Genomic DNA, 72,089 nt, shown 5'->3' on the forward strand with positions numbered 1-72,089 from the left:
TGAAGTGGTCTCTATACTTTCCTAATGCACTGTATGTATTCATTTGTGGATGTCCGCCATTTCGTATAATATGTTACGAATTACAATTTGTAGGATATGTTACGGATTGAAATTCGTACACGTATGATATGTTACGAATTCCAATTTGTTGGAGTTAACAGTAGTTAGCTAGGTAGCTAGGTGGCTAGGTGGCTAATGTTAGGTAGGCTAGGGATTAGGGTTAAGGTTAGGGTTAGGTGTTATGTTAAAGGGTTAAGGTTAGGGTAAGGCGGTGCTTAATTTGAACACATAGCGAGAGCGAGAGGGGGTTATCGAGGCGGCTCTGTGATACCGGAACGCATGAGAAAGTGACAAACACAATGCAGCAGCACAGAGGACAGAGTGAACACCCAAGTATCCTACTATCTATGTTGGTGAAACGGACAGCGCTCTCCAAGGTGCTGATTAATTTGCAGCATTTTAAACATCACTGCAGAACACCCGCCATACGTATAGTCTATAGCAGGGATGATATGCTTACCCATATGTGCGTACCCTAATTTTATGCAATTCTACTCATTTTGCCATGGGGCAGAGAGGAAAATTAGCTGTTTTTTAGCAGAACACTCATATGAGAATATATAGACCTCCTGCCTATGTGATAATATGAAGCACATATTCAGATTAACTTCACAGTACAAAATCTTCCCCAATGCCTTTCCCCATGTCAAGTCCATTTCAATCCTGGCAGTCAATTTCTTGCTCAAAGCAAAAAATGTGGCTGTGATGGTTAGCCTCCTTGTAAGGCTGTTTGGAACACTGGCTGTAGTGTCTATTTTTTTCATTTTGAGTGTTAACTATAACCTGGGTGTCCTCTTGAGCCTTGTCTACCAGTCTTTTCTAGACCCAAGCTCCCTACCTTTTGCATGTTGTACAGCCCAGCATTGAAATTTGCATGACAAGCCAGGGGTTATAAGTTTGCTTGTTCTTGAACTGAGCCTTCGTCCAAATTGGACCTGCTCCTAGCACTATGTCGGTGGATACACAGTGAAGAGCAGGTCTGGAATCAGTGTGTCGGGATAGGGTGATTACACAGAAGGATCCCCGCACTTTTACGAGAAATAACGAGGAGGCAACTTGATTTAACTCTGGTTGCTTTTAAAAGAATGTTTTCAATGAATAAATCATGCCGCGAGAGGAACCGGATCCAGGCAAATAGGTGCCGGAACGAACCAAGTAAAATCTGAGAGATGCCGGGTCCTGTTCTGGCAGGATCCAGCTCAGATTAAGCACCGGGATAAGGGTTAGAAGTGTACTTATTATTATTTATTTGAAGTAGCTAAAAAGTAGTAAGTAGTTGCAAAGTTGCTAATTAACTAAAATGCTAAAGTTGTATCCTGATGCGATTCACCCATTGACTTCGACAAACAAGCTTACCTTTGTTTTTGCCTTAAGTAAGATTCTGTGTTATCTAACCATACCAAACGTAACCATATCATACTAATTTGAGTGTCCCAGATTTACATTTACTATGTTATGTCTAGTCTATGAGAGCAGGCTGGAAAGATTTTCAGGGTGTGGCATTCAACAGCCTACTTTCACAATACTGCATTTGTGAAAAAAAATATAAATGCTGTGAGTTCTATGCAAGTGCTACTGAAAAAACACTCCCATCTAACCTACATGCAAATTATGAATAAAACATTTGCATGTTGTTTTTAATTATGTGAGTGTAACAATGTGACAAAGCACAATAATATGGAAAACTTAATTGTTTAATTATTTTCCTTGTTGTGGTGGGATAATAGTTATCTTTGAAGAGATCTTGAATCTGGTTTAGTTGAACCTTAGGAAATTGGTCTTAATGGCCAATGTCTAGATTTAGTTTCACAGGCTGACAGTTTATGGGCAAAACATTGAGTCTGTTAGCAAAACAAACCGCAAAGCAAACCCCCTCCAAGTAGAGATTGACAAAGCAGGGAGTTTAGGAGAAAGCAGGCTGAGAACAGAGGACAATCAAAGGCTGTTATTTTAATCTGGGCTGCCTCAGAGATTAGCAGACCACATTGTTTTAATTGTTTTAACGGGAGGGAGTGAAGCGCTCGTTTATTGTGGGGGGATCCTTTGCGTAAATCTCCCCAAGTTCAATAGTTTCAAAAACTTGAGCCCTTGGACCCCCCTCTTTCCCCTCATCCCACCTAATCCAGGCTAATACCTTTCTTTCTATTGGCTAATGGTTGAGGGGAGCTGGAGTAAATGCTTCTTAAATAGTCGTGGGTCGGTGGGTGAGAATGGTTTTCGGAGAATTAGATCCATGCCGTGGCGTACGAGGATAAGGCCTGCATTTCGAAAGTATTGGACTGTTTAGGTGGACTTCTTTGCCTCTAAAGCGCACGAGAATCGATTACATTTCTGCTGTTTTGTGAGCTTTTCAGGTAAAATAAAAAAATACTGGAACTTTTACACACTTCATCACTGGAATATATGTTTGTCTGATCTGTATTTTGAAGATAGTTGTATGTTGGTAGTCTACTGCAGCAGATTGCCACTAAATCAAGTGGCAATGGTTTATGCTTAGAGAAGAATAACTTTCAATTACCTTGAATTATCAAGACAGTTGAAAATGTATATTTACCGTTTGTCCTGTATTTTTTAATTTTTGAAGTGAGTTTAGACTGTAAATCAAAATTGCACCGTGCAAGCGTCCTTCAATTACAAACTATATAGGCGACATTGTATGCTTAGTTATTATGGTGTAAGGCCAATCAAATAAAAACGGTTATTTTGTCTATATTAATTTAGGGGCGCTATGAATGCTTTGAATTTCTGCGGGGGATCCAACAGTGGAGTCTATCCTCTACACAGCTTCAACTCCGTCTGTTTCGACCACCACCAGATGGCAGACCAGTACCAGGTTTATTCATTGGCCAATCCCTCCTCGGTTAACACGTTCTCTGTTGCTGAAAGACTTGCCGGTATTTAGACTAGACTACTTTAATTTATGACAGTGTCTGCAATCAAACAAATGCAGATGGCAACATTTTTCACACACATGAAAAAACATTAAAAAACATTTGTAGGCTGCCAAAATGCTGGTATTTTCACGTTTAGCCCGACATCTGAAATGCCAACTGGTTGGCTGTTTCACCACTAATCTTGTGGCTTTTCCTCTGTCCCCACAGAGTTGATCCTGGAGGCCCGTTATGGGAACCAGCAAAAGCAACGTCGGAGCCGCACAGCCTTCACTGTGTCCCAGCTACAGGCTCTAGAGAAAGCCTTCCAACAGACCCAGTACCCTGATGTAAGCATGAGAGAAAGACTGGCTGTCTGCATCAACTTACCTGAAGCTCGCATTCAGGTCAGTAAAGGTCGCTCTTCAAAAAGGACCAGCCTGTGTGCATTCATTCATTCATAATATTTATTTGAACTGCTGCTTTTACTAACGTTATTATTGTAATATACAGTGCCTTCGGGAAAAGTATTCAGACCCCTTGACTTTTTCCACATGTTGTTATTCGAAAATTGATTAAATATTTTTATTATTATTATTATTTATTAATATTTCTCAGCAATCTACACACAATACCCCATAATGACATTTTTGAAAATGTATTGAAAAAAAAAACTGAAATACCTTATTTACATAACTCTTCACACCCTTTGCTATGAGACTTGAAATTGACCTCGGGTGCATCCTGTTTCCATTGATCACCCTTGAGATGTTTCATCAACTTGATTGGAGTCCACCTCTGGTAAATTCAATTGATTGGACATGATTTGAAAAGGCACACACCTGTCTATATAAGGTCTCGCAGTTGACAGTGCATGACAGAGCAAACACCAAGCCATGAGGTTGAAGGAATTGTCCGTAGAGCTTCGAGACAGGATTGTGTCGAGGCACAGATCTGGGGAATGGTACCAAAACATGTCTGTAGTATTGAAGGTCCCCAAGAACACAGTGGCCTCCATCATTCTTTAAATGGAAAAAGTTTGGAACCACCAAGACTCTTCCTAGAGCTGGCCGCCCGGCCAAACTGAGCAATTGGAGGAGAAGGGCCTTGGTCAGGGAGGTGACCAAGGACCCGATGGTCACTCTGACCAGAGCTCCAGAGCTCCTCTGTGTTGATGAGAGAACCTTCCAGAAGGACAACCGTCTCTGCAATACACCACCAATCAGGCCTTTATGGTAGAGTGGCCAGACGGAAGCCACTCCTCAGTAAAAGGCACATGACAACCCGGTTGGAGTTGGCCAAAAGGCACGTAAAGACTCTCAGACCATGAGAAACAAGATTCTCTGGTCTGATGAAACCAAGATTGAACTATTTGGCCTGAATGCCAAGTGTCACGTCTGGAGGAAACCTGGCACCATCCCTACGATGAAGTATAGTGGTGGCAGCATTATGCTGTGGGGATGGCGAGAACTGAAAATAGCTGTGCACAACTCTCCCCATCCAACCTGACAGAGCTTGAGAGGATCTGCAGAGAGGAATGGGAGAAACTCCCCAAATACAGGTGTGCCAAGCTTGTAGCGTCACACCCAAGATGCTTTCATTGCTGTCAAAGGTGCTTCAACAAAGTACAGAGTAAAAGAGTCTGAGTACTTATGTAAATGTGATATTGTTGTTATTTTTTTTTGTTATTAATTAGAAAAAATGTGCTTAGTCATTATGGGGTATTGTGTTAGGAGTGGGTAAACAATTGAATAGATTTTAGAATAAGGCTGTAACGTAACAAAATGTGGAAAAAGTCAAGGGGTCTGAATACTTTCCTGAAAGGAAGTGTATATAAAAGCTGTAGTGCTTTTAGATGTTATTTTTTAAAAGCTTCATAAACACTTCAACCCTTCACCAATAACTAAATAATATGCTCCTCCAGGTGTGGTTCAAGAACAGAAGAGCAAAGCTTCGTAAGGGACAGCGATGCTCCCCTCTTCGCAGAGCGCAAAGCCTGGAGGAACCACATCAGACCAAGGCAGGAGGGGAAGAGAGCATTACTAAGGACTCCAAAACACAAAGCAAATTCGCTCCTCTCTGGGAAGTCAGTGATGCTCCCACCATTTCTTGTCCTGGAGACGCCATTGCAACTCAGGTCCACACAAGATTACATTATCCTCCCGTTTTTCCCTTTGTGTATGGAGAGCGGAACCACCTTCCACATCATCATGCTTTAGGGATGCTGTCAGCTGGCCTACATTTCACCCCCAAATTCTGGCCCATTCTACAGCAACACAGCCCGGCCTTAGGAGTTGCCCCACCGGTTGGTAAAAACTGCAGCCTTTCCCTTCAGACTTTCTTTCCCAGTAAAACTGTACCCCACCCCAATTTGGGTCTATAACTTCTCTGCAGTGTGTAATGGCAAAAAGGGACTGGTACACTGGTGCACTAGTATCAATACGGACACATAAACTACTGATAGTTTACTTTGACACTGTACATACTGTATGTATGTGTGAAGGACCTCTGACAAGTGATTATGTCTGTAGATGATTAGATTGATTAAGAAACACTCAAGGTATGTTGTGAGCATTCAGGATCCCAATCAGGAGTGGATTGGTACATACTTCATTTGCATAGAGATGTTACAGTCAGTTTTTACTCACTTATGACAAGCACTTAGGAGAATAGAGAATTGAGATGTGATTTCGGGCACTTTTTTCACATCATATATTCATTTGTTCAAGACAATTTTCTGTAATGTGTCAAGGTATGATTTAAAATATATATTTAACTAGGCAAGTCAGTTAAGAACAAAGTCTTATTTACAATGACAGCCTACCGTGGGAACAGTTTGTTACTGCCTTGTTCAGGGGCAGAACAACAGATTTTTACCTTGTCAGCTCTGGGATTCGATCCAGCAACTTTTCAGTTACTGGCTCAATGCTCTAACCACTAGGCTACCTGCCACCCCAGTGAAACTTTAGGCCTATCCTACATTAATTTCATGGTAATACACAATAAAATCATAATTCAACTCTGTGTGAATACAATTATTTTGAATGTCTTTTTAGTTTCCATTTGTATCTGTTTGCAAATAGAAAAATAATAACCCAGATGAGTTTGGGTCTCTGGTCTAGGGCAGAAGAAGGCAACAACTCAAGCAATGGGAGGTCAAGGTCTTAGAACAGAGGGTAAATGACTGGTATGTGCTCCAACAGATTCTTTGCAGAGAGGGAAAGCCAACCAGATACCCATGTGTCAGGACAGCCAATAAGCCTGGCAAGGGAGGCTACCAGCCAGGTGACCAGAGGTAGCAGATGGTGGTTTTAGGCCTACAGCACACATCAACCATAGAGCTTCAAATTGAAGATTGTTAGATTTAACTAATATACTAGTCAAAAGCACAATAAAATATTGAAATAAGGGTCATGGCAGAGGAGGATAGATTTTACCAAATTCTCATGCTGTGTAAATCAGTAGGACATGCCACTTACTTGTGTCTAGTAGGTTATATAGCCCCCTCAAGACACCAAAGTTAGACAAACAAATGCTCTTGATGTTTCATGATTTTGCTATGCTTTACCAGATGACAATCCAGTAGTTCACAAAAGCTCAGAATTTGTGTTTCATAAATTGTATAGCTGGAAACTGAGCCACAGCATCCACACTCGACTATTTTCATGGGTTATTGAGCTGTATGGATTTTGGTCCTATTCTTCAAACAAGGTGCGCTAGTTTACCAGCGCAAGGATAACAGTAGGAGTAAAGATGACGCTGAATGCTTGCTTATCGGCTGGGATACTTAAAGAGACAGCAAGACCTAGCGAGGGAGAAGAGATAAAATATCGTAAATACATGACCATGTTGATACGTCCACTTTGAAAATACACGTTGACAGGTAAAATACGTTTCTTCGATGATACATGGTTAAGTGGGGGAGCTTTTTCCGAAGGCAATCGCATTTAGCCGTAAATTAACGACCTAGCTAAGGAAAGAGCTAGCTACAAACTGGATTTATGTTGTGGGGATTAAGGAGTTGCCCACTGATGTTATGTTTGGGAACTGAAAACAAACGCAGCTAATTTAGGTGAAATGCACTTTGTTAATTCGCTTTTAAGTACTTCATATAATGTGTTTGCAATATTAGAAGGGTTTGCCTTGATTAATGTGTAATTAAGGTTATGGCAATTAATATTTGATGTTCTATGCAGTTTTAGCTTGTTCTACTCGGCATTAGCTTGCTAACGTTAGCTAGTTCGTGACTGATCAGTGTGTTTTGGGAACAAGTAGCTAGTAGGCCAGGATATGTTCGATGAGTAGCTAACTAATCATCAATTTGAATAGTTTGACAAGAAAACAAGCTGGTGATAATGTATCAGTATTGGCCACTTCCAATTACATGTCAGCTACCTCACCTCAGCACGCTAGTACTAGTAGCTAGTTCGCTAGCGTTAGCTAGGTAGCACTACGGACGGTACGGTAGCTAACGTTAGTTATCTAGCTTGCAAGTCTGTAACGATTTGATAAAAACATTTTCAGACTCCCGTTTATTTAACTTCTGCGGAGTATTTACGGAGTTGACAAGTAGAAAATATGGAAACTACAGACAGATCACAAGCATTGTCCTCTTCGTACGGGTACCAGGTTAAGCTACCTTTCCTAAATGGGCCACAAAACTGACAGCAACTGCCATAGAATCAGACTAGATAACTCGGTAGCTAGCTAAATTAGCGAGCTAGCTCGATGTGAGGCCTTCATCACATAAACTAGCTTTATATTTTGTCACTAATCTAGTTTGTTAGCTTATTTACTGTAGACGTTATTGTTTCGCTTGTCTGTTACTGTTAGGACTCAACTATTTGGAAAGAGAATATAGCAGGTTACTAAGGCCAATAGCTAGCTAACTAACACAACATCTCGAAAGAATTAGTCGCGCAAACATTTGACCAGGCATTTATTGTTTCTTCAGTGTCAAATTGGCTACCAAATAGGATTAAATACAATGGTTCATATAGGCTATATTATTCATAGCTAGTTTGTATCTTTATATTGCTTGAATGATGACTATATTGTAAACACATGCTGGCTAATTTATGTATGAAAGGCAGTGGTTACACTCATAACCACGTTGGCAATTTATGCCACTTAAAAAAAATGTGACAATAATATTCAACTGTTTAATTTGTCCCTAGTCAGTCAACTGTAGTGTCAAGTTCTGTTTCTGTGGCTTTTCAATTTCTCAGTTAAACAGTCGGTTGGAATAGATAGATAGATAGATAGATGTATCAGCACACTGACTCAAATTCTTTTATTTTTACTGTCCGGTTTTAAATATGTTTTTCCTATTAAAACCAGCCACACTTGCTACCCCACTTTGTTTACATTACTGAGATGGAAGTAGCATGTATTCAGTGCTCTCACAATTTCATAATTTGTGGTGGGGGATACATTTAGCAAGTAATGGGGTTTCCATTTAATTGATTGACTTTTTTAATGACCAAGACTTGTCCAACTACAGAGGATACAGTGATTTTTAATAATTGACCTTATCTACTCTGAACACATGCTTCTGTTTGTCTTTGCACAGGTGAAGGCACACACACACATTCCTACATTTAGCCTATTCTACTCATGTCAATTAGTTTATTCTACTACTGCATAAAGCCTGCACTGGGTATTGGCCAAGTTAAATTGGTTAATGCTGTGTTTTACTGCTTTCTTTACATGCTATTTCAATGATGAACATGGATATATATATATGTAAGCCCTTTGGCTTGCCCTCTCCATTTCAATGTATCCCCTTAACTCTGATGTGAATCAGTTTTCCAGGCTATCAGGATGGAGAGGCATTTTGGCAGTCATTGATCAGTTTAAGTGCATTTCCTGAGGAAAGCATAGCTGCCTGCTGATATTGCTGGCATTACCTGTTCTCCATGAGTATCAGCAACATCACAGTTCCCAAGGGAAGGAGAGGGAGGAAAGCTGGGCCTCAGGGTTATACAGAAACCTCCATGTATGCTATTAACTATTCAAAGGCTGTCAAATCACACTACCAGTGAGAACTGATATATTGATGAGGTTGTGGATGAGTGTGCCAAGTTATAGGCTATGTAGTACACTCCAGTTGAATATGTCAAATTTTACCATCCTGTGACTCAGTCATGTTTGATAGTCTTTACAGCTAATAGTCAAGGAACACCATTTGTCCAAAGCCATAGCCCTATAGTGTTGGTTTTTGGACATTCAAAATGATACGTCCTGGAAAGGGGTGCATTGTTCTCATCACAACACTCAGTCTAGTATGTGATGTTTCCACCCGTATTGATTGCTTTATTGAATTTACTGCATGTACCACTCAGAAAATGGATCTCATTTCTACTTCAGGCTAGAAATGTATGAATTACCAGTAACATACTAGGCTTTATAAAATTCTATCTCTGACTATTGTTGCATGCAGATTGCTGCATTTTAAGGCTTGCAATTAGAAAATACATGTCATTGATATCTGACCACTGCAAATGTGTATTTGGCAAGATGTTCTGTAATGGATTGTTACACCTAAGGGCTAATTCAGTTTGTTTGTGTTTTTCAGATATCAAACATAACAAAACTCTACTGCAGTATCTCATCATCATTGTTGACTCTGCCTCCACCATTGCCCCTTCCGCCGTGGCACTGGAACATGAAGAATGTCTGCTGTATTACCTAAGACTGACCAGAAGGAAGCAATGAGGGGCTCCGGGGAAAGTTGCCAAGCTGTGTTGTGGATCCAGTAGCTGGGATTCCAAGTGCTTGTTGTGTTTGTGTGTGCGTGGGTGCATGCTAGCACAACCTGCCCACTTCAGGACGGGACATGCTACTCTGAGACAGGAGTTGGACAAACAGAGAAGAAAGGAGTCGACTACCATAAACAAGAAGGGGACAGCACGCGGTACAACATTGGCAGATAGACATACTGTGTGTTTTGGTTGCAGTTTTACCCCTGTGGAAGTGGCTTTTAATACACTGCATATTTCTATACAACACCTTTCCTCTGTCTTTGTATCACCTTCCCCCTCCCTTAAGAGTCCTGGTTGTTTTGGCCCCTCTGTGATTTGCATGGCCGGAGAGTAATCGTGGAGAGGCCAGGGTATCACAAGCTTATGGATTTTGACAAGAAGGGGAGTAAAGGAGAGACAGAGGAAGGGAAAAAGATGTCTAAGGCAGCCGGCAGCAGGACTGGACATGGGGGCCGGGGTACAGGGACCAACTCTGGGGTTCTTATGGTTGGCCCAAACTTCCGTGTCGGAAAAAAGATTGGCTGTGGCAATTTTGGAGAGCTGCGGCTGGGGAAGAACCTCTACACCAACGAATATGTGGCCATCAAATTGGTAAGGCCAACATGTTTGACTAAACGGCATTGCTGTGGTGTGTTTCTGTTTGGATGCACTCCTACATTAATCATCCTCACCACTGTCTTTTTCAAATTACATCCTGTAGGTCTATATTTTGCCATCCCCTCCAATCTAACATTCCTCTACACTACTTCACTACAACTAGTGCAGCTTGCCATTGGTTTGCTGCATTGTGACATTCATTTTTTTGTTGTGTGTTATTAGATTTGTGTTACTGTAGTTTGGCCAAGGTAATTGAATCCAGTTTCCTTACAGCAGCAGAACACCCCACCCCTGATGACTTGTTGACCTTTAAGAGACAGGAAACATTTTATTGCTGACTATGTCTCTTTCCCCCACAGGCAAATATTTACTTATCTGTAGCTTGGTCCAATGCACTGTTAATGAGTCAACCATGCTCAATTTGTATTATATTAAAGAGAAGGAAGAATAATTAACTTCCCAGGTCATGATATACACACCAGAGAAACGCCCACTAGAACTCCTTGAGGGAGGTAAGGGAATTGTTGCACAATATCACTATGAGAACAAGTCAACTACAGTACTGTCTCATGGTGATGTGTGCATGCATATACACACACACACACAGTAGGGTTCTTACCTTTTCGCTCAAAGGTGAAATGGAATCTCAGAGTAAACCAGCGTAGGGGGCTCAGAGGTTGCAAGTCAAGATTTTAATTCTGCAGCCTGCAGAGATTGGGTCTGGGAAACCACATGAAAAGGCAAGACCCATTTATTTTCTGATTGGTGAAGGGAAGCCAGGCCAGAAATTGAGCTTCCTCTGCAATATACAGAGCGTGGGTCTGGGAAACCACATGAAAAGGCAAGACCCATTTATTTTCTGATTGGTGAAGAGAAGCCAGCCAGAAATTGAGCTTCCTCTGCAACATTTTAAGTTTCTGTTTTCCTCCAGTCATGTAGAAGCCTGAATGTCACTGGTATATCCATATGTTTTAATGGGGTCATTTAAAGTTGCCAATTAGAAGTCTCTTGGAGAAAGGCCTTGGTGTAACTCTGCACCCTACGAGAGAGGTTGTTTGTCATAAATGGCGTCTGAACGCTGCACTCGAGTGTGGGCTTGGCGTCAACACCTACACAGCCACACTGGACCGTGTATGATTATCTTTACATTTGTATCTCCCAGGGAGGTCATTATCGCTGACTAGACACATATTGAAGGCTTTGCTAACCGCACTGAAAGCCGAGGTTAGCTCTGTAATTTAATCGCTTTTACTGAAATCCTCCGCTGCACTGCTTCTCCTCTCTGTCTGAAACGTTCCATCTGTTTTGGGTATTTTTATCCTCATGTCCATTTTATATCCGGCTCTGGCATTATTTCCATAACATCGCTGGATATTGTGCCACTGTTGCTCCATGAGTACATTTGAAGTGAACCAAATAATTTGTTTCAATGGTGGTAGTTACTAGCTAGCTACTCTCACCTTTCCTAATTAGGGCAATGGCAGTGTGCCCTGTTGATTGATCTCACCAGCTAGCAAGCAACATGGACCTGTTCAGCCAGGCAACAGATAATGGCATTACTGAACTGTTACTGGGCATTGCTGCCCGCAAGATTGTTTTTCTCCAGGGAACTTTAGGCTTTTATGTGTTGCTGGTTTGACTTGGGTCAAAGCCTCAGAGGAGAGGACACATGTGAACTCCTCTGACCTAAGTTTGGGCATGAGTGGCGTGTTTTGCTTTAGCTCCCCTGGCTGACCTCCAGTCTATTGCAGCTGTCCACATGTTTGTGCGTTCCCCTCCCTGGTCACTCAAACGTGGGTTCTTCCCCCTCATGCAGGAAATAGGAAATAGGATTTCGACACCCACCATCTCATATTGTGCTAAAATCATTTCTGTAGTTAGAATACGATAAGATTAGCATTCCTGAAACATTTTGAAATATAATTTGATATGAGAAATTAAGCCAGTTGATTGTACCTACATTTTAATTTATGGGATTCATAAAATCATCTGGTTTTTAAACTATCATTCTTCCTAACAATGAGTAAGGGCAATTTCAGCATTACGGATATGACATTTGCACACACAATGTCTCACAAAATGGACTTATAAGGCATAAATGTTAATGTGTACAGTGCATTCGGAAAGTATTCAGACCACTATGTTACAGCTTATTCTAAAATGTATTAAATTGTTTTCCCTCCCTCAATCTACACAACAACCCATAATGACAAAGCAAAAATGGGTTTAGAATTTTTAGCAAATGTATTAAAAATAACTCACATTTACATAAGTATTCAGACCCTTTACTCAGTACTGTGTTGAAGCACCTTTGGCAGCGATTACAGCCTTGAGTATGGCTCTATAAGCTTGGCCACCCTGTATTCGGGGAGTTTCTCCCTATCTCTGCAGATCTAGAAAGATGGCTGGTTGGATGGGGAGTGCACAGTTATTTTCAGATCTCCAGAGATGTTCGATCGGGTTCAAGTCCGTGCTCTTGCTGGGCCACACAAGGACATTCAGAGACTTGTCCCGAAACCACTCCTGCGTTGCCTGTGTGCTTAGGCTTGTTGTCCTGTTGGAAGGTGAATCTTTGCTCCAGTATGAGGTCCTGAGTGCTCTGGAGCAGGTTTTCATCAAGGATCTCTTTGTACTTTGCTCTGTTCATCTTTCCCTCAATCCTGACTAGTCTCCCAGTCTCTGCTGCTGAAAAACATCCCCACAGCATGATGCTACAACTACAATCCTGCCTCGGCGCACTACTGACAATTCCTTCGACATCATGGCTTGGTTTTTGCTCTGACATGCACTGTCAACTGTGGGACCTTTATGTAGACAGGTGTGTGCCTTTCCAAAGCATGTCCAATTAATTGAATTTACCACAGGTGGAGTCCAATCGAGTTGTGGAAACATCTCAAGGATGATCAATAGACACAGGATGCACACGAGTCTCATAGCAGAGGGTCTGAATACTTGTGTAAATAAGCTATTTCTGTTTTATTTGCAAAGATGTCTAAACCTGTTTTTGCTTTGTCATTATGGGGTATTGTGTGTAGATTGAGGAAATGTTTTTATTTAATCAATTTGAGAATAAGGTTGTCACTTATCAAAATGTGAGATATAGAAGGGGTCTGAATACTTTCTGAATGCACTGTATATTTGTAGAACCCTATAGGGGAAGTGTAGACAATTCTAACTTATACCACTTTGAAGTAACACAACAACAACTTGCATTACGGATGTGATGGAAATGGACAGGCATTTTTGGGAGAATGGACACATCAGCAAATGTCAGAATTGTTAAGTCTTCAGTTAAAATGTTAATAGCCACTTTGAAAGTAAGGCTTTGATTCACACATGAACAACAATGATGAAAATATAAAAATGGTCATATACTTTAACGAAGTTGACCGTTATGGATGTGAAGCTGTGCAAAATAAGTGTTTATCTATTAAACATTTCTTCACCAAACTTTTGTCATCTGAAAATGCAGTGTGCATCAAACAAGAAATTGCCAGTATCTTGAATAGTTATCATTTAGATGTATTTTTTTGAAAATGTATTTTCATTGGCCGACCTCATCAATTTATAGAAGTATTTGCGCTTTCATAATAAGGATAAAGGAAAATGTTGTAATGGATGTGACAGGGTCCCAAAAGAGACCAGACAAATGACACTGCACTCCATTTCAAATGTATGTTTTAGTCATTTCTTTCTCGATCATTAATGACTGATAATATTTCATATTTTAAATAAATCACCTACTGAGTAACAGAATAAACATACAACAACTCAATTCTTATTTTTTTTAAATATAAACTCATGCGTTGTATTAATGTTACACCATTTTATCTGCCAGCACAGGCTCTATGAAATGGTACCTCCTCCCCTGTTGTCCACAAAAGGACACAGGGACTAGACAACTTGACCTGCAGCCGTCCAAGCGGCTGGACATCTGATGTGGTCGTTTCTCCTCAAGAACTGCTTTTCAACAGCATCAGTCAGTCTTTATCTGTTACCAGTCCCACAAACTGCCCTTATATCCATTGAGTATACCAAACATTAGGACCGCCTTCCTAATTAAGTTGCAGCCCCCCCCCCACCTTCCTTTTGCCTTCAGAACAGCCTCAGTTCGTTGGGGCAAAGACTCTACAAGGTGTCAAGCGTTCCAAAGGGATGCTGGCCCATGTTGATTCCAATGCTTCCCACAGTTGTGTCAAGTTATCTGAATGTCCTTTGGGTGGTGAATCATTCTTGAGATATATGGGAAAAACCCAGCAGTGTCTTGGCCATTCACCCTCTGACTGGCACACACACAATCCATGTCTCAATTGTCTCAAGGTTTAAAAATCCTTATTGAACCTGTCTCCCCCTTCATCTACACTGATTGAAGTGGATTTAACAGGTGACATCAATAAGGGATCAAAGTTTTTACCTGGTCAGTCTGTCATGGAAAGAGGAGTCCTTAATGTTTTTTAGACTGTATAATCCACAGCATAATTAACTAGACTTTTAATTTTTTTTTTTTTTTACCTTTTATTTAACTAGGCAAGTCCGTTAAGAACAAATTCTTATTTACAATGACGGCCTAGGAACAGTGGGTCAACTGCCTTGTTCAGGGGCAGAATGACAGATTTTTACCTTGTCAGCTCGGGGATTCGATTTAGCAACCTTTCGGTTACTAGGGATTCGATCTAGAAACCTTTCGGTTACTAGCCCAACTCTCTAACCACTAGGCTATCTGTCACCCCAAATAAATACTATGCTTAAGTAAATATCTTGCTTAAATAAATATTCAATATCTGATTTGTTATTAATACCCATCTACCAATCACTACCCTTCTTTGAGGCTTTTGAAAAGCTCCCTTGTCTTGGTAGTTGAATCTGTGCTTGAAATGCAATACTTGACTGAGGGACCTTACAGATGGATGTATGGAGGACAGTGAAAGTATTAGTCAATCAACTCATGTCAACCCCTATTTCACACAGTCAGTTCATGTAACTTATTATTTGATTTGTTAAGCCAAATGTTACTCCTTAACTAATTTAAGGGTGTAATACTTATATAACATATCTAAAATCTTCCTCCTTGACATTATAGTATTTTGCAGTAGATTGTTGACAATTAAATCCATTTTAATCCCACTTTGTAACAATAAACCCGGTCTGTAATACCAACTTGTTTCAAGGAGACCACTATAGTCCCCATGCCCAAGAACGCCAAGAAATGCTATAGCCATGAAATACTTTGAAAGGCTGGTCATGGCTCACATCAACATCAACACCATCACCCCTGGACCCACTACAATTCCCATTTCGCCACAACAGATCCACCGACGACGCAATATCTATTGCACTCCACACTGCCCTTACCCACCTGGACAAAAGGAATTCCTACAGTATGTAAAGAAAGAAAGAGTCCTGTATTGTATTTTTTTTATCACCACCTCCCTGAATCGGGAGTGGATCATTTGTGTGCCTGTTGCCTTTCTTGGCAGCAGTAGCTGTTTCTCAAGGCTCCCTCGCTGGAAACGAACCCTGATTTCCCCATTACCCGTCGTCACCATGGTAGGCACAGAAACTACCATTGAAAGTTGATAGGGGCAGACATTCAAATGAGTGCCATGAAGGTTCACCAAAAGTGGCCGGGGAACCAGAGAGCACCCTGTATAGGTTTCATCTAATAAATGCATGTGTGCCCGAAGGTCAGTGCCATTTCTTGGCGTTCAGCCACAGTTATCCAAGGAACATTGGAGCGATCAATGGAACCATTACTGATTTAATGAGCGTTTCACTGTATCGGACCATGTGTACTAAGACTAGCATGGCTTAATCTTTGGGACAAGAATATGGCAGGATCAACAAGTAGAGCAGGGGGGTGCGGCCTCCAAAATAGGCACGGCTGATGGGGCCCTCACAGGGTGGATCATATATGTTTATCGTTGAGGAGTGAAACTGGTAGGACACAGAGGGACCAAGGGGATGGATGGTCTAATGCGGGGAGTGAGAACCAGGAATGGGAGCCCCACAGTCAGCCTCCAATATCTGCCTGCACCATTACTGTGTGAAGTAAGAGAACTAGACCCTGCCCGGAGGGCAGAGACAGACCCAGAGGTTGCCGGAGCAGTGTTCACCTGCTGAGAGTGAATACAAATATTGCACTCGAAACCATTTTTAAAAGGATCAAAATTGCATCAGGATACAAATGGGTCTAATGAGCAAAAGCTATTGGTTTTCTACCCAAAGTTGCAAATAAAAAATGTTGTGATCCATTTAATAAAAACAAGTGACCAGCAAAGTGGATAAGAGTGGCAGTACAGGGCTCTATGCTGACCTTTTTTAGGAGCACGTGTGCCTAAGTAAAACATGTAGGAGCACACACAGACATTTAGGAGCACAAGGGTCAGGAATCTGAGTTCAGTGTATGCACCATGGCACTCTGTCTGCACTACAGTGAAGTGATCATTACAACAAAAATAATCTGGGTGATTAAAAAATATATATAATTCCAAAGCACACTGGTGCTCCTAAATAAAATGTCCATGTCGAACAGAAAAATATTTAAAATGGGTGCAATGTGTAGCCCTGCAGTAGCAGGAACAATGGCATTTAGTGATTTGTTACTTTAACACTCAATTATGCTAAATAATGCAGGTGACTTCAGTGGCTAATTTCTCTGAACAGGGGAAAAAAACATCACCAGTTTCACTGGGAATACTTTACAAAGGATGAAGAAGCAATACTCTGGGCCACAGCTTCATACTACTTGGCCTTCACATAACTCTTACAGAATTATCACTTGGATGGGGATATTGGAAATGTAATCCGTCAACTGGAGGACAATTTGTTCTGGAAGATGCACTATGCAGAAATCGCTCCACCATTTTCTGGTTTCAGAAATTTGAATAGTTCACCTAATTTCAGTTTGTGATGAAATAAAAAATGCAAAAACTAAACGTTCAAATGGGAAGCATAGAAATATCACACATAGAACATATCTACTGCTTCTTAGACTTGCTTTCAATGAGTGACAGATCTATAACTCACATTTCTATGTAAATTTTGTTGTGTTGTCCAAAAAGTTAGTATATTCGGAAAGTATTCTGACCCCTTGACTTTTTCCACATTTTGTTACATTACAGCCTTATTCTGAAATTGATGACATTTTCCCTCATTAATCTACACAGAATACCCCATAATATTTTGAAAATCATATTTACAAAAGTATTCAGACTCTACTCGGTACTTTTGAAGCACCTCGGGCAGATATTACAGCCTCAAATCTTCTTGGGTATGACGTTACAAGCTTGGCACACCTGTATTTGGGAAGTTTCTCCCCTTCTCTGCAGATCCTCTCAAGTTCTGTCAGGTTGGATGGGGAGCGTCGCTGCACAGCTATTTTCAGGTCTCCAGAGATGTTTCATCGTGTTCAAGTCCGGGCTTTGGCCGGGGCTGCCACCACCATGCTTCACCGTAGGATGTTGCCTGGTTTCCTCCGTGACGCTTGGCATTCAGGACAAAGAGATCAATCTTGGTTTCATCAGACCAGAGAATTTTGTTATTCATGGTTTGAGAGTCCTTTAGGTACTTTTTGGCAAACTCCAAGCGGGCTGTCATGTATGTACCTTTTACTGAGGAGTGGCGTCCGTCTGGCCTCTACCATAAAGGCCTGATTTGGTGGAGTGCTGCAGAGATGGTTGTCCTTCTGAAAGGTTCTCCTATCTCCACAGAGGAACTCTAGAGCTCTGTCAGAGTTATCGGGTTCTTGGTCACCACCCTGACCAAGAACCCGGACGAGTCTTGGTGGTTCCAAACTTCTTCCATTTTAGAATGATTTAGGCCACTCTGAAGGGCCCCAATAAATGTTGCAGAAATGTTTTGGTACCCTTCTCCAGATTTGTGCCTCGACACAATCCTGTCTGAGCTCTACAGAGAATTCCTTCGACCTCATGGCTTGGTTTTTGCTCTGACATGCACTGTCAACTGTGGGACCTTTTATATAGACAGGTGTGTGTACCTGTCCAATTAATTGAATTTACCACAGGTGCATTCCAAGTTGTAGAAACATCTCAAGGATGATCAATGGAAACAGGATGCACTTGAGCTCAATTTTGAGTCTCATAGCAAAGGGTCTGAATACTTATGTAAATAAGGTATTTCTGTTTATTTTTAATACATCTGAAAAAATGTCATACTGTTTCACTTTGTCATTATGGGGTATTGTGTGTAGATTGATGAGTAAAACGTTTAATTTGATACATTTTAGAATTAGGCTGTAACGTAACAAAATGTGGAATAAATCCAGGGGTCTGAATACTTTCCGTATGCACTGTAACTTCAATGCGCCTCAAATATTTTCTCTCTCATAGAACCTACACTACAAGCCGACTAGGTAAATAGATAAACTATTCTACTATGGGGTTGTCTGTTTCTGTTCATTACTCTTTTTGTTTGCAGAGGAAAAGTTAATGTGGACTGTTCTAGCATCTTCAAAGTGTGCCTCGGTAGAAATATATTTTCATGTTCCATATTTCTTTGGGGCCGGCAGCAATCATTTGGCCGTGATGCAGCGCCATATATGCAGCGGAAACACTGCTCTTTGCAAAATTATTTATCTGAATTTTTATTTAACTCTCAATCAGATTCTATCGATTTAGATGAAACTTGTATGTTCAACATCACAGCATAGTTGAAATATACTGTATATGGTGTGTAGAAATCCAGATGGAGTAGCTAGCAGAACTGGAGATGAGTGTGAGTGAAATTGCTGATTGAGGGGTAAAATGGCAGTAAAAAAAAAAAACTTTTTAAAATTTTTAATGACACTAAAAAAGGTTACAGCCAATGCCTGTTTTTGAGGGTGGCCTGGTGGTTGGGAGCACTGGACCGTTGACCAAGAGGCCACTGCCTCGGGCTCCCGAGTCGTCTGGGTGGGGGATCCATCGATGTGCCCTTGAGCGGGGCTCTTGTCGGTTGCTCTGGATGTGGGGAGCCTCTGCTAGATGCCTGTAATGTAAATGTTGTATGGCTTCACTGCAGGTGGATTGTATGTTTTAAAATTCACAGAAAATGTAAACTATACTAAAGAAGCTCCATACTACTTGTCAGACATGGAGAAGTGATACTATATACTGGTGATTGGGGAGGTGGCTTTTGACCATTTCATTGGATTACTCAATGGTTTGGTCCAGAATTGGATGTTTGGTTACTATATTTATTGAATATTATGTGAATCCTATAATTTAGCATGGCCAATTTGGGTGCAATCAATGAGCTTAATTTCCCAGAGATCAAATACAATCTCAACACATAAAGTTGCCGGAATGCTAATCTTAACTATTTATTGATTTATTTTTAGTATTTTTTTTTACCCCTTTTTCGTGATATCCATTTGGTAGTTACAGTCTTGTCCCATTGCTGCAACTCCCGTATGGACTCTGGAGAGGACAAGGTGAGAGCAATGTGTCCCCCCGAAACACGTGTCCGTAGTGACGTCTCTAGCACTGTGATGCAGTGCCTTAGACTGCTGCGCTGGTCGGGAGGCCTAATCTCATCTATTTCTAACTACAAAAACGTTTTCAGAATAGTCTGACATGGTGGGTGTCATGTCTTGCTGGAAGGACATGGAACGACTCTCATGCAGGCCCTGAATAACCCAGTTAATGTTGCAGCCCTTTGTAATATGGCTTCTGTTTTAGTTGTCAGTATTAGCCTCTGTTCATTATGGACTGGCAAGTGTCTTGTATATTATTTTCTGCCTCATACGAAGTTGCATGAGCAGCATGCGATTGGGTGGTGGCTGCACCTGGGACAAAGGTGAATGCCAGTGTCACCCTTGCCAGTGAGAGAGAGGGACATGCTAGTTGCAGCCCTCAGTCTGACTATCTGGAACTGCACTGCACAGAGAGAAAAAGCAGAGTGAGAAACGGCTGAGCGCTGAAAGGTCGTCTTTGTTGGCCAGCCATTTCCACACACAGTGGTCTAGTCTGTGGTTCAGCTGTGCACTTTCTCACACTGACGAATCCTTCAGTGATGGAAGCAGGAGCCCACTCCTGTAAGTACACTGCAGGCTTACAATCTGGGGGGGAACCCAAGCCTTAAAGAAACACATCCTAACAACTTTACAGGAATTGCAGCTCATAATTCATTTAAGCCATTTACTTGAAAAACAGCCATTTTTCTTCTGCTGTCCCATGGTGACTTGTGATTTACGGATTCCGTTTCTGTACATAAAGATGATCTATTATGTTGTTTGATATCCATTAGCCTTTTTCCTATCACATTTTTATTAGGCTACTACTCATTCTCTTTTACTGCCCCGGGGAGGTGCTCTTTTCCTACTGAAATCTCTCCACGTGCTACAATCTACCCTCAGTTAATGTGTTGGGCTGGTTGGCACCCTTTTTGCCGTTTTGAGTGGACTAGGGATCTGGCGATCAAGGTCATGATGCCCTGGTGCCCCTCAATAAATCTGCCATGGATTTAGACATAAGTGACCTCTTGTCGCTCACTCACTCACTCACTCACTCACTCACTCACTCACTCACTCACTTAGGGTGAAGACCGTAAATAGAAGTCAGCCTCCATATAAGGAAGAGGTGTGGGGGAAATCAGTCTTGTCTTTAATTTCTGCCCCTCCTGTACAGTCATTTATTGACAGCTGGAGATGGAGAGGATGACAGTTGTTCAACCTGCCACCTATGAGGCCCATGTTATTTGCAATAAACCCCGGGAAAGCTTGTGGGCTGAATCTGCTGGTGACCGTGATGGACAGCTTCTGCTTTGACTGGCAATAGCTCACGGCTTTGAAGGAGAGTGATAAGTGAATTACACTTCCATGGAGACTCCCTGTAAGATATTTCCCCGCTGCTGAAGGACTGATATTTGAATGACCTCATAGTGCTCATTACTACTTAGTGGATATGTATGTGGAGACCAATATGTATAAGATACTAAGGACTTGCCGTGGCTGGCGAAAAGGTGAATTGTGGTCAACCATAACATGGAAATCAGAGTTGCTGTATCCTCTTCCTCCTTTTATTGTATCACACACCTATTGCAGCTTGTGGTTGTAGTGTGTTAAAGTACAAACACTCCATCAGCATGTTGTGCATGAGCGAAACTGACATGTTGATGATTGAACTGCCTATTTTTCACAAGCCAACCTATTTTAACCCTGTGATGTATAAAGGCTGCTTTTAGTGAACAGGCTATTCACGTAATCAATGCCCAACAATTACATCAAGCTGTTGCTCTGGAAATGGTTAATTATGACCTATAAAACCCAGGGCTGTGTTTGTGGGGAGAGAGAGCTGTGTAGTAGCAGGGGGACACTGGGTGTAGTAGTCGTTCCATTCGCTATTGAGGTCCACTCCTCCATCTCGTGTCAGAGCGGAGCCGCCTGTGTCACTGGTGCTAGTGTTCTTTCAGTGGCTGGGGGGCAGCTGAGGCAGACATGTTTGAAGCGCTGCTTATCACGTGGTGGCAGCTGCCGGCTCCATCTGAAACATGATCTGAAACAGGAGAAGGGCTGGACACAGGCCAGCTGTTGCTCTCTCACATTGCCTCTTCCACACCTCTGGCAATTAAAGCTGAAGAGACAACCCCTTGCACCCTGTTTACTAGTATTATAGCATCACTCATTTCCTTATGCAGGTCTGGGCACAGTGGTGATACCTGGGCTTATGCTCTGTTTGAATGTTCAGTCTGCTCCCTAAAATGATAAATATAATTTCCATTTTTATGGTTTAGTATTTGACTATAGCAGTGAGGATATAATCAGGGATGCCCATTTCTCTGAACTCTGCACCACGTACAGTGCCTGATTGATGGTCAAGATGAGGATACACAGTGGTGTATTTATTTCCCACGTCTTACGTAATGGCAGTTTCAGTAATATGCTGTATTACAGTGAGGATCTTCCGGAGACGGGTCAAGAGGCAATCTCCCGGGATCCGTGTCAACAGGATCTCTCTCTCTCTGTCAGTTGCGATGGAGCTACCATGATCAGATTTAGATGATCAGCTGCATCCGTAATCCACCCAGAGATCCGTAGCACAGTTTTCAGACCAGCTCAGGAACGCATTAATGAGCTCAAGTTAAAACCTGCCATGATCATAAGATCTATGACATAATGAGATGTTGACGAGCCTAAAGCGTGTTTCTTGGAATGAAATGCTAATAGGTCAAGGCAAGCTTGATAGGAAAATGATATCTCCCTTACAACAACTACTATGCTACTACAGGCTTGGCTGTGAAACAGGCTGGCTGATCCTTTTTAGTTAGTCCTTAGTTGGAGAGCGGTCTGTGAGCGGTGTGGTGGGGGCAGCTGAGCAGGAGAGGGGCTGCAGCAGGAGGTCCAACACTGAAGTTCCTTTTAGCCCTGGCTGTAGGTCAGCTGCACCAGTCCCCAGCCTTGCCGGGTCACACTCCTTGTCTGCTGTACATGCTCAGCTAAATAATATGCTTATAGAGTGTAACAAAAATCACAATTTATGAAAAGGATATGACAAAAAGGTGTTTTTCTATTTATCTTCTAATCCCCCCCACACACATTTTGGGTTTGACAGACACCTGTGTCCAGTCCAGCTGACGAGTTTCTGGGAAGAATACATTTGCTTCATTGAAGTACACAAGCCATTATTCAGCCTATACGTTAAAATCTTTACAAGCCCAAATGTGTGATTTCATTTGAATATTAGATTTAGGGAGAATAAGCTGTAACCTTACGTTACAGATCATCTGCTTTTGGACTGCTCATTTCCTGAAAAGAGCAGCTGTGGGGACATCCTTAAACGCTTAAGAACCTCTATACCAGGCGGTGTCAGAGGAAGGCCCAAAATAAGGGTGAAAGACTCCAGCCACCCAAGCGATAGACTGTTCTCTCTGCTACCACGAGGCAAGCGGTACCAGTGTTGCTACTGTGTTATCTATCCTGTTGCCTAGTCACTTTACCCCTAACTACAAGGACTCTCGAAGTATTCACAACCCTTGACTTTTTCCACATTTTGTTGTGTGTCATTAAAATGGAACCCCCCCCAAAACATTCCTTACCCCAGGATACTTCAACTGACTATCTGGGAGAATAAAGATAATGGAGGACTTTGTGGCTTTGTAAATGTTATAGATTTATTGATGGGAGAAGCCAACAATAGGCTTACGTTTTTGGCATGAATCACCTTCATCAGAGCCGTCGGTAGCCATGGAGTGCTTTGAAAAACTGGTCATGGCTCACATCAACACCATCATCCTGGAAACCCTAGAGACCCACAAAATGTGCATACCGACCCAACAGATCCACAGATGACGTAATCGCACTCCACACTGCCTTTTCCCACCAGGATCCTAGACTTTCTAACGGGCCGCCCCCAGGTGGTAAGGGTAGGCAACAACACATCTGCCACACTGATCCTCAACACCGGGGCCCCTCAGGTGCGTGCTTAGTCCCCACCTGTACTCCCTGTTCATCCACGACTCCAACACCATCATTAAGTTTGCTGACGACACAACAGTGGTAGGCCTGATCACTGACAACAATGTGACAGCCTATAGGGAGGTCTTCAGAGACCTGGCAGTGTGGACAACAACCTCTCCCTCAATGTGAGCCAGACAAAGGAGCTGATCGTGGACTACAGGAAAATGAGGGCCGAACAGTCCCCCATTAACATCGACAGGGCTGTAGTGGAGGGGGTCGAGAGTTTCAAGTTCCTTGCTGTCCACATCACCAACAACATTGTCCAAACACACCAAGACGGTTATGAAAAGGGCACGACAACACCTTTTCCCCCTTAGGAGACGGAAAAGATTTGACATGGGTCCCCAGATCCTCAAAACGTTCTACAGCTGCACCATCAAGAACATCCTGATCGGTTGCATCACCACCTAGTATGGCAACTGCTCAGCATCTGACCGTAAGGCGCTACAGAGGGTAGTGCGTACAGCGCAATACATCACTGGGGCCAAGCATCCTGCCATCCAGGACCTATATACTAGGTAGTGTCAGAGGAAGGCCCAAAAAATTGTCAAAGACTCCAGTCATCCAAGTCATAGACTGTTCTCTCTGCTACCGCAAGGCAAGCGGTACCGGAGCGCCAAGTCTAGATTCAAAAGGCTCCTTACCAGCTTCTACCCCCAAGCTATAAGACTGCTGAACAATTAATCAAATGGCCACCTGGACTATTTACATTGCCCCCCCCCCTACACTGCTGCTACATATTATCTATGCATTGTCACTTTACCCCTACCTACATGTACAAACTACCTCGACTAACCTGTAACACCGCACATTGATTCGATACGAGTACCCCCTGTATATAGCCTCGTTGTTATTTCATTGTGTTACTTTTTATTTACATTAGTTTATTTAGTCAATATTTTCTTATCTCTATTTCTTGAACTACATTGTAAGTTTAAGGGCTTTTAAGTAAGCATTTCACCAAGGTCTACACCTGTTGTGTTTGGCACATGTGACAAATAACATTTGATTTGAGTAGGAAAAATGTGGGAAGCACCTACTGTATGTGTCCTCGCAGGGGAGTGTCCCACTCGTCATGTCAACTAAACATGTCAATAATATCTATACTGTCAATAGTAGTAGTAGCAACTACATACAGTGGGGGCGAAAAAGTATTTAGTCAGCCACCAATTGTGCAAGTTCTCCCACTTAAAAAGATGAGGGAGGCCTGTAATTTTCATCATAGGTACACTTCAATCACATTGTAGGATTTTTAATGAATTTATTTGGTCACCTACAAACAAACAAGATTTCTGGCTCTCACAGACCTGTGACTTCTCCTGTCCTCCACTCGTTACCTGTATTAATGGCACCTGTTTGAACTTGTTATTAGTATAAAAGACACCTGTCCACAACCTCAAACAGTCACACTCCAAACTCCACTATGGCCAAGACCAAAGAGCTGTCAAAGGACACCAGAAACAAAATTGTAGACCTACACCAGGCTGGGAAGACAATCTGCAATAGGTAAGCAGCTTGGTTTGAAGAAATCAACTGTGGGAGCAATTATTAGGAAATGGAAGACATACAAGACCACTGATAATCTCCCTCGATCTGGGGCTCCACGCAAGATCTCACCCCGTGGGGTCAAATGATCACAAGAACGGTGAGCAAAAATCCCAGAACCACACCGGGGGACCTAGTGAATGACCTGCAGAAAACTGGGACCAAAGTAACAAAGCCTACCATCAGTAACACACTACGCCGCCAGGGACTCAAATCCTGCAGTGCCAGACGTGTCCCCCTGCTTAAGCCAGTACATGTCCAGGCCCATCTGAAGTTTTGCTAGAGAGCATTTGGATGATCCAGAAGAAGATTGGGAGAATGTCATATGGTCAGATGAAACCAAAATAGAACTTTTTGGTAAAAACTCAACTCGTGTTTGGAGGACAAAGAATGCTGAGTTGCATCCGAAGAACATCCGTAAGAAACATTTCAAGGTCCTGGAGTGGCCTAGCCAATCTCCAGATCTCAACCCCATAGAAAATCTTTGGAGGGAGTTGAAAGTCCGTGTTGCCCAGCAACAGCCCCAAAACATCACTGCTCTACAGGAGATCTGCATGGAGGAATGGGCCAAAATACCAGCAACAGTGTGTGAAAACCTTGTAAAGACTTACAGAAAACATTTGACGTCTGTCATTGCCAACAAAGGGTATATAACAAAGTATTGAAATAAACTTTTGTTATTGACCAAATACTTATTTTCCACCATAATTTGCAAGTCAATTCGTTAAAATTCCTACAATGTGATTCTCTGGATTTTTTTTTCTCTCATTTTGTCTGTCATAGTTGAAGTGTACCTATGATGAAAATTACAGGCCTCTCATCTTTTTAAGTGAGAGAACTTGCACAATTGGTGGCTGACTAAATACTTTTTTGCCCCACTGTAGGTTATTCAAATAAGAGTATGACCATCATTCAAGATTCCTACACATACATTCCTCTTGAATAATAAAATATTTACAAAAAGATGAGAGCGAGCTGTTCATTCAGACCCTTCGGCTCGACACAATCTAAGCAGTCGATTCAAAGTGCCTCTCTGTAACAATTTTCTCACTATATTGAGGAAAGAGAAACTTTCTAAATTCCCCACAATTTCAAGGTAGAGGCTGAGCCATAACTGGCATTTACGTAATGCCGCACAATCGCATAGTCCATATTTTTGGTGCGGATAGCTGTTTTGTGTTCAGCTATTTTTACTTTGAGTGCGTGTTTCATCTGACCAATGTAAACAAGCCTACATGGGCATTTGAGCATGTAAACCACAGTGTTGAGATTAAAATTGATAAGTGTAATTGTTCGCCAACGGACTACACAAACTACTCTGTCAAAGTGGAAGAACATTTTTAACGTAAAATATATATATATGGTAAATAAAACACCATCTTGATTAGGTAAGTATTCAACCCACTGTGTCAATACATGTTAGAATCACCTTTGGCATAGATTACAGCTGTAAGTCTTTTTGGGTAAGTCTCTCTAAGAGCTTAGCACACCTTGAATGTACAATATTTGTCCATTATTATTTAAAATGTTCTTCAAGTGCTGTCAAGTTGGTTGGTGATCATTGCTAGACAGCCTTTTTCAAATCAAATCAAAATCAAATCAAATTTATTTATATAGCCCTTTGTACATCAGCTGATATCTCAAAGTGCTGTACAGAAACCCAGCCTAAAACCCCAAACAGCAAGCAATGCAGGTGTAGAAGCACGTTTTCAAGTCTTGCCATAGATTTCCCTGCCAGTTTAAGTCAAAACTATAACTAGGCCACTCAGGAACATTCAATGTCGTTTTGGTAAGCAACTCCAGTGTATATTTGGCTTTGTGTTTCAGCTTATTGTCCTGCTGAAAGGTACATTTGTCTCCCAGTGTCTGTTGAAAAGTAGACTGAACTAGGTTTTCCTCTAGCTCTATTCCGTATTTTATATCCTAAAAGTGGAACAGTATTGCTTTCGTCCCTCTCCTCACCCCCACCTGGGCATGAAACTGGGACCCTCTGCACACATCGACAACAGTCACCCTCGAAGCCTCAATACCTATCGCTCCACAAAATCCACAGCCCTTGCAGAGCTAGGGAAACAACTACTTCAATGTCTCAGGGCGAGTGACGTCACCGATTTGAAACTCTACTAGCTTGCACCGCTAACCAGCTAGCCATTTCACACCGGTTACTCAAGCATACCCATAACATGATGCAGCCACCACCATACTTGAAAATATGGTGTGGTGCTCAGTGATGTGTTGTTGGATTTGCTCCAAATATAACGCTTTGTATTCAGGACAAAAAGTTCATTTCGTTGCCACATTGTTTGAGGTATTACTGTAGAGCCTTATTGAAAACAGGATGCATGTTTTAGAATATATTTTATTCTGTACAGGCTTCCTTCTTTTCACTCTCATTTAGGTTAGTATTGTGGAGTAAATACCGTTTTTGATCCATCCACCGTTTTCTCCTATCACAGCCATTAAACTCTGGAACTTTTTTTAAATCACTGTTGGCCTCATGGTGAAATCCCTAAAGGGTTTCCTTCCTCTCTAGCTACTGAGTTAGGAAGGACACCTGTATCTTTGTAGGGACTGGGTGTATTGATACACCATCCAAAGTATAATAACTTCACCATTGCTTAAAGGGACATTCAATGCTTTCATTTTTTTTACCCATCTACCAATAGATGCCCTTCTTTGCGAACCATTGGAAACCTCCCTGGTCTTTGTTGTTGACTACGTGCTTGAAATTCACTGCTCGACTGAGGGACCTTACATATCTGTATGTGTGGGGTATAGAGATGAGGTGGTCATTCAAAAACAATGTTAAACACTATTATTGCACACAGTGAGTCCATGCAACTTATGTGACTTGTTAACCTGTTGCGACGAGCAATCCTGTATCCGGGAGTGTAATTATTCATGAAAATCGCAAATGAAATGAAATAAATATATTGGCTCACAAAAGCTTAGCTTTTTGTTAACAACACTGTCATCTCAGATTTTCAAAAAATGCTTTTCAACCATAGCTACACAAGCATTTGTGTAAGAATATTGATAGCTAGCATAGCATTAAGCCTAGCATTCAGCAGGCAACATTTTCACAAAAACAAGAAAAGCATTCAAATAAAATCATTTACCTTTGAAGAACTTCGGATGTTTTCAATGAGGAGACTCTCAGTTAGATAGCAAATGTTCAGTTTTTCCAAAAATATTATTTGTGTAGGAGAAATCGCTCTGTTTTGTTCATCACGTTTGGCTAAGAAAACCCCGAAAATTCAGTCATTACAACGCAAACTTTTTTCCAAATTAACTCCATAATATCGACAGAAACATGGCAAACGTTGTTTAGAATCAATCCTCAAGGTGTTTTTCACATATCTATTCGATGATAAATCACTCGTGGCAGTTTGGTTTCTCCTCTGTTCAAAGTGGGAAAATGCACGCACCTGGAGATTACGTAATAGTTTCGACGGAGGACACCGAGCAGACACCTGGTAAATGTAGTCTCTTATGGTCAATTTTCCAATGATATGCCTACAAATACGTCACAATGCTGCAAACCCCTTGGGGAAACGACAGAAAGTCTAGGCTCATTCCTTGCGCATTCACAGCCATATAAGGAGACATTGGAACACAGCGCATTCAAAATCTGGCTCACTTCCTGTATGAAATTTCATCTTGGTTTCGCCTGTAGCATTAGTTCTGTGGCACTCACAGACAATATCTTTGCAGTTTTGGAAACGTCAGAGTGTTTTCTTTCCAAAGCTGTCAATTATATGCATAGTCGAGCATCTTTTCGTGACAAAATATCTTGTTTAAAACGGGAACGTTTTTCATCCAAAAATGAAATACTGCCCCCAGAGGTTCAAGAGGTTAAGCACATTTTTACTCCTGAACTTTAGGCTTGCCATAACAAACGGGTTGAATACTTACTGACTCAAGACATTTCAGATTTTCATTTTTAATAAGTTTGTAAGCAATTCTAAAAACATAATTTCACTTTGACATTATGGGGTATTGTGTGTACTGTAGTGACACGTCTCAATTTCATCCATTTTAAACACAACAAAATGTGGAAAAAGTCAAGGCACTGTACACCCATCTAGTACCGGGTCGGACGCCCCTTTGCCTCCAGAACAGCCTGAATTCTACTAGGTGTCGCAAACATTCCACAGGGATGTTGGTCCATGCTGACGCGACAGCATCATGCAGTTTCTGCAGATTGGACAGCGGTATATTGGTACTGCAAACAGCCCGTTCCATCTCATCTCAAAGATGCTCTATTTGGTGGAGGTCTGGGGAGTGTGCAGGCCACTCAAGTAAACTGAACACACTGTCATGTTCCAGGCAATGATTTCCACTTCTCAACTGTCCACTCCAGCCCATCGGTGACAAGGACCAACTAGTTGTGCATTCCAAGATGCCGTTTTGCACACCACTGTTATACTACTCCATTATTTGCCCAACCACGCACAGTCGTTTTGCCCATTCTAACGTTCAATCAAACAGTAATTGAGTGTCTCGATGCCTGTCTGTCTGTTTTATATAACAAGACACGGCCATGTGCCTCACTGTCTGTAGTAGCAATCCGTTTTTGTGAACAGGGTGTTGTACCTAATAAACTGTCAGGTGAGTGTATTTGTACATAGCTACCTCAATTACCTTGTACCCCTGCACATCAACTTGGTACTGGTTACTCCCCTTACTGTATATAGCCTTGTTATTCTACTTCCTCGATGTAGCCATGTTATTTTCTACTTCCTGTATATAGCCATGTCATTTTTGACTATTTATTATTTGTTCATCACTGTGTATTTATTCCTCATGTCACTATTTCTACATTTTTATTTCAATGTTTTTTTTCTTTAACTCTGCATTGTTTGAAAAGGGACCTGTAAATAAGCATTTCATTGTTTACAAAGCATGTGGCTAATAACATTTTATTGTTTGCGCCTAAGCACTTTATTCCATCTAAGTGAAAAGGTTGTGCTTCTAGTGCGAGCTCTGTGAGTGTCTTCTTTTAAAAGGTTGGGTGTGGAGATTGGGCATCGAGAGGGTCTGCTGTCATTTTTGAGAGGGACTGATAAGGAATTTTATGACCCATTTAACATGGAAAGGTAGGCTACCTACCGTGATTGTAGATATTATCTCCTGGGTTGGTTTGGTCATTTGCATAGTTATCTGCTGGGATGAGTCTAAGCATGTAAAGCCCCATAAGCCTCTGTTTTAGGGTCCTGTGGTTTTCAGCCATCTGTTTTTATTTATATATTTTTTCCCACGTCCTCCCTAGTGGAGAGGCTAAGCCTCCCTCCACTGATGATGTCACAGACAGTGCCTCGTCCCGCACTGCCCAGTGCCTGGTCATGTGTCCAGTTCAGTTCCACTTAACCAGTCTCTCTCTCCTCAGATATCCACTTAAGATGGACGAGATGTGCCTAATGTTCAGACTGGGAGCAGGATGGGGCTGTGTCTTAATCTTAATTTCATCTCCTTTCCTTCACCTGCACTAATATGAAAACACTGTTGAGTAGACTGGTGCTGGGTGGAGGAGAGCTGTTTAGTAGACTGGTGCTGGGGGAGAAGAGCTGTTTAGTAGACTGGTGCTGAGGAGAGGAGAGCTGTTTAGTAGACTGGCGCTGGGTGGAGGAGAGCTGTTTAGTAGACTGGTGCTTGGGGGAGGAGAGCTGTTTAGTAGACTGGTGCTGAGGAGAGCTGTTTAGTAGACTGGCGCTAGGTGGAGGAGAGCTGTTTAGTAGACTGGTGCTGGGGGGAGGAGAGCTGTTTAGTAGACTGGCGCTGGGTGGAGGAGAGCTGTTTAGTAGACTGGTGCTGGGGGGAGGAGAGCTGTTTAGTAGACTGGTGCTGGGGGGAGGAGAGCTGTTGAGTAGACTGGTGCTGGGGCGAGGAGAGCTGTTTAGTAGACTGGTGCTGGGGGAGGAGAGCTGTTTAGTAGACTGGTGCTGGGTGGAGGAGAGCTGTTGAGTAGACTGGCGCTGGGTGGAGGAGAGCTGTTGAGTAGACTGGCGCTGGGTGGAGGAGAGCTGTTTAGTAGACTGGTGCTGGGGCGAGGAGAGCTGTTTAGTAGACTGGTGATGGGGGGAGGAGAGCTGTTGAGTAGACTGGTGCTGGGTGGAGGAGAGCTGTTTAGTAGACTGGCGCTGGGTGGAGGAGAGCTGTTTAGTAGACTGGTGCTGGGGCGAGGAGAGCTGTTTAGTAGGCTGGTGCTGGGGAGAGGAGAGCTGTTGAGTAGACTGGTGCTGGGTGGAGGAGAGCTGTTTAGTAGACTGGTGCTGGGGGAGGAGAGCTGTTTAGTAGACTGGTGCTGGGGGAGGAGAGCTGTTTAGTAGACTGGTGCTGGGTGGAGGAGAGCTGTTTTAGTAGACTGGTGCTGGGGGAGGAGAGGTGTTTAGTAGACTGGTGCTGGGGGAGGAGAGCTGTTTAGTAGACTGGTGCTGGGTGGAGGAGAGCTGTTTTAGTAGACTGGTGCTGGGTGGAGGAGAGCTGTTTTAGTAGACTGGTGCTGGGGGAGGAGAGGTGTTTTAGTAGACTGGTGCTGGGTGGAGGAGAGCTGTTTTAGTAGACTGGTGCTGGGGGGAGGAGAGCTGTTGAGTAGACTTGTGCTGGGTGGAGGAGAGCTGTTGAGTAGACTTGTGCTGGGTGGAGGAGAGCTGTTGAGTAGACTGGTGCTGGGGGAGGAGAGGTGTTTTAGTAGACTGGTGCTGGGTGGAGGAGAGCTGTTTTAGTAGACTGGTGCTGGGGGAGGAGAGGTGTTTAGTAGACTGGTGCTGTGGGGAGGAGAGCTGTTTAGTAGACTGGTGCTGGGTGGAGGAGAGCTGTTTTAGTAGACTGGTGATGGGGGAGGAGAGCTGTTTAGTAGACTGGTGCTGGGTGGAGGAGAGCTGTTTTAGTAGACTGGTGCTGGGGGAGGAGAGGTGTTTAGTAGACTGGTGCTGGGGGAGGAGAGCTGTTTAGTAGACTGGTGCTGGGTGGAGGAGAGCTGTTTTAGTAGACTGGTGCTGGGGGAGGAGAGGTGTTTAGTAGACTGGTGCTGGGGGGAGGAGAGGTGTTTAGTAGACTGGTGCTGGGGGGAGGAGAGGTGTTTAGTAGACTGGTGCTGGGGGGAGGAGAGCTGTTTTAGTAGACTGGTGCTGGGTGGAGGAGAGCTGTTTTAGTAGACTTGTGCTGGGTGGAGGAGAGCTGTTGAGTAGACTTGTGCTGGGTGGAGGAGAGCTGTTGAGTAGACTTGTGCTGGGTGGAGGAGAGCTGTTGAGTAGACTGGTGCTGGGTGGAGGAGAGCTGTTTTAGTAGACTGGTGCTGGGGGAGGAGAGGTGTTTAGTAGACTGGTGCTGGGGGAGGAGAGGTGTTTAGTAGACTGGTGCTGGGGGAGGAGAGGTGTTTAGTAGACTGGTGCTGGGGGAGGAGAGCTGTTTTAGTAGACTGGTGCTGGGTGGAGGAGAGCTGTTTTAGTAGACTTGTGCTGGGTGGAGGAGAGCTGTTGAGTAGACTTGTGCTGGGTGGAGGAGAGCTGTTGAGTAGACTGGTGCTGGGTGGAGGAGAGCTGTTGAGTAGACTTGTGCTGGGTGGAGGAGAGCTGTTGAGTAGACTGGTGCTGGGTGGAGGAGAGCTGTTTTAGTAGACTGGTGAAGTAGGGATATGACAAATAAAAACTTTGTGTTTAAACTGCAATTTGTTTTAATTGGTTTTCCGTTATCATAAAAGTCCATGTGAATTCACAATGCAGCTGTAATGCTGCCAGAAACGCTTTGGGTCTTGCTTGCATTTCTCTACCAAATTTTTCAACTGTAACGACAATGACGTCATGGTGGAGAGTCGACTCCAAAATAATTGTTTCCACGATTCCTTGCAGGTCGACTCCTATTTCTGAGTGTCAAGATTCGATTCCGCTATGAATCAACTCTTATGATTCAATATTATTGGAACAGTACTTCCGGTAACATGAACACTTGCATCTTTTATAGCGAACTAGCGAGGGGAAGGGCACAGTATAGGCATGTCGGCTACCAGGCACACAGTCAGAACCATGCGCTAGGCCTTGTGGCAATCAAAAGCTGTATCTCACAGCATTCCATTGCATCTCGCAATTTCTTGGTTTGCAATGTCTCACAATTTCAGTAAAGCAGGGTCTATCATCAATGAATAGGCTAGGATATTCTAGATGCAACAGACCGAAGACTGAACACACACTTGTAAAGAGAAAGAGCAGGCGAGCCAGCATGAGCGAGAGCGAGGAGGGGGCAGGCAGAAAGAACCGTCTGTATACGTCTTGGTAATCTGTATCTCTTAATGTCTTGTCTTGCATGCCTCACGTTCACCAAAGTAGCCAAAAGTTTGCCTCTTCCTCTCCGGTTTTATTTAAATGACACAAAGTTCCCCAGGCCTATATAGCCTACTGTCTAGTTAGGCTATAACACGGAAAATAAAATACATTTTTCTTAATGTTAAGGATCCCAATTTTGTGAAACGGGGGAGGCTGGTGCTGGTTGGAGGAGGCTTACGCTGCCCTGGGTGGCTGATGTGTCTAGGGCCCAATAAAATCTTCTTTTTTTTTTGCCTGGTTCCGTTTTCTCCATTTTTGTTTTTACAGGTTTGTTTTTCCTCTTGCAAGCTACATTGGTTCATAAATACATAATGCCCTTGCATCATCTTCGTGGAGGAAGGATGTTGTGTTAAGTAGATGATGATGATTTACGTTTTTGGTGTCTAAGCCTGAGGGATCTTAGGAATGTTATAGTAAGCATGGATGCATCCTTAGTTGTCTCATGGAATCTATGAAAAGGCCTATACTGTTTCACATACAACATATTGTTTTTCAACCATTTTATCACCATAATCTTGACGTTGATCCACCTATTTGAATATGTTAATAACCACTAGGTGTTTTCCATTACTAATGGGGTTCTCTTTCTTTCCTTTTTTAGGAACCGATAAAGTCACGGGCTCCACAGCTTCACTTGGAATATAGATTTTATAAACAGTTGGGAAGTTCAGGTAAGCACATACAGCTACAGTGTTATAACTGTTGAACAGTGTTTGCTAGTAGGCTCAGCTGGATGGATGGCCATCTTCTCTGCACACGTATCTGGGAGATATGAAAGCCCTGTCCCCCTCCTACAGACGGTTGTTCCCTAGCAGGCCCAGGACCTTCATGCTATGTCTATGTGCTCTCTCTGTGCTGTGATCCGTGGGGCTGTGCTGTACCTCCAGAGGGGAGAGGTGGGGCAGTAGGATCAGGTGGTGGGGAGGGACAGGGACCTGGAACAGCCCACGGCAAAGCTTGGCCAGCCTGGAATGCTTAGTGTTTGATCCTCTCACTGCTTAATTCTATCATTGAAAAATCTCTCTGACATTGGGCCACTTTAAAAAATAAATAAAAAAAAGTTTATTTTAACCAAAGTGATTAGTACTATACTTTTCATCATTAGTTAGTTCAAGTCACTTTTTATGAGCATTTGATCTGTTAAGAAAACAACTGGTGAATATATTGTATTTACGGTCCGTAAATAGATTGTATTGTATTTGAGGGTAGGTAGGGACAAGCTGACCACTTGTATTCTAATTCCACTAAATGTGACTGAGGACACTGGTCTTTGATCATTTTGGCTTTTAAAGAAAGAGATAAACAGCTTGGGCAAAGCCTGTGCATTCATTTGATCACTGGAGTGGGAAGGCCACACACACACACACACACACACGCACACTCTAAGACGAGTGTGTGTCACTGCGCCCAGGGATGTTCTCTTTCATAAGACAAGTGTGTGTCTCGTGTCTCTTTCTCTCTCATAGAGAGCTGATCACCTGCCAGCTTACTCTCTGTCCCTGTGCCAGAGCAGCAGCTTCACAGTGTTAATAGGGAGTTGGAGTGCAGGGCATTAGAGGTGTCCTAGGCTAGTCTATTTATAGATGGCCTTCAATGTAGGGCCATTATCGTATATATCTACTTCCATCGCTCGTCTCAGCAATGCCTCTGGCCGGCCTGAAGAAGAAAGGCCAGGGAAACTCTCCTGTGATGTACAGGGAAAAGGGCTGGCCTATCTCTCTGTCAGCTATCCTATCTCTCTGTCAGCTATCCTTTGTTGTGTTCTGTCTGACTGGGCCAGTAGTTGTATTCCCAATCCCAGGCAGCACAGCATAGTACATTGTGCTATTTATCTTCCTTACACCTATTTGAGAACAGAGTCGATCGAAGTTGCTTGTGGATCCTCATTCATTCATTGGATAGTGAGTCTTTATCCCCACCCCTTGGGCCAGCCCATTGAAGGAGTCCATGTCCTCTGTAGTGTTTCCACTGATGCGTTATACACATCCTGACTTCCCTCTCCTCCTCCGGCCACTGTGGCAGAGGGACCACCAGAGAGAGGCCTGCTACAATCTCATAGGCTGAGCTAAAGATGGAGCCAGTGACAATGTTGGCCCAGCTTTCCTTCCATTATAGAATGGAGGGGGAAAAGTGTTACTCTTACTGGTTGCTACATCTATTGAAAAATTGTGTGGAATAGTGAGTAATTATCAAGTCTTCTGCTTATGATTCTTCTGTAAAAATGATTATGTGTGGTACAGATGGATACAGGTGTGTAGTCCTTTTACAATGTGAATGTGACATAATTTAAGCCAGGGTCAAGCCCTGGTCTGAACCTGGACCCCACTGCCACAAATACTGGAGCTGTGTCAGCTGTACATGGTGCTTAAGAGGAGCTTATCTTAAGAGTGTTAATTCTCGCCTGCCCTGGAAAGCACCCAATCACTAGAACAACACATTCAGTTACACACACTAGCTGGCCTGGTCTGGCCACGCCCCAACCCCAACATTAACCAATGAGCATGGGGTGTCTGAGACATCATACACTTTTTACGTCACTATCAATAATTTAACTGGATGACTGGTTGACTGAGCTCACACAGTCCTGATAGCATGTTCTTCGCTTGTGAAAGCACTGCATGTGACCAGTCTCCTTATGAGATGATTTAAGATTTCACTGATAATATCAGTGCATGTGAATATTTAGTAACCCATCATCAAAGCTTTGCCTCAAAGCATTGCCTGCTCTTACACAAGTCGTATGTGTGTCCTTCTACAGTGCCTACTGCCCTGGTATCTTGGGAGTGATAAATCAATCAGTGCCATTTTGAGTATGAGTTTGCAGTGATCTTCTGTGGTCCATCCAGTCCAGAGCAGTCTGGATATTTTATGCGCTGCCTTCCTGGGATAGATAACATAACCTACCACTGAGTCACACCGGCTCTATGCAGGGCAGGCCGGCTGGACGATCACGTTTCATCCCGGCTACATCGCGACAGCGCTGCCTGCCCGGCCTAATGAAATCAGCGCCGCCTTTTTTCTCCCCGATGCACTCGGCATTCTAAATGTTTAATTGAGACCCCCTCCCTCTCGGGCTCAGCCTAAACTTTGACATTTCATTGTAGGGCAACATTGTCTGCCACAGTGGCCAGACTGAGAGGGGCCCCTGTCTGAGACAATACTCTGGATTGTTCCAGACACGTTTCACTTGTGTTTGGAGAGAGTGGGTTGTGAGCAGTGCACAGAATGGCACTCGAAGGCAGCAGAATAGACTTTGAAGCTAGTGGTGCTGCGGACAGCAGCCAATTATATCTGTTGTCATAAATCACGATAAAGAATAGTTTCTAGGAAACCACTCACTCCTTGCATAAGTGCTTTTATTACAGGCGTGATTGGCTAGGGTTATTTTTACACTGGAATAACATCCACATAGTACTTAGCAAATATGATTAGGTGTAGCTTTTGTCAAAGATAAAATCATTCTTGTTTGAATGGTTTCCCTGAAATTTACATTTTATTCTAGGCCTTTTCCATTTCAGTTGAAGCTTTTCCCCAGCTGTTATCTTTGTTGTGTTTACAGCTCTAGAGTTCCCCAGTAGGGAGTATTGTAGGTGTAGTCAGAGACAGTTGTTCTAGCGTAGACACTTTCCAATTGATCAGTGCATTGGCAGGGCTGCTGAATGCCCTCCCTAGATTTGGGCGGGCTTTGATGAGTCAGCTTACTTGTTGATCTTTTGTCGCTGCCGACCTCGGCCGCCATCATTACCAGGCAAGTCCTACTGCCTAAAGTGCCCTGGGACAGCTGTGTGGATGTGTGAGATCTGCACTGCTTCGCTGTGGGAGTGACTTGAGGGGTGATCAGGTAAATCCTGCTCTAATCCCTCCAACCTCCCCACACTCACACAGCCTCCCGGCCAGCCTGCCATACTACTAAAGCTGCTGATCCTCTCCTCTCTCTGACTGGGTCGGGGTGCCCTCGGGGCGACAGCCGCCTGCTGGGAGGGGAGCATGCAGTCACTTTGGCACAACTGCCAGCCAAGGAATGGAATGAAGGCCACTGGTATCAGATACTGGTCTGAACTGGTGAGGCATAACCTGGAGCTGTATGTGTCCTTGGAGGCTGGACCATAAGGTCATGGTGGCCATGGGGTCACAAATGGCCATTGCCCTTTGATCTGTTCCACATAGGGAATAGAGTTACTGTTAAACTGGAAGTCTCCTCTTCAGAGAATTTGTGATGTGATGATAAAGTCCTAAATTCCTCCCAGGTCACACATACAACATGACCAAAAGTATGTGGCCATCTGCTCGTTGAATAAAAATCATGGGCATTAATATGGAGTCGGTCCCTCCTTTGCTGCTTTAACAGCCTCCACTCTTCTGGGAAGGCTTTCCACTAGATGTTGGAACATTGCTGCTGGGACTTGCTTCCATTCAGCCACGAGCATTAGTGAGGTCTGGCACTGATGTTGGGTGATTAGGCCTGGCTCACAGTCAACGTTCTAATTCATCCCAAAGGTGTTCGATGGGGTTGAGGTCAGGGCTCTGTGCAGGCCAGTCAAGTTCTTCCACACCGATCTCGACAAACCATTTCTGTATGGACCTTGCTTTGTGCACACGGGGGCATTGTCATGCTGAAACAGGAAAGGGCCTTCCCCAAACTGTTACCACAAAGTTGGAAGCACAGAATTGTCTAGAATGACATTGTATGCTGTAGCGTCAACATTTCCCTTCACTGGGACAAAGGGGCCTAGTCTGAACCATGAAAAACAGCCCCAGACCATTATTCCTTCTCCACCAAACTTTACAGTTCGCACTATGCATTCAAGTATGTAGCGTTCTCCTGGCATCCGCCAAACCCAGATTTGTCCATTGGACTCCCAGATGTTGAAGCATGATTCATCACTCCAGAGAACGTGTTTCCACTGCTCCAGAGTCCGATGGCGGCAAGCTTTACACCACTCCAGCCAACGCTTGGCATTGCGCATGGTGGTCATAGGTTTGTGTGCTGCTGCTCAGCAATGGAAACCCATTTCATGAAGCTCTCGACGAACAGCTCTTCTTCTGGCGTTGCTTCCAGAGGCAGTTCGGAACTCGGTAGTAAGTGTTGTAACCAAGGACAGACGATTTTTATGTTCTTCAGCACTCGGCGGTCACAAGATCACAGGACGTGTCTGTGATCTTGTGTGGCCTACCACTTCGCGGCTGAGCCATTGTTGCTCCTAGATGTTTCCACTTCCCAATAACAGTACTTACAGTTGAGTGGGTCAGCTCTAGCTGGGCAGAAATGTGACAAACTGACTTGTTGGAAAGGTGGCATCTTATGACGGTGCCACATTGAGAGTCACTGAGCTCTTCATTAAGGCCATTCTACTGCCAATGTTTGTCTATGGAGATCGCATGGCTGTGTGCTCGATTTTATACATCAGTCAGCAACGGGTGTAGCTGAAATAGCCGAATCCACTAATTTTGAGTGTCCACATACTTCTGTACATATAGTGTATGACCACATGACAGGGTGTGTTGGCAAACAGTTTTTTTCCATCACACGGCATCAACGTTCACACGTTTTTGTTTACCATCCATGTTGTTCTAATCGAAACCGCCTTCCCACACACGTAGTCTGCTCAATATCAACATGGCTCTGTAGCCAAAGCCCTACTACCCTTCTTTAACTACCACCTTTCATGCATCCGTAGTCCCTCCGCCTCTGAGCTTTTTTAGAAGGGCCGAATGCTTTTAATGCTTTTAGAATATCTGTGGCTCTTATGATGCTAAAACAGATGGCCTTTTTTAAACCTTTAGGATTCTGGCACGCTCCCTGTAAGTTGTGTGGTCCCACTCATATCATGTGTCCCTCCCTGTCTCTGTGTTGCAGAGGGTATTCCTCAGGTGTACTACTTTGGGCCATGTGGGAAGTACAATGCCATGGTGCTGGAGCTGCTGGGGCCCAGCCTGGAAGACCTGTTTGATCTCTGTGACCGCACCTTCTCCCTCAAGACCGTCCTTATGATAGCCATACAGCTGGTAAGAATTGAATTGTTGTTTACGTAAGTTAAGTGTCTTACACACAGGTGCCCAACCCATATTTTAAAAGACTACTCTATGGTGTTATCTCTATAGTCTATAGATGTGTCCATGGCTCATACAGTGTTTGCATTTGAAAAGTGCACTGAGAGAGAGTTTGAGATCTTAGCTTGTCTACATGCTCAATGCTCTATCTCCCAGATAACGCGGATGGAGTTTGTCCACACAAAGAGCTTGATATACAGAGACGTGAAGCCAGAGAACTTTTTGGTGGGGCGGCCGGGCAGCAAGAGGCAGCACACAATCCACATCATCGACTTTGGGCTGGCCAAAGAATACATCGACCCCGAGACCAAAAAACACATCCCGTACCGGGAGCACAAGAGCCTGACAGGCACGGCGCGCTACATGAGCATCAACACACACCTGGGGAAAGGTGAGAAATGATCATGAAGACACACGCTGCTGTGTTATTGGAAAGATGGACATTTTCTTTCCTAATCCTGTGAACCTGTTCTGAAGTTAATTATCCACTTTTCCATTATGTTCAGTAAGAGCTGAATCCCAACTTGAGATCTGTACACATAACTTCATCATGTAGATGGATCATGCATTGATTGATGCATTTTAGATGTTCACATTATGACCTAAGCCTTATGGTGTCATATATAGTTGAAGTGGTGGATAATTGTGTGAGTAACAAACTCTTCTTTTCCTCCAGAGCAAAGCAGACGGGATGATCTGGAGGCTCTGGGTCACATGTTTATGTACTTCCTGCGAGGCAGCCTTCCCTGGCAAGGCCTGAAGGTATACAGTTTCATGATATCTACATGATCTCAGACACACCCTGTCACTTAGCCCCCCAACGCAAAATAACTTCTCTCATTCAAGGCCCAAGTGACATTTCAAGGCCTCAGACTCTAGAAAGTGTTTACAGTATTTAGGGAAGAGGAAGACATGTTAGGGGAAAATACAATGAAAATAGTGCTGTAACCATACACAGGAAGGATTTTCACCTCCTGAGATTTGAATCGTCTCTGTGTAAATGAATTAACAATGGAAAAACATATTCATATAATGCAGTTTCTACATTTATTTTTTTTATTTATTTCTATTATTGTGCAATTTATACCGGATACCACCGTTTAGCTCATACCTTTTGGTCTCTGCAGTGTTTAATAGATGTAAATGTCATCTTATTTTACCCACATAAGTCACTCAGCCAAGCTGTCTTCATCAGGGTATTCAATTTTTGCATCTGAGCTCCTAGAGTGTGCGGCTCTCCATTATTTTCAAGCATATAGCTATCTAACTGTAGAATATCATGGTAGAACTCATATAACTATTTTTTTGGGGCTCCTGAGTGGCGCAGCGGTCTAAGGCACTGCATCTCAGTGCTAGAGGCGTCACTACAGACCCTGGTTTGATTCCAGGCTGTATCACAATCGGCCTTGATTGGGAGTCCCATAGTGTGTGGCACAACTGGCCCAGCATCGTCCGGGTTAGGGTTTGGCTGGGGTAGGCCGTCATTGTAAATACGAATTTGTTAAGGATCGGACCCTACATTTATTTATTTTTTTATCGCCTAAAATGACATACCCAAATGTAACCTGTAGCTCAGGGCCTGAAGCAAAGATATGCTTATTCTTGATACCATTTGAAAGGAAACACTTTGAAGTTGGTGGAAATGTGAAATTAATGTAGGAGACTATAACACATTAGATCTGGTAAAAGATAATACAAAGATGCATTATTATTTATTTTGTATCATCTTTGAAATGCAGGAGAAAGGTGACAATGTACTATTCCAGGTTAGGTGCAATTTGTATTTTGGCCACTAGATAGCAAAAGTGCATGTGCAAAGTTTTAGACTGATTCAATGAACCATTGCATTTCTGTTCCAAATGTTGTATCAAGACTGCCCAAATGTTCCTAATGGGTTTATTAATACATTTTCAAGTTCATAACTGTGCACTCTCTTCAAACAATAGCATGGTATTCTTTCTCTCTAATAGCTACTGTAAATTGGACAGTGCCGTTAACAAGACTTTAAGCTTTCTGCCCATATCAGATATCAGACACCGATCCCATAGATGTTAACTGAAGCCCCCTGTATAACAGCCTCATGTCAACTCAGAACATAAAATGGCTTACGAGAGGATTTGCATGTGGATGCGAACTAAGACGCGTTAGTTTTCTACGTGTGACCGTTATTCCCATTCAATTACACTGCCTCCAGCTATGTATTGCCCCGAATTTGGCATTATATTTTGCTTTCTGCAAAGCTGTAGTTTTTCGACTCTACTGTGCTGTGTGGGTATTAAAGCTAAATGCGTGGGAGAATAATTGTTGTACTTTGTTGATTCCAGGCAGACACTTTGAAGGAGAGGTATCAGAAGATTGGAGATACCAAGCGAGCTACTCCAATTGAAGTGCTTTGTGAAAGCTTCCCCGGTCAGATTTGATTGGTTTCATTTGGAATGTGTTACTCCTTCCTTTTTGTTTAGGTCTAGTTCTAGATCAGTTTATGCAAATATAGTAATTTGTGTGCCTTCGTCCTGCAGAAGAGATGGCCACCTATCTGCGTTACGTGAGGAGGCTGGACTTCTTTGAGAAACCTGATTACGACTACTTACGGAAACTCTTCACTGACCTCTTCGATAGGAACGGCTATGTCTTTGATTATGAATACGACTGGGTCGGCAAGCCACTTGTGAGTGTCCTTCATCACTTGTTTCTTCTCCCTATTCAAAGTTTTGAGGGGACCGCTTGACCCCTCTATCTGCACATTTTCATTTGTCTTTTTCTGTAAATAATCAGACTGGATGTAAATGGAGATTTCCTGTGATGTCTTAGTGGTTCGAGGGCCTATTTTTAAAAATTTTTTAAATTACATATTCATATCTTCATGTCGTGGTCGGAGTAAAGTATTTTATGTCCTAGATAAAATGCTGTGTCATTTTGTCCCCCACCATAGCCTACACCGATAGGCCCCATCCCCAGTGACACACCCGCTCAGCCCAGCAGAGACAAAGCACAACAGCAGACCAAAAACCAGGTGACCTCACCGCCGCCCGCCACACCCACCCACCTCGTCAGTCGAGTTCCCCCTTGTCTCAGAGGCAACTGCCAACCCTCCTGTCCTACTCTCAGCTTCCTCAAGAATATGGCCTCTTTTACAGTGTTACCTTTATTCACTCCATCCTCTTTAATCTACTCTACTCTGTTTTTGCGATTGAGCAAGAATGATTGGGAACTGATGACCCTATTATAATTGTGGTTAAATGTTGTAGCATCATATTTGAAAGTTCAACTGTTTTAGCATTGGAGGGTTTTGTCTTCAACCTTTTCTCCTTAAAAACGAGTTATTGCTTTGCAAAATGCAGTGCGTTGTTCACATCAGCAATGACAAAGCAGTTTGCTTCGTGTGGCAAAATTGCATGCTTTCCCTTCCTGGTTCTATCAGCATGCTATTTGAGCCTTGATCCCACTACACTGTCATCAACATGACACATCATCTTTTTTTAGACCTTATTAGTCTTTTTCAATCTTTTTCTCTAAAAAACCACATAAGGTTTTATAATTGTCCTTTGCGGTGTACTCGCGGCTGTAATTCTGACTCTCCAGTACAATGTAATGAGTATCATCATTTATGAACATAAACAGGCAACATGTTGCATAGTACAAACAATCACAGAGTTTATTCCAGAAAGCAGGAATAGTCACAACAATGATTAGCTCATTTAGTAAAAGGACAATAGACAGGAGATTGCTGCGTCCTAGAAGAAAATATCCATTTTGGAATAAAAGATTAGACCCTTAGTGTTTCCGATCAAGGCTGTTTTCACTCCTGCATGAGGCAGTGGGCTCTGCTTTGTTTTGCTCGATTTCCTTCTGTTAACATAGTCTGTTTTAACAAGCCTGCTTCTTCTTGTGAGATGTCTTCTGTATTTATTTTCGTTTGTTTGTTTTTGTTGCCTTTCTTTCCCCATTCACTACCACACTACCTTCCACCTCTTCACTCCTGCCCCCATAACCTGCCTCCCCTCCCCCTGTGCTCTTTGCATCAGTCTCCTGAGCCCAAAGGAGATGAGTCTCAGCGTCAGCCCTCTCCAATGACCAATAAGGAGACACTGGGGTCGTATGTCACGGCCGAAAGGCTGGGGGGCTCTGTACAGGTACTGCTTGCTGCGCATGGTGCTGCATGACGGTCTGTCCACCCCAGCTTTCTCTGTCTGTCTGTCTGTCTGTCTGTCTGTCTGTCTGTCTGTCTGTCTGTCTGTCTCTGTATGTCTGCTCGCTCTGTTTGCTCTGCTTCACTCATCTGCTCCAGGCTGATAACAGGGGAGGGAAGCTGTCAGGAGAACCATGCGGTCACTGTCATTGAAACCTTTTATCAGGACAGGAACCCCCCCTCCCCTCTCCCTAGAAAAGGGATCTCATTGAGTATGAACAGTCTCAGCGCTGACTCCACTTTGAAGGGATGAAGGGGCAACAGCAGCTCAGAAGATACCTCTGTTTAAAAACGTTTGAATATCTGACTGGATATTTCATATCTATAGTCCTTCATGGTGCAATTATGACTTGCTTTAAATGGTAAGTGATGTACAGTCTCCAGTCTCAGATTAGAAACTTTTAGGATAATTAGTAAAGCAAATGTGCCATCTAGTGTCCTGGAAGGGAATTGCACCCTTTGGAATTATTACCTCTTTTTTCCAACTAGTAGATACATTTACAATGTAATGTGGTCAAGGGTAACAGTTATAAGCTAATGCTTCAATTAACTCATTTCCTATGAAAGATTAAGTACAGATAATGTATCATGATTTGATCATATATCCTAAAAACAGACATCCTGTTTCAAATTCCCTGTGTTCACCTGTACAGGTGATGAGCTCGACAAATGGAGAGCTGAATACTGACGACCCGACGGCAGGACACTCCAACGCTCCCATCACTGCTCCCACCGAGGTGGAGGTGGCTGATGATACAAAGTAAGACAGCTGTCTTTCCCTGGGGTTGACTGGCAGTGGCTCGGTCTCACTACCTCTGGCAGTCAATGCAAGAAACACTGTCAAATAGAAATATGGGTTCTGAACCCATATTCATTCAAAATACTGTTCAAACAAAATATTGAACAAGTTGCACACATTTAAGGCCTCTAAATGTTGAGTTTATATTTTTAACATGACATTTTTTGATATGCAACAATAATTTACTAGTATATCCTTGCCTGCAGGTGCTGTTGTTTCTTCAAAAGGAGAAAGAGGAAACCCCTCCAGCGGCACAAGTGAAGAGAAGAACTTGAAACATTCTGGTCACTGTCAAGTTTTAAATGGAAGCAACTACACAGATCACCCATCTTATCTCTTTCCCAATCTCTCTTTCTTTCTCTCTTCTCTCTCTCTCAGCACTCCCCTGCTACAGACGTGTAAAGGAATGTTGTCTTTCAGACTCTGGCTCCTTTAAAAAAAGAAAAGAAAGAAACATTTGAAAGTACCTGCATAGTAAAGGGAGATTGAGAGAACGTTAAAAGCTGTAAAAATGAAACGTGAATACCGTGACGTGAATATATAAAAAAAAAGATACTGTTTGAAACAGTTGTTGTATTTTAGATTCCATACAGAACATTTTCTGTTCAACAGCCATTGATCTGAGGGAACTGTCAATGAGTCGAGTGAAAGAAATCTGTTCCATAGAAATAGTCCTTTATTTATGGGATCAAGGTAAGAAGCAAGAATGAACAATACTAACTCTGGAATCACTGAACGCAACAGGAAGCATTTCATCTAAACCAGAATTGGAGGATCTTTATGCATTTTTTCCCTTTTTTTTGTAATTTAATCCTCAGTAGTTTTCAAAGTTGACTTCCTGGATTGAAAACAAACTTTTACTTTTATGTTGTAGTGTTTCTGGAAATCTTTGTAGCACAGTCACTGGCCTCAGGTACTGTGGAAGATTGAAAGAAACAGATATTAAGCTCTTTTCTTATTATTGCACTTTTGAAAGAAAATAAAGTACAGTGGAATTCTAGGTTTGAAATTAACAAACAAGAAAACAACAAAATAAAGACTGATCTAGGAATAGTCCTATACAATGCTTAAATCTGAGTAAGGGCCGAAATGTCAATCTACATGAAACAAGATGTCTTTCAGTTTTATTTCTTACATCAGAATAATTAACCAGGAAATCATAGTTTGTGCCTTTCCAAGTAAAATGTTTAAAGCTCAAGTAAGTGTCCTGCAATGACATGTTATCTGAAGTTATTCCAAATGTTGCTCATTGACTGTGTGTGTGCTTTATCGCTCTGAAAGCATTGTCGATGTCTGACATTCCCAGGGTGTGGTCCTATGTAGAGGTCATACTGTCTCCAGCAATGACTGTATGGGTCTCCACCATCACAACTACAGTCTATCTCCTCTGCTATGACAATCAAGGGATCTTTACAGTGGAGGTTAACTCTCTATGTGCACCTTCTGGGGAAAAAAGATACGATTTTAAAGCTTGTGTATTGCGAGCTAAGCAATTCTAGTCATTGATGACGGCAGATCAAAGTTAGTAGCAGCAAGCAAGCATGTCAAGTTTTTTTAAAGACAAATGAAGCGACAGCCCATCATTGACTGAAGTTTCCATCAGACGTATTGAATTGCACAACCGTTTGTCTTTTGAAGTTCCTCGCTGCATTAGTTACATGCATCTTTGCCTGAACATTGTAATGGTCTATGTTTGTCATGGCCTTACATGAGATGTGTTACCACAACAACATGCTCTGTCATCTACAGTATATACAGTTGTCCCAAATGGTTTTGATCAGAGATGACTGCAGTGTGGGGTCACGCATATATATATATATATTAGTTCACAAGAAAAGCCCCCTTGATTTTTTTATTACTGTATCGATTTACACAGTGTACAAAACATTAGGAACACCTGCTTTGTCCATGACATAGGCTGACCAGGTGAAAGCTATGATCCCTTATTGATGTCACTTGTTATATCCACTTCAATCAGTGTAGATGAAGGAGAGGAGACCATTTAGAGAAGGATTTTTAAGCCTTGAGACATTGATTGTGTATGTATGCCATTCAGAGGGCAATGGGCAAGACAAAATATGTACGTGCTTTTGAACGGGGTATGGTAGTAGGTGCCAGGCGCACCGGTTTGAATGTGTCAAGAACTGCAACGTTGCTAGATTTTTCATCCTCCATGTGTATCAAGAATGGCCCACCACCCAAAGAACATCCAGCCAACTTGACACAACTGTGCGAAGCATTGGAGTCAACATTAGACAGTATCCCTGTGGAACGCTTTCGACACCTTGTAGAGACCATACCCTGACGAATTGAGGCTGTTCTGAGGGGGAGGGGGGTGCACTCAATATTAGTTCCTAATGTTTTGTACACTTAGTGTATATTCCCTGTTACAAAAGACTGCTTTATCACTTCACCCTTTTAGGTAGTATACTGTACGCTGGTGTCATTGTGGATATGAGTCAAGGCCATGTGACCCAGAATGTATTGTTTTAATGAGATCAGTCATAGATGTTAGCTTTTTCTGGAAAAGTCGACATGAGGTTAGGGTTAGGGTTGCTAAAAAAAACGGACAATATCAATAGCAGCTATGTGCGAACATTTTCATAAACATCTCAAACTGAAAAGAGCAATATAGATGTAATTGAAAATGTGTTTTACTAGACTCGAATGGAGCTCAATTAAGTGGTTAATTCATTGGGTTAAATTGAGATGTTTCATGTAGTAGAACTGTCTCCAACGTTGTTTTCCCATGATCATTTTTATCATAAATCTATTTGATTTCCACTATGTGCTGTCTGCTATTGAGGGAGGTGGTAGAACTATTTTCCACTTCCTTTCCTCCTAATTTAACCCCTGGCTATACTGTGAGTGCTTTGGTTATACAATATTCAACAGTGACACAATATTCAATACAACAGATTGAATATGAGTTTCACCAATACAAGACACTTTATATTCATGTCATGATCATTCTGATTCTTAACGGGCCAATCTCTTTAGGATTATGTGGTTTGAGCTCTGGTGCACCTCTTGTCACTAGGTTTTACTCAAAACCCACAAATGTATAGGACTTTTGCAATATGAAAATATCACAGATTGTAATCACATGATGCTGTTGATCAAGCTGTATGAAGGCATGTTATTTGAGCTATTTCAGTGAAGTGAGAGGGAAGTGAAACATACTGTATGTAGGAGGCTCAGTCTGTTCCAAGGCTAGATTACATTGAGTAGTCTGCACTTGGATGATATTGGTTTCTACAGGACTGGAAATGCCAATTGGAGAACCACGTCAAATTCATGGGTTTCGTTTTAACAGGCGGCATTGAAGACATGAGCACTCACTCTAAACATAATTTTGCCAGTGAATAGGAGTCTCTGGCCTGTGGGTGTAGGTTGAGACTCAGCCTGCGTAAAGTGTCTTTTGTTTTAGGACCTAGTTTGACCTAATCCTATGTTAAATCGTTTCAGCTGATCAAGCGGGGAAACAGTTTGATGTAATCCTAATTTGGCTGGTTTCAGTTTTCTAGCAATATTGTCGAGCGTTTTTGGAGTTGCCTTGCGCAATTAAGAAGTGTATCCTTAGCTCGTTTTTGGGGATATGAAAGGAACTTATTTTTTTAAATCACTGATATTGAAGTGAAATTGTTGGTAACAGTTATGTCTGACCAGTTGCTCTCTAATGAGCGGTCTTTACCCCTCTTCAGGCGGTTGTGTTACGCAGCTGGTCACTTTTTGAACGACCTTTGCGCGTCGTTATGGTTTACCTACCTATTGGTCTACTACCATTCCGTGCTTGGGTTCAAGAGCACATATGCAGGTGTATTGCTGTTTATAGGTCAAATAGCGGATGGTGTCTCCACGCCCCTTGTCGGTATCGAGTCGGATCGAACAGCTGGATGTGGAGCATATGGCAAAAGAAAAACATGGCATTTAGTCGGTAAGTATGACTTCAATAATGATAATTGATTAGCCTGGTTTAACTAAAGTTATGTAGCAATTGGGTTACCCAGTAACACTGTTGGGTGAGTGCACCTGTGCCATAAAGATCCAGACCATTTGGCAGAGGACATAATTCTATACTTACATGCAGGTAGGCTAGATTTTCTGTCGAAAATCTCTTGCACACATGAGAATAAGAGAACAGATCCTACAATCTTGAGACCGTTGGTAGGTTTCAATTGTCCCAGGTTTATTAGACTAATGAAATGTCGCAATAACAAAACAAAATCATTGCGAGATGTGTAGGCCTAAAGGAAACTACAGAGGATACGTTTTCTAAAGATCAACAATATTTGTATCTGTTAGACGGGTGTATTTTTATTTTATTGAACTTCCTTTATTGCGACAAATGATGATGGAAACGGATGTTTTTCGAAAAAGTGATTGCCGAATACTTTTGAAGGTACACGGGAGCACGTGATTTAATCACGTAACTATACATTCCAATCTAGTTAATTCTAAATGCCTACTGCTTGCAAAATATATTTTTCAACTATCAAAATTATGTTTCTTTGCAGGACAAGGATTTTCCTGTATTTCAAGAATGCCTGAATTGTGCTTGCCCTTGCTTTTCTGGTTGGCTGGCACGTTCCACCAACCAATTATTTCAGATCTACAGTGCAAGTTACACCAAGGCGCGGACCCTGGCGTTATGTTGGCACACAGTACCAATCAAATGTTTGGACACCTACTCATTCCAGGGTTTTTCTTTATTTGTACTATTTTCTACATTGTAGAATAATAGTGAAGACATCAAAACTATGAAATGGAATCATGTAGTAACCAAAAGTGTTAAACAAATCAAAATATATGTATTTGAGATTCTTCAAAGTAGCCACCATTTGCCTTTGACAGCTTTGCACACTCTTGACACTCTCTCAACCAGCTTAATGAGGAATGTTTTTCCAACAGTCTTGAGTCCCATGTAACTCAGTTGGTAGGGCATGGCGCTTGCAACGACAGGGTTGTGGGTTTCATTCCCACGGGGGACCATTACGAAAATGTATGTGCTCTTGATAAGAGTGTCTGCTAAATGACTACATTGAAAATTATGAAGGGTATTGTGGAATCTATTTTCTATACAAACTGTATAACTGTAGACAAAAAAATCACTGGGCAAGTTAATAAAAATATAGCTACTGTTGGGATCATCTCACCACTGCCAGCAATGTAGTATTTGAGGGGGAACAGGCAGGACTCGAACCAGCAACTTTCTGTGAATACAGGGTGAGTGCTGCTCTGGGGGGGTCAAGGACCTAGTAAGGGTGCCCAGCTTTAGGTTTTGAAATGTCCCACACACTGGACCATTATCAATGTAATTCTGAAATAATCCCAGTAAATGTACATGTAGGACAGCGGGTAGCGTAGTGGTTAAGGGCGTTGGGCTAGTAACCGAAAGGTCGCTGTTTGAATCCCTGAGCCGACTAGATAATATCTGCATGTGCTCTTGAGCAAGGCACTTAACCCTAATTACTCGGGATAAAAATGTAAAATATAGTCATAATATTGTACAGGATTATACTGTATAATAAAAACCATCAATTAACTAATAATCGTATAACTGGACCAGCTGATTAAACATCATTACAACAGGCTCATGAAATTTTTATTTTTTTGTCCTGTCCACATTTCTCTTTATTGTTAGTTCCATGCAGTTAGTTTGTTTACCCTGATCTCATCCCTCGTATCCCTCCACCCTTACAGGCACTATCAGTGTACTTATCTCCTTTCCCTTCATATTTAACCCGTGTCTGGGATGTGGTGACAACACTCCACAGTGGGTGTGGCTCACCTATTTCACCCCCTTCATCATCATCTTCCAGTTTGGCTGGGCTGCCACCCAGATCTCCCACCTGTCACTCATCCCAGAGCTGGTGTCCAGTGAGCATGCCAAGGTGGAGCTCACTGCCTACAGGTGAGCCGAATAGACTACTTTAGCAGGAGGTAAACAGCAAGCTAGTGAGGTGATTCTTATCGCCCCAAATAAAAAGATTTATGAGGAAATGAGTTGAAAGTGAAAAATGAAGGTACTGTACCACAGGAGGCTGCTGAGAGAAGAATGGTTCATAATAATGTCCAGAATGGTGCAAATGGAATGCCATCAAACTTGCAAATTATGTTTGGTATATTTTATACCATTCCGCTCGTCATTACCACGAGCTCGTTCTCCCCATTGAAGGTGCCACCTTTCCACCAGCATTACGTAGTCTAATAATTAGTGACATCTTCTGATGTAGTTTTACAACCTTGTACCGTCTCTCTCACTGTGTAGGTATGCGTTCACGGTGGTGGCCAATATTACAGTGTATGCTGTGGCCTTGTTACTCTTTCACTTCCAGGCCCAGCAGACTGGAGATCCCTCTGTCACTGACAGCTTGGGCATTGTTGACATTCCCATATTCAGGGTAAGAGCTGCCCTTCCTGACCTCACTGTTTTACAAACGGTACTCTGGTACAATACAGTTGAAATGGGAAGATCACTTAGTCCTTAAGCACACATGGGTGTTCAGATTGTTAGTCATGATGGCTGAATGTAGTCTGGGTACCAGTCTTTTTAACTAACATTCCACTCTTTGTCACTCCTGTCATTTGCCAAAGACAGGAGTGGCAAGGAGAAGAATGTTAGTTAAAAAGACTGGTACCCAGACTACCCACTGGGCACACACTGGTTGAATCAACATTGTTTCCACGTCATTTCAATGAAATTACATTGAACCAATGTGGAATATACATTGAATTGACATCTGTACCCAGTGGGTAGGCTGATCTTGATTGTAATCCTGGATATTACTTTATCCTGAACTCTACCGATTGGGACATTTTCAAAGATGAAAACGCCAACATTCACGATTACACTGACAGGGTCACATCTTACGTCAGTGTTTGTGAGGAAAACTGCAGTCTAACCAGCACTTTTGTCAAAAAGTACAACTACAAACCCTGATGCTGAACTCCGAGCGCTGCACTTAGCTAAAGAGGTGGCACATAGGCGTAACAACAAAGATGATTATTGAACTTTGAAGCAGCTGTTCAACAAGGGGATTAAAGTGGCCAAATGTTGTTTCAAGGAGCGCTTCCAACGACTGCTCGTCTCTCTGGAAGGGTTTCCGACAGATCACAAACTACAAACAAGTTCTACTGTCGTTTTGAAACAAAGTGCCCTCAGCCATCAATAGCCTCCTCAGCCATCTTGCCCCTCAGTTGACAACACCCTCAGCCATCAGGACTATACCCCCACCACCCTGCACCCATCCCATCTACTTTCTATCAATCATGACCAAAGCCACCTGAACAGTTTCATCCAACATGCTGTGCCCCTCATAAACCGGCCATCAGGTTCATAGGGATTAGTTGATTTTGCATTGAGCCGATTACTGCACCTAGTCATCAATGACCTCTAATGCAAATCTGCACTGTACTGCATTTGGGCTATGTCGACAACGTTGTATATGCACTGTATATATTCACCACGGCAGCATCCCTCTGCTATATATCTCTATGTCCCCTCTGTGTATTGTATATTCCCTCTGTAATCAGCTTTATACTCCAGAGTTTTATGTTTACTGTTCCGATATTGCATATTCTGTATGATGTCTGTGTCAATATTCTCTTTTGTATGTTGTCTATTGCTGGCAACGCCTTCTCTAAGGCAAATTCTGGGTATGGGTAAATGTACTTGGTGAATAAAGGTGACGATTCTGTATATTGTTTCCCTCTGTCTTTCTGTCTCTCTCTCTCTCTCTCGTCTGTCTTTGTCTCTCTCCCTCCCCTGTCCGGTCTCCTGCCATCAGGATCTGTCCCTCATTGTGCTGGGGATCGGGGCAGTGTTTTCTTTCGTCTTCCACCTGGGCACCCGAGAGAGGGTTCCTCACAGGGAAGAGCCAGGCTCGCAGAATGATGAGAGTCAACCCCTGATCTCCCCAACTTCCCATAACACCATACCCCAATCTCTCCTCCAATGGAATCATTGGCTGAAGGAGCCTTCATTTTACCAGGTCTTTCTCTAATCTGAGTGTATACAATATAAATTACCTTTAGGTTTTGTGGAAGTGTATTTTAAACTGTAAACCTGCTTCTTTTGTTCCAGGTTGCTTTTCTGTACATGTGCACCAGGTTGATAGTCAACTTGTCCCAGACCTACGTTTCCATGTATCTCATCAACTCCTTATTGCTACCAAAGGTAAGGCTACATGTGTATAATACATTATAATGGTGCCATTTATAACCATTCTTCAGAATCCTTTGTGCTTGTGAAACTTGCTGACTGTGTATTAATGTTGGGCTCATTTCCTTCTCCTTTTCCAGAACTTCATTGCCACCATTCCTTTAGTGATGTATGTCAGTGGGTTTGTGTGTTCTCTGGTCATGAAGCCAATCAGCAAGCTTGTAGGCATTAGTGTGAGTTTTTCTGTCTGTGATGTTTTAAAACTGTCATAAAAATCATATAAAAAGCCCTAGTATTAAGTTTCTTGTATACCCTTTTTTTATTTTGTAATTCCCCCTCTCCTTAGATGACTTATTTGCTTGGCCTCGTGCTGATCCTGGGGTTTTCCTCCTGGGTGTTGGTGAGCATGAACATAGGGAGGCTGATCTATGGAGCTGCTGTACTGCTGGGTGCAGGCTCTGCCACCATCCTGGTCATGTCGCTCTCCATGACGGCCAAACTGATTGGAGAACAGACGGTAGGAACACCCTGTATGTTGTAGCTAGATGATTTGCCTCCACTGTTGTCATGACCTTTCTCACCATGACCATGTCAAAGGAATGAACTGTGACCTTGTTCGGCAGCAAAGTGGGGCCTTTGTGTACGGGGCGATGAGCTTCACAGATAAGGTGGCCAATGGCATTGGTGTCATCATAATCCAGAGACTGCATCCCTGCAAGTGAGTAAGGACCAGACTGGGATCTGTTCTTCTAAATATCCCTTCTTTAGTGAGTAAGGACCAGACTGGGATCTGTTCTTCTAAATATCCCTTCTTTAGTGAGTAAGGACCAGACTGGGATCTGTTCTTCTAAATATCCCTTCTTTAGTGAGTAAGGACCAGACTGGGATCTGTTCTTCTAAATATCCCTTTAGTGAGTAAGGACCAGACTGGGATCTGTTCTTCTAAATATCCCTTCTTTAGTGAGTAAGGACCAGACTGGGATCTGTTCTTCTAAATATCCCTTCTTTAGTGAGTAAGGACCAGACTGGGATCTGTTCTTCTAAATATCCCTTTAGTGAGTAAGGACCAGACTAGGATCTGTTCTTCTAAATATCCCTTCTTTAGTGAGTAAGGACCAGACTGGGATCTGTTCTTCTAAATATCCCTTCTTTAGTGAGTAAGGACCAGACTGGGATCTGTTCTTCTAAATATCCCTTTAGTGAGTAAGGACCAGACTAGGATATGTTCTTCTAAATATCCCTTCTTTAGTGAGTAAGGACCAGACTGGGATATGTTCTTCTAAATATCCCTTTAGTGAGTAAGGACCAGACTAGGATCTGTTCTTCTAAATATCCCTTCTTTAGTGAGTAAGGACCAGACTGGGATCTGTTCTTCTAAATATCCCTTCTTTAGTGAGTAAGGACCAGACTGGGATCTGTTCTTCTAAATATCCCTTCTTTAGTGAGTAAGGACCAGACTGGGATCTGTTCTTCTAAATATCCCTTTAGTGAGTAAGGACCAGACTGGGATCTGTTCTTCTAAATATCCCTTCTTTAGTGAGTAAGGACCAGACTGGGATCTGTTCTTCTAAATATCCCTTCTTTAGTGAGTAACTGGGATCTGACCAGACTGGGATCTGTTCTTCTAAATATCCCTTCTTTAGTTAGACTGGGAGTTCTTCTAAATAAGGACCAGACTGGGATCTGTTCTTCTAAATATCCCTTCTTTAGTGAGTAAGGACCAGACTGGGATCTGTTCTTCTAAATATCCCTTCTTTAGTGAGTAAGGACCAGACTGGGATCTGTTCTTCTAAATATCCCTTCTTTAGTGAGTAAGGACCAGACTGGGATCTGTTCTTCTAAATATCCCTTGTAAGGACCAGACTGGGATCTGTTCTTCTAAATATCCCTTCTTTTTAAGGACCAGACTGGGATCTGTTCTTCTAAATATCCCTTCTTTAGTGAGTAGGACCAGACTGGGATCTGTTCCTAAATATCCCTTCTTTAGTGAGTAAGGACCAGACTGGGATCTGTTCTTCTAAATATCCCTTCTTTAGTGAGTAAGGACCAGACTGGGATCTGTTCTTCTAAATATCCCTTCTTTAGTGAGTAAGGACCAGACTGGGATCTGTTCTTCTAAATATCCCTTCTTTTTGAGTAAGGACCAGACTGGGATCTGTTCTTCTAAATATCCCTTCTTTAGTGAGTAAGGACCAGACTGGGATCTGTTCTTCTAAATATCCCTTCTTTAGTGAGTAAGGACCAGACTGGGATCTGTTCTTCTAAATATCCCTTCTTTAGTGAGTAAGGACCAGACTGGGATCTGTTCTTCTAAATATCCCTTCTTTAGTGAGTAAGGACCAGACTGGGATCTGTTCTTCTAAATATCCCTTCTTTAGTGAGTAAGGACCAGACTGGGATCTGTTCTTCTAAATATCCCTTCTTTAGATCTGATCCCTTCTTTAGTGAATAAGGACCAGACTGGGATCTGTTCTTCTAAATATCCTTCTTTAGTGAGTAAGGACCAGACTGGGATCTGTTCTTCTAAATATCCCTTCTTTAGTGAGTAAGGACCAGACTGGGATCTGTTCTTCTAAATATCCCTTTAGTGAGTAAGGACCAGACTGGGATCTGTTCTTCTAAATATCCCTTCTTTAGTGAGTAAGGACCAGACTGGGATCTGTTCTTCTAAATATCCCTTTAGTGAGTAAGGACCAGACTGGGATCTGTTCTTCCTAAATATCCCTTCTTTAGTGAGTAAGGACCAGACTGGGATCTGTTCTTCTAAATATCCCTTTAGTGAGTAAGGACCAGACTGGGATCTGTTCTTCTAAATATCCCTTTAGTGAGTAAGGAAGATGGGATCCTTCTAAATTCCCTTTAGTGAGTAAGGACCAGACTGGGATCTGTTCTTCTAAATATCCTTCTTTAGTGAGTAAGGACCAGACTGGGATCTGTTCTTCTAAATATCCCTTCTTTAGTGAGTAAGGACCAGACTGGGATCTGTCTTCTAAATTCTTTAGTAAATGGGATCTGTTCCCTTCTTTAGTGAGTAAGGACCAGACTGGGATCTGTTCTTCTAAATATCCCTTCTTTAGTGAGTAAGGACCAGACTGGGATCTGTTCTTCTAAATATCCCTTCTTTAGTGAGTAAGGACCAGACTGGGATCTGTTCTTCTAAATATCCCTTTAGTGAGTCTGTCTGTTCTTCTAAATATCCTTCTTTAGTGAGTAAGGACCAGACTGGGATCTGTTCTTCTAAATATCCCTTCTTTAGTGAGTAAGGACCAGACTGGGGATCTTTAGTGAGTAAGGACCAGACTGGGATCTGTTCTTCTAAATATCCCTTCTTTAGTGAGTAAGGACCAGACTGGGATCTGTTCTTCTAAATATCCCCTTTAGTGAGTAAGGACCAGACTGGGATCTGTTCTTCTAAATAAGACTGGGATCTGTTCTTCTAAATATCCCTTCTTTAGTGAGTAAGGACCAGACTGGGATTGTTCTTCTAAATATCCTTCTTTAGTGAGTAAGGACCAGACTGGGATCTGTTCTTCTAAATATCCCTTTAGTGAGTAAGGACCAGACTGGGATCTGTTCTTCTAAATATCCCTTCTTTAGTGAGTAAGGACCAGACTGGGATCTGTTCTTCTAAATATCCTTCTTTAGTGAGTAAGGACCAGACTGGGATCTGTTCTTCTAAATTCTTTAGTGAGTAAGGACCAGATAGGATCTGTTCTTCTAAATATCCCTTCTTTAGTGAGTAAGGACCAGACTGGGATCTGTTCTTCTAAATATCCCTTCTTTAGTGAGTAAGGACCAGACTGGGATCTGTTCTTCTAAATATCCCTTTAGTTAAGGACCAGACTGGGATCTGTTCTTCTAAATATCCCTTCTTTAGTGAGTAAGGACCAGACTGGGATCTGTTCTTCTAAATATCTGTAAGGACCAGACTCTTGTTCTTCTAAATATCCCTTCTTTAGTGAGTAAGGACCAGACTGGGATCTGTTCTTCTAAATATCCCTTCTTTAGTGAGTAAGGACCAGACTGGGATCTGTTCTTCTAAATATCCCTTCTTTAAGTAAGGACCAGACTGGGATCCTTCTAAATATCCCTTCTTTAGTGAGTAAGGACCAGACTGGGATCTGTTCTTCTAAATATCCCTTCTTTAGTGAGTAGGACCAGGATCTGTTCCTAAAGATCCCTGGGATCTGTCTGTTCTTCTAAATATCCCTTCTTTAGTGAGTTCTTCTAAATATCCCTTCTTTAGTGAGTAAGGACCAGACTGGGATCTGTTCTTCTAAATATCCCTTCTTTAGTGAGTAAGGACCAGACTGGGATCTGTTCTTCTAAATATCCCTTTAGTGAGTAAGGACCAGACTGGGATCTGTTCTTCTAAATATCCCTTTAGTGAGTAAGGACCAGACTGGGATCTGTTCTTCTAAATATCCCTTTAGTGAGTAAGGACCAGACTGGGATCTGTTCTTCTAAATATCCCTTTAGTGAGTAAGGACCAGACTGGGATCTGTTCTTCTAAATATCCCTTTAGTGAGTAAGGACCAGACTGGGATCTGTTCTTCTAAATATCCCTTCTTTAGTGAGTAAGGACCAGACTGGGATCTGTTCTTCTAAATATCCCTTCTTTAGTGAGTAAGGACCAGACTGGGATCTGTTCTTCTAAATATCCCTTCTTTAGTGAGTAAGGACCAGACTGGGATCTGTTCTTCTAAATATCCCTTCTTTAGTGAGTAAGGACCAGACTGGGATCTGTTCTTCTAAATATCCCTTCTTTAGTGAGTAAGGACCAGACTGGGATCTGTTCTTCTAAATATCCCTTCTTTAGTGAGTAAGGACCAGACTGGGATCTGTTCTTCTTTAGTGAGTAAGGACCAACTGGGATCTGTTCCTAAATATCCCTTTAGTGAGTAAGGACCAGACTGGGATCTGTTCTTCTAAATATCCCTTCTTTAGTGAGTAAGGACCAGACTGGGATCTGTTCTAAATATCCCTTTAGTGAGTAAGGACCAGACTGGGATCTGTTCTTCTAAATATCCCTTCTTTAGTGAGTAAGGACCAGACTGGGATCTGTTCTTCTAAATATCCCTTCTTTAGTGAGTAAGGACCAGACTGGGATCTGTTCTTCTAAATATCCCTTTAGTGAGTAAGGACCAGACTAGGATCTGTTCTTCTAAATATCCCTTTAGTGAGTAAGGACCAGACTGGGATCTGTTCTTCTAAATATCCCTTCTTTAGTGAGTAAGGACCAGACTGGGATCTGTTCTTCTAAATATCCCTTTAGTGAGTAAGGACCAGACTGGGATCTGTTCTTCTAAATATCCCTTTAGTGAGTAAGGACCAGACTAGGATCTGTTCTTCTAAATATCCCTTTAGTGAGTAAGGACCAGACTGGGATCTGTTCTTCTAAATATCCCTTCTTTAGTGAGTAAGGACCAGACTGGGATCTGTTCTTCTAAATATCCCTTTAGTGAGTAAGGACCAGACTGGGATCTGTTCTTCTAAATATCCCTTCTTTAGTGCGGTTTGCAGACCCCAAGGGAAACCAGGGTACAACTTTACGAGTAACTGTCGCTCTTGGTTGTATACAGTTCACAAGACAGCTGTCCAGAAAGTGTGTGGTTCTATCGTGATGTCATGGTGATTGTGACCGGGGGTGTGGCCTTAGCAGCAGCAATTTCCCTATGCACCCTCCTCATCTGGCCTATTAGGATCCGCCAACGTAAGTGTTCAAATCAGTTGTTGGTCATGTTCCGCTGCTCAGACATTGCTGAAGCATGCCAGATCTTACACCTGGATAGGTATTTCACGTATCAAAGAACCACATATTTTATAGCAATCTGGTGACGGCAGCATAGTCGATGACGTGGTACGCAACCATTGGTTGATGCATGCAACGTCTGAGCAGGGGAATGCAGATGTTATCTCTGAGTGTGTGCAATATCTGGTTATTGGGTTGTGAGAGTATCATCTTGGCAGAGGGTATGGTGGTGTAGGTGGTGTTGTAACTTACAGCTCTGTATTCCAGTCTCACAGTAAAATCAGTTAAACGGTGGGAGATCTGCTCTTTAGAGGTGTTTTTTTGTTTTGGTCGTCAAATAACTTTTGACAGGGGAAGGGTTAAAATTAGTCCGCATGCAGCTTGAAGGTATTTAGATAATATGCTTAGCTTTTTATATTTGCAAGCTTGCGCTACTAATTCCAGAAATATTTTGACTTGGATTTTGTATTTGCTAATTACAAATAATGTCTAATCCAAACTTTTTTTTTACTGCCATAAAATAAAGCCACGCCTCCATCTAGTGGAAAAATGTTGAACTACACCTCAGATTGATATGGCCCTTGCACACAACAGCGCTCAAACATGGGCACACTGGTTGAAAATCTCCTATAATGCATTAGCTATGTATTTCCTATCATTGTTCTCTCCTCATAGGTTTACCCAGTACTTCTGTCCAGATGGAGGCAGAAGACAGAGAATGAAACTACACAGGAGTCAACTGAAGAACAGATTCTTTACACTGATTCATTTGTGGGGAAAACATTGTGCCTGTTCATAGGACAAAGACCAGGAGACTTTCAGTATACCCATTGGAAATACCACAGGAACTTTACAGCAAGACATTAACACCCTCATATCTATCTATACCTTTTAAGTGATTTAGATTTACTGCATTTATGGGGGGGGGGGAGAAAATTATTTTTAAAATGTTTATTTGACTAGGCATGTCAGTGAAGAACAAATTCTTATTTACAATGATGGGTACCAATAAATGGTTACACTATTCTACTTTATAATAATACTGTGTACTGTACGCCTACTTACAGACATGTCAATGTTTTACACTTAAAAGGGAATCACTTTTTTCCTCCATAGATGTTATGAAATAACACACCCCCTGTTATTATGTATTGTCTCCATTATTTCCTTCAGATTTTCATTGTATAGATTTAGAAATTGTCAGTAACGCAGAGATGTAAACTGTTTCTGGATGATTCTTTTCAGATTTAAAATGTTAATGTCTTGTGTCTTAAGATATTGAGAGCTTTTGGACACGCTTGCCTGATACATGGTGGGACAAAATGACCACAATGCCTAGTTTTTGATGAAAATGCAGATGAGTTGTCTCTGAGGAATAAACATTTACATCTCACTCACATCTTCACTGAGAGAGATGAGACAATTCATCATCAGTACAGTTGCATACTATTTTCCACAGGTGGGCTCCCTGGGTAGCAATCGCAATTGACCACGTTGCAGGTTGGATTTATGTGGTTGTTAAGGTTGAATTTAATGTTGTGAGTTACACATTGTAACCATTTGGTGAGTACAGTCAGTTGAGTCCAAAGGTTATGAAATATAATCAAGAGAAGCAAAGAGAGAAAAGGTCCTTTCATTATTCTCTGTGAGATGGGCTTGTTGCTCAGCCTACAGCCGTCTAACTGATTCCCCAAAGCACTGTTTAGAGATGCGGTCTTGGGTAATTTGGAGTGCGGGCGTCATCACTGCTTGTTAGTTGAACCACTAATTGGGAGTCTGTGCTGGCAATTGGTGGGGGGTGGGAGCGGTGGTACACTGTGAGTGGTCCCCTCAGGGGCTATAGATTTGGAACAGTGTTGTACAGAAAGCACACCATCATCAGAGGCTTATTCAGGACTGACACCCCTTGTTTTCATGAGTCCATATGACAAATAAATGTTTTAGATTACATTTTCTTGCCCCATTTAAATGTAATCATACTGTATATCAAGATAGTCTACATGCCATTCTACACCACTAGTTGCTTCATCAGTTTTTTTTTTTCAGTTGTATCTTGGAAAATGAACCACCTCCTACCAAGAAGGCACATGTCACATGGTCATTTACTTGTCAACTACAGCTATCATGCTTCCTTCAGGAGGAATATTTAATCAGTGGATAAATCCCATTAAATCTGAGCTCTTTCTCATTAATGTGTCAGATTGACCATAAACCACCTCCTACACACCATCTAATTAGTGTTTAAAACACACAGATGCATACTTCCAATAGAGTTAGAGGGAGTCAGAGAACATATTTTGTTCAGTGTTAACTGATGAATGTAAACAGCAGAAATTCCCCCAGTGTGTTGCCAGAGATAAAGCTATAAGTGCTTGGTGAGCAATTGTATAAATAAGGAGGCTTGATTTTAGGACAGCAGCATGTTTGAAAATTAACTTGGCCAACCCATCTATTCTTGATTTTAAAAAACTACTGGTGTCCATTGTTTCAATGTCAATTCTATGTCCCTTTTATGCTCTGTGGCCCCTTGAAGCTATCGAATTCTCTCAAACAGATGTAATTATAGCCAACGTCTCGGTTTCTGAAGATATTTCATGGCTTAAAACAGCAACTTGACATTTACATTAGTTCTTGTGTCCCAACATAACTGTGGCAAGTCACGACAGCTGCTTGGGTTGCACTCTTGGATCTGTGACACACTGACCTATTCCTGTGTGTTTGCCCTGCTGCTTAGAGTTGAGTACCTTGAGTTGAATTTGTTTTGCAATAAAAGACAAAGCATTGGACAATGGACATGTACTGAAATTATGTTTTTATTTTTACTCTGACTATGCTATATTTAAATGCTTCATTGCATTTGTGGTAACAATATACATAATTTGTTGTAGGCCAGTATAGCCTTAACCAGGGTTTTTCAAACCTCACCTCAGGGACCCCAGTGATTCCATGTATTTGAACTATTCAAAAGCTGTCACACCTGATTCAACTTTTCAGCTGATTATCAAGCCCTTGATTAGGTGAAACAGTTAAGGAGATGTTTGACTGGCCTAAACTACTGTGGGTGAAACATATACAGTCAGTATTATTAGGTACACCCATTTGCCTCCAGAACAGCCTGAATTATTCAGGTAATTCTACAAGGTGTCAGAAACGTTCCACGGGGATGTTGGTCCATGTTGACGCCATGGCATCACGCAGTTTCTGCAGATTGGACGGTAGTGCGTTCATGCTGCGAACAGCCCGTTCCATCTCATCTCAAGATGCTCTTTTGGGTTGAGGTCTGGGGACTGCTCAGGCCACTCAAGTAAACTGAACGTAATAACATGTTCCAGGCAATGTTTTCCACTCCTCAACTGTTCAGTGTTGGTGATCGCGAGCTACTGGAGTCGCTTCTTCTTGTTTTTAGCTGATAGGAGTGAATCCGGTGTGGTCATCTGCTGCAATAGCCCATCTATGACAGGGATTGACGAGTTGTGCATTACGAGATGCCGTTCTGCACACCACTGTGGTACTGGCCTTGAATTGCAGTTATTGGTCTGTTTGTGACCCGGCTGTTCGCTTGCACAATTCTTTCCATTCTCGTTTTTTTTTAATTATATACTTTTTATATTTTACATAGAGACAGGAAGACAATGCTGAAGTTAACTCATTAGTGGTGTGATGGGTGCAACAGGCCCCTCGGGTCAGGTGCTGCAGTCAAAATGTGGATGATTGACGGCTCAAACGCGTTGCATGGGCCTACTTTTTTGCCAGTCATTGAGAAGTACATTGCTAACATTTTGCATTCAAATAAATGAATCAATGTTCACTCGACGTTTAGAAGAAACGCTATTTCATCTTGTGTTTACAAGATGTTTGAAACTAAATTTAGCTACGTACCCACAAAAAGTAGGCAAAAAAGGTGAAGGCTGCAGAAGTGCTAGCTAGCTAGCTGTTATACGCTGCTTATTTAGCTAGGCAGCTAAATAGATAGTCTCATTAAAACACATTAGAACACATAATTACGACGTAACAGAATGTCAATGCATTTTTTTGTTTGAATTCAAGTAGGGCTTATGTAGCCAGTCGACTACTAGCTATGTTTGTTATTGCAGGAACGCCCTGGACCAGTGTTGGGACCATAGCTATTTTACCTATTGACAGACCTGATCTGCTAAGTAGCCCACTAGCCTACAGTAGGCCTATGTTGACTCAGATACTGGTTTTGTGTTTTCTTCAGTTGAAGACTAATGAGGGTTCTATTGATGTCTACGCACTGCTGGACAATAATATGTATTTTCTGGTGAGTTATGGAGGTTGTTTGTTGAGTGCCTGATTTAATGGGGTTACGTTTGTGGGTCATGGAATGATGCCCCTTTGGTGGGCACAACAATATCTCAACTTTAAGCCTTCCTTTTGAAACAATTATTATTTTTATGGTTGGGGAAACATCTCTTTATGGTATGGAAAGAGTGTTGCCACAATATGACCACACTGTCCTGATGAAACTCTGAGAAAAGAGAGAATTAGAGGAGGGAAAAGGTTACTGTCGCAGTGTATGTCATTATTTTCAGAGTAAGGATAGATCATGATTCATTGTGGATGGCCAAAGAATGTACATGAGTTCTGATGCCAACTCAGCCAGCAGAAGTCCAGATCAGACCTGCTGGAGCTGGAATTCAAACAGTCCCATTTACTACCATGTCATTACTCCAGCGTACATACTTACAACATCATGTGTGATCCAACAACAGCCTATAAAGGAGGCCTGTTTTTTTATAACCTGAAAGAGTTTTCACCAGCCATTAGAAGTTGCGTATCACCTCAAGAGGATATTTCAAATGACTCTGGTTTTACTTGCGGAGCGCCACTACAGTTTAGTTGTGGTTTTATGTTTGAATAATGCCAGCCTTTTCCACTTTTCAAGCCTGAAATATCATTTTAAAACATTGAGTCTGTCTCAGCCAATTGTCCCCAAGAAGGTTGGTGAAATGTCATCCTCGTCTGAGGTTTGCCCTTTTTCTATGGTCATGCTTGCTCATAAAGTCAGAGTAAACATGTGGTTGGTTTAGACAGTGGTTCATGCAGACCTTCTGTTTTTAACTGAGAAGATGCTAACTGAAGTGTCTGAACCAACATCATGCTCTGAGACACTAGTTGGACTGATGCCATAGCCTGCTCACTTGTATTTTTCATCCCAACACTTAGGGTTGTCAAAAACAAAGTGATAGTTGAAAAATGCAGTTTTAGATTATGAGAAAGAATTCTGCATTGACCATAACTTTTGTAAATTTCAGTGATCTTTTTTAGATCTAGGTATTTTTTTAACTAGGCAAGTCAGTTAAGAACAAATTCTTATTTTCAATGACGGCCTGTTCAGGGGCAGAACAACAGATTTGTACCTTGTCAGCTCGGGGATTTGAACTTGCAACCTTCCGATTACTAGTCCAACGCTCTAACCACTAGGCTACCCTGCCACCCCATGGATAGTTAAACCTGTGTGGTGGTCTTCATTCTTTTTCTTTTTTTTGGCACAGTTTTAAAACCATGAAACATGCAACAACATATTATTTGGTCATTGATATCTTTGACCACAGAAACAGTTATGAGAGAAACAAAGGAAGAATAACAAGACAAAACGAGTAACCTACATCTCTTCCATGCACGTTCAGCATTTATGTGGTCAAAACACATGTTAATGAATCAAAGGCTGGGAACCTCAAGCCTGGGGAGTGGGGAGGATTTGTGGAAGAGACATTTGTTTTCTACACTCTTTAAAAGAAAAAGCCACTGCAGAATGCCTGCCGACTACACTCCGATGAAAGCATGTAACGAGTTTCTCTCCATTTAAAGTCCAAAAAGAATGAAAATCTTGGAAGACAGCCTTGTTAACTGACTCCAGCTGTGTGGTTATTATGGGTGAGAAGCTGCTCTCTCTGATGGCTTCCCTTGGCTGGGGGGGAGAGAAAAGCCACAGACCGGATGCCCCTGTATCATAAGCTCACTCAAAGCTATATAGAAAGGGGCTTGCAAAGTTTAAAGCACAGCCTCTTGCTTGTTTGAAGTAGGATTGCCTCGTGGGGTCCACTTCTTATAACTTGGGGGTGATTGTTTTTAAGAATGGGTCGTTTGAACATGGGTCATTTTGTACTTTCTCTTCAACAAAGGTTAGCCTATATGTCTTTTTAGGATAGTCTCATTTTTAATATGTTCTGTACTGTTGTTTTTCTTTGAATATCTTCCCACTCTTATGTTTTTTCCAAACGTGTGCTTGATATACTATTCAAACATGTGAATATGTGTGTCTGTGTGTGTGTGTGTGGGGGGGGGTTAGTACAGCTGGAATTTGGTAGGCTGTCTAGCAGCCTGTGGTGGTGGTGTCTATATGGTCTGGAGTGAGTGTGTGTGTGTATGGCTGCAGTTGGCTGCTGGTGTCCTAATCTTCCTGGTTTTACCCACTCTCTGTAGACTACCAAATCTCTCTGAGAGCCTTGCAGGGAGGTAAGGAAGGATGAGAGAGGGAGATGCCGGAGAGGGCTGGTAGCTGTGTGTCAGTGACTCCTGCCTGACTGTGAGACTGGAGCTGTGCTGAGCGTCCGTGCTTCACTGTATCGTTACATCTGGCTCTTCATGGAGCTCCCCAACATCACACATATGGGTGGCAAGGCAGCAGACAACGCTATCAAATGGCAGCTGTGCTATGACATGACGGCCAAAACCTGGTGGATGGTGAGTTCACATTTGAACTCATTTGAGTCTTTATGTATGGTCAGTGTTTTAAGCATTCCTGAAATCAGAATTTGTATTGCCTTTATCCACCGCTTTTGTTAAAACTACCTTCAGTTTGAAGTTGGTTTTTATGCTATCTGATATCTTACTGAATATTGTTGTGCATCTAGATGTTTCAGTTGCTTTGTAGTTTACAGATTTATTATAGTTTAAACAAAAATGACCATGGAAATTCGTAATAACCTTGTTTGATGTTGATATTATTCCAAAATGCAAAGTTTGAACATGCATGAATTCAAAGATTGTTAGGCCTAGGCTAATTGCTTATACTTAAACTTAATATACAAGTGGTCAAAACAACAGTGAATGCCTATACTAACTTTGTGAACGTCACTGTGTTGTCTGTCCTGTGCCAATATACAGAACTTTGTTTTGATCAAAATATGTGGGCCACCATCACCATGATTTATAGCCCACGGAATAAATGACATGATAGTTTATTTTCTTTATTTCTTGGTAAATAGTATGAAAGTCAATATGTTGATGAATCTGCACAAACCATGTGGGCAGCAGGTGTCCCCTGGTGTCTTCAGAGATATTACATGCATCACTACACACAAAAATACACTAAACATTCAACTAATAGAGACAATAGTTCCACTGTAGTTCATTGATTGATTACTATGAACTAAAATCTATATTTTAGTATGTGTTGAGGGGGAAACAATTGACATTGTGTTTGTTTCATTACTCAAATGGGGAATAAACGAGGTCAAGGTCTTTCTGTTGACCTAAATGCATGCATTTAGACCGGATGCCCCACTTCTCTCTTCGTGAGAAACTTGAGACAGAGTATGCTCTTATAACTGATCAGCTAAAAAATATCTGTTTGCTTACACTATCATGTAGATCATAAGTACTGTCACGCATATTCCCAGAACCACTCTCATGCACGCATTCACACGTTTTCACATGTTTTGTGGTTGTGTTAGCTCAATTGCGACAAATCTGTGGATTACACTGTCAAATGCATTTGAACACAGACACTATTTTCTGTCCCCAAAATGTTGGAGAAGCTAAACATAAGAAGATAAACATACTTTTAAGTTGTACACGAAAGCTAATGTCTCGTGTTCCGTTTCAGTAAGAGCGGACTACATCCTAACTGCAGTTATGTGAACCTGGTCAACATTTGGCAGTCAAATACAATATCAGTAGTTATGTAAATAATCAAGCTCTCAAATGTTTTGGGTGTTATCATTATGCTGAGTCTATACCATTCCTACTGTGATATGCATATACACTGTTCTATGGGTATGCACTGCACAGTATTTGTACATTCTACTGTAAATCAAATGTATTTTAATTGTATTTGTCACATGCTTGGTAAACAACAGGTGTCGACAGAGTGAAATGCTTACTTACGGGTCCTTCCCAACAATACAGAGAGAAAGAAAATAGAGAAATAATAGAAGAGTAATAATAAATACACAATGAGTAACTATAAGTTGGCTATATACACAGGGTACCAGTACTGAGTCAATGTGCAGGGGTACAAGGTAATTGATGTAGATATGGACATATAACTAGGAATATAGTGACTAGGCATCAGTTCCTACACTGTATACTAAAGTCTGGCCTGCTCCTGTCTTCTCTCAGCCAGTTTCCTTCAGAATGGTCTGTATTTGCTTAATGTTCAAGTTCCCAGTTTGGATTATTTATTCATCTGTAATAAATTGTGTTTTTTTCTCCCATATTATAACAAAGGTGATTGCTATCCTCCCGGTCGTTCTCTCTTTCTGCATTAGCCACCCGCACTTTTGTTTAAATCAGCTTGGCAATTAAGACTGGCTACGAGGCCTAACTAATAACTAATCAAAATGCTGCTCTTTGATTGTTTGTCAGACCCACTATGAGAAATGAGCTGTCTCACTAGCTGGTGTTTCACACATGTTCTCCTTTGTCAACATTAGCTGCTCGAGTTAACTTTTGATCCTGCCTGTATGTGTGCGGAGCCGTTTTGCTGCCATCACCCTGGAAGTACCCTTTTGGAAAACATCAAATCAAAATAGCGTGCCGCTTTGATACTCAATTCATTCAATTCATCAGAGTTTTTTTTTCTTCTCCTGCACATATGAAAAGCTTTTAGAGCTGATGAGTAGCTTAGTCCTTCTCTCTGAATGTGAATCTAGCCTATATGATTAATTCTCTTCATTCCATAAAGGCCTACAGTGCCTTCAGAAAGTATTCATACCCCTTGATTATTCCATATTTTTTTGTGTTACAGCCTGAATTCAAAATCGATTAAATACATTTTTTCTCACCCATCTGCATGCAATACCCCATAATGACAAAGGGAAAACACGTTTTTAGAATTTTTTGCATATATATTGAAAATGAAATACGTAAATATCTTATTAACATAAGTATTCACACCTTTAAATCAATACATGTTAGAATCACCTTTGGCAGTGATTTACAGCTGTGAGTCTTTTTGGGTAAGTATCTAAGATGATCTGTCAAGTTGATTTTTGATCATTGCTAGACAAACATTTTCAAGTCTTGCTATAGATTTTCATGCCAGTTTAAGTCAAAATTGTAACTAGGCCACTCAGGAACATTCAATGTAGTCTTGGTAAGCAACTCCAGTGTAGATTTAGCCTTGTGTTTTACGTTATTGTCCTGCTGAAGGGTAAATCTCCCAGTGTCTGTTGGAAAACAGACTGAACCAGGTTTTCTTCTATGATTTTGCCTGTGCTTAGCTACATTAAGTTTATTGTTATCCTAAATAAACTCCTTAGTCCTTGCCAATGACAAGCATACTCATAACATGATGCAGCCACCACCATGCTTGAAATATGAAGAGTGGTACTCAGTGATGTGTTGTGTTTGATTTTCCTCAAACATAACACTTTGTATTCAGGACATAACGTTAATTGCTTTGCCATATTTTCCTTATTGAAAACAGGATGCATGTTTTGGAATATTTTATTCTATACAGGCTTCCTTCTTTTCTCTCTGTCATTTAGGTTAGTATTGTGGAGTAACTACAGTTTTTGATCCATCTGCAGTTTTCTCCTATCACAGCCATTAAACTCTGTAATTAAAAACTGTTTCAAAGTCACAATTGGCCGCATGGTTAAATCCTAGAGTGGCTTCCTTCCTCTCCGGCAACTGAGTTAGGAAGGACGGCTTTGTTTGTAGTGACTGGGTGTATTGATACACCCTCCAATAACTTCACCATGCTCAAAGGGATATTCAATATCTGCTTTGTTTTATTTTTACCCATCTACCAATTTGTGCCCTACTTTGCGAGACATTGTAAAACCATGGTCTTTAAACACTATTATTGCACACAGTGAGTCCATGTAACATATTATGTAACACAGGGGTTGAATACTTATTGACTCGAGGCATTTCTAAAAACATAACTCCACTTTGACATTATGGGATATTGTGTGTGTTTAGGTCAGTGACACGAAATCTTATTAATCAATTTTAAACTCAAGCTGTAACAACAAAATGTGGAAAATTCAAGAGGTGTGAATACTTTCTGAAGGCACTGTATGCCTGAGTGACAGTTACAATAAACAGACATTGCTGTTGCTAAAGATTGACAAGGGTTTAGGTTAGTTGAATGGTCTCAGTCAACAGCCATCTCTAGCTGAGGCTGAGCACAAACCACTGTCCTGCCCTAATGGTCTGTTTCTTTACTTCTGAATAACAAACTTATGCCAAAACAGCCATTATGCCCAGTCGAATGCATGTCTGTGTACTACTGGAGCTTCCTGTTCCCCCCCATGCAAACCTCTGCCAAGATCATTAGGAATGGGTGACACATGTTGGACTGGGTTGTGGTTTTGTGTAAAAGGCAGTACAAGCCGGAAAAAGAAGTTCACCTTCCAAAAGGGGAGATACAACACAAATCCATTTGGATACATTTTTTTTTTAAGGGATGTGAGAGGATTTTCCATCCTCACCTTCATATTTTCCCTTATTATTATGTCACTGTTTACTGCACATGCATTTTTATATAGAGGTTTACCAATTTTTGTATTTATTTTTTTAAAGAAAAAATGACCCCTTTTTCTCTCCAATTTCGTGGTATCCAATTGGTAGTTACAGTCTTGTCTCATCGCTGCAACTCCTGTATGGACTCAGGAGAGGCGAAGGTCGAAAGCCGTGCGTCCTCCAAAACACAACCCAACCAAGCCACACTGAACCCGGAAGCCAGCCACACCAATGTGTCGGAGATAACGGCGTACACCTGGTGACCATGTCAGCGTGCACTGCTCCCGGACCGCCACAGGAGTCGCTAGTGTGCGATGGGACAAGGACATCCCTGCCAGCCAAACCCTCCCCTAACCCGGACGACGCTGGGCCAATTGTGCACCGCCCCATTGGTCTCCCGGGTCGCGGGCGGCTGGCGACCGAACCTGGACTCGAACCCAGAATCTCTAGTGGCACAGCTAGCACTGCGATGCTCTGCCTTAGACCACTGCGCCACTCGGGAGGCCTGAGGTTTACCATTATTGATGTGCTGATTCCAAATATTGTCATGGAAAATGAAGTGTGAGAACTACAATGATATTCCAAATTGGCCTTGATTTACTTTATAATCAAAGTTTCAGAAACTTTCAGTTGACCAATACTTGATAGTCTAAAGTCTTTGCCAAAGTCTCTTGCCTCTGCGTTTTATAATGTAGACATGTCCCAAGTACCAATGTTTACATTTTTGATTCAGTCAAATCTGATCTACACCATGCTTAAGGGAACCAAATAAAAATCCTTCATCAAAGAAACATTTCTTCAGAATGTAGGATTTCCAAAAGTAGGGGCCAAATGATGGGAGGGAATTAGTGTTGGCTGTAATGTCTAATGGGTTTGGGAAATTAAATACCAACATTTACATGACCAAAAGTTTGGTGGACTTCAGGCTCATGCAGCATTACGCTATAGTTGCAGCTCAGTGAAAATCAGAATTTGGGCTTGGATTTAAGACCCCTACTGTGCTACTCGGGAGGAATCCTTCCAAGTTCCTTATCCCTCTGACAGGACATTTATAAACATGTACTTCTTTTAAGTTCTTTGCATCTAACATAAAAACGTGTTAATGACAGTTTATTCTCAGGGCCTGTACTGTATGTCTTTTAGTACAAGGGTTTGTATTGAGGAATTACTCAGTGATGATTGAATAATGAATGGCAACATGGAAGAGCTCTTGTACTGTAACTCAGCTTTAAGTGTAGCTTGATTAAATCGTATTTTGGACGGTGCATGAGAGGCCTTTGATCGTACTCTGAAGTCTTTGTGCATATTGTCCAGTCAGTGCTTTCCAATGCCGGATGTTTATATGAGCCGATTTTGCATTTATTACCCAATAATGTATAGTGCAGCTAGCTGGGTGATATATCAGGAAGGAGGTCCGAAGAGATAAAGCACATTATCTTCACTGGCTTTCATCAGGAAGTCTGGAGAGCGAGAGAGCCTTTCACTGTTGACTGCCTTAGCAGTGTCTGTACACAATGTGTCGCTCTGCAACCAACCCCCCAGCACAACACAGCTGACACTCGTTGTTTAGCTTGCATCATTGTCCAGCGTTGCAGTGAGAATTTAGAACAATGTGCGTATTGCCTCTGCTACCATCCGTGCCTAGTTTTTTAGCCCGACCTCATTAAAGCGTCCTCTGGATGTTGCTGTTCGCCACAGAGGGCAGTAAAATGTATCCTTATGCTGGTGGATCTCCTTCCTCAGCCCTTCTCCTATCCTCTGGGGGAACAGAGTCAGCCCTGGGATTGTGGTTCCAGGCCATGACATCAGATGTCTGGAAACTGACGTGAATTATTCAGAGAACCATAGGCTACTTCAACAAGGCTAAAATTAGGGGAACATAATGGTTATTTGAGAAACTGGTAAACAGTCATTTATCTCCATTGACATGTGATTCCGACATACAGGAGGAGCTGGCATGACAAAATAAGATATTGTTACTTGCTCTCTCTATTCATCTATTTTTAAACCTTAACGAAACTAATTCGGACACTTCCCCCCCAAAAAAATTACCTTCCTGACATCCTCGTTGAGTGACGAGAAGATGCTGGAGGAGGATGCACTCTCTTCTTGACCAACTCATAATTAACAGCCCAGGAGAAGCACAGAAAGGGCCATCTCTAAACTACAGATTATCCCCCTCTTTAAAGAGGCCAAAATTTATTTTCAGTTTCTCTGCAAATCGGCCAGTATAATCCTCACACCATCTGTGCTATCAGATCTTAAGGAATGCACGCAATGTTGTGGCAATCCTTCCTAGTTACTGTACACTATATTCCATGTTATCCTTTTCCCTCTGGTCTGTCTTGGCTTCACTTGGCCCAAGATACTATTCATTGAAGAGGCAATCTGCAGTTGCTACATCCATCAGAACCCAAAATGTAGGTTTGTTTTACTCCAATGCTTGTAAACAAATACATGTAAACAAACCCTATTTAGCATCAAAACATGGTTAAAAGTATAATTTTGATATCATGGATGGTCAGTCCTTGCATCCATAGCCCTGTCTATGAATTTGAGTGGTTATGTTTCTCCAGCCCAATTTCTCAGCTTTTTACCGAAACAGGGGCAGGGATGTCGCTTTTTTATTGTTTCAACTGCTGATTGCCACTTTAATAAGTACATCACTCTGTGCTAAGTATCATCAAAGACAGTGCAGTATGACGATAGGCAGAAACTGCTTTTCCAATAGAAATCCCAGATCACTCTTGTAAGCGATGCCATGGCGACACAAGCTAAGCTCATGAGTAGGAGTACGTCATTGGG

At 42.1% G+C, this 72,089-nt stretch overlaps 3 protein-coding genes across 5 annotated transcripts; all 3 read left to right on the forward strand.

Annotated features, from left to right (window-relative positions):
* Positions 1–3,136: 3,136 nt before the first annotated feature.
* On the forward strand, positions 3,137–5,911 carry LOC115107407 (paired mesoderm homeobox protein 2-like; the record flags this gene model as incomplete). Its single annotated transcript, XM_029630808.2, has 2 exons — positions 3,137–3,337; positions 4,855–5,911. Coding segments are annotated over 2 exons (660 nt in total), but the record flags the coding sequence as incomplete, so codon positions are not given.
* A 774-nt stretch (positions 5,912–6,685) lies between these two features.
* csnk1g2b (casein kinase 1, gamma 2b) lies at positions 6,686–45,847 on the forward strand. Of its 3 annotated transcripts, XM_029632646.2 has the most exons (12): positions 6,686–6,813; positions 9,508–10,285; positions 34,212–34,281; positions 39,468–39,616; positions 39,818–40,052; positions 40,338–40,423; positions 41,986–42,070; positions 42,181–42,329; positions 42,594–42,674; positions 43,687–43,794; positions 44,504–44,610; positions 44,856–45,847. In XM_029632646.2, exons 2-12 carry the CDS (start codon positions 10,058–10,060, stop codon positions 44,908–44,910), a joined length of 1,353 nt encoding a protein of 450 aa, XP_029488506.1. In that variant the 5' UTR covers positions 6,686–6,813; positions 9,508–10,057; the 3' UTR covers positions 44,911–45,847. The 3 variants fall into 3 exon arrangements, with proteins under 3 accessions (XP_029488506.1, XP_029488504.1, XP_029488505.1); XM_029632644.2 differs by lacking the exon at positions 43,687–43,794 and having other exon boundaries at positions 6,689–6,813; XM_029632645.2 differs by lacking the exons at positions 6,686–6,813; positions 43,687–43,794 and adding an exon at positions 6,860–7,002.
* Positions 45,848–47,835: 1,988 nt separating this feature from the next.
* LOC115108388 (major facilitator superfamily domain-containing protein 12) lies at positions 47,836–61,358 on the forward strand. Its single transcript, XM_029632647.2, has 10 exons — positions 47,836–48,586; positions 50,353–50,563; positions 50,921–51,053; positions 52,440–52,643; positions 52,736–52,828; positions 52,954–53,046; positions 53,160–53,330; positions 53,437–53,531; positions 58,396–58,526; positions 59,241–61,358. Exons 1-10 carry the CDS (start codon positions 48,307–48,309, stop codon positions 59,285–59,287), a joined length of 1,458 nt encoding a protein of 485 aa, XP_029488507.1. The 5' UTR covers positions 47,836–48,306; the 3' UTR covers positions 59,288–61,358.
* Positions 61,359–72,089: the final 10,731 nt, after the last annotated feature.

Source organism: Oncorhynchus nerka, linkage group LG24 (assembly GCF_034236695.1).
Source record: "Oncorhynchus nerka isolate Pitt River linkage group LG24, Oner_Uvic_2.0, whole genome shotgun sequence".
Classification (NCBI taxonomy): Eukaryota; Metazoa; Chordata; class Actinopteri; order Salmoniformes; family Salmonidae; genus Oncorhynchus; species Oncorhynchus nerka.

Coding starts and splice junctions, on each gene's coding strand:
- csnk1g2b (XM_029632646.2), top strand. CDS start 10,058: ATGGATTTTGACAAGAAGGGGAGTAAAGGAGAGACAGAGGAAGGGAAA. Junction 34,282..39,467: donor TAAACAGTTGGGAAGTTCAG/GTAAGCACATAC, acceptor TCTGTGTTGCAG/AGGGTATTCCTCAGGTGTAC. Junction 43,795..44,503: donor GGCTGGGGGGCTCTGTACAG/GTACTGCTTGCT, acceptor TCACCTGTACAG/GTGATGAGCTCGACAAATGG.
- LOC115108388 (XM_029632647.2), top strand. CDS start 48,307: ATGTCTGACCAGTTGCTCTCTAATGAGCGGTCTTTACCCCTCTTCAGG. Junction 52,644..52,735: donor AGGAGCCTTCATTTTACCAG/GTCTTTCTCTAA, acceptor CTTTTGTTCCAG/GTTGCTTTTCTGTACATGTG. Junction 53,331..53,436: donor AACTGATTGGAGAACAGACG/GTAGGAACACCC, acceptor CTTGTTCGGCAG/CAAAGTGGGGCCTTTGTGTA.